This window comes from Rana temporaria, chromosome 3, assembly GCF_905171775.1.
Source record: "Rana temporaria chromosome 3, aRanTem1.1, whole genome shotgun sequence".
NCBI classification, from domain to species: Eukaryota; Metazoa; Chordata; class Amphibia; order Anura; family Ranidae; genus Rana; species Rana temporaria.
In genome coordinates, this window is record NC_053491.1 from 46,979,907 (window position 1) to 47,040,854 (window position 60,948).

At 47.0% G+C, this 60,948-nt stretch overlaps 1 protein-coding gene across 1 annotated transcript; it reads left to right on the forward strand.

Moving 5' to 3' along the window:
* Positions 1-12,169: 12,169 nt before the first annotated feature.
* On the forward strand, positions 12,170-43,208 carry PDIA3 (protein disulfide isomerase family A member 3). Its single transcript, XM_040342506.1, has 13 exons — positions 12,170-12,434; positions 24,026-24,104; positions 27,825-27,942; positions 29,994-30,101; positions 30,187-30,316; positions 30,402-30,521; positions 33,904-34,029; positions 36,324-36,506; positions 39,052-39,160; positions 40,380-40,508; positions 40,625-40,704; positions 42,660-42,717; positions 42,967-43,208. Exons 1-13 carry the CDS (start codon positions 12,286-12,288, stop codon positions 43,075-43,077), a joined length of 1,500 nt encoding a protein of 499 aa, XP_040198440.1. The 5' UTR covers positions 12,170-12,285; the 3' UTR covers positions 43,078-43,208.
* The last annotated feature ends 17,740 nt before the right edge of the window (positions 43,209-60,948 follow it).

Consider the following 60,948-nt stretch of genomic DNA (forward strand, 5'->3'; position numbering starts at 1 on the left):
GGGCGCGACTTACGTATGCTTTCGCTTCTGCGCACAAGCAAGCGGGGACCAGGGGTGCTCTAAAAAAATTGTATTTATTTATTTTTACACTTTCTCTTCATTTTTTTTTTTTTTTTAGCACTTTTATTCCTATTACAAGGAATATAAACATCCCTTGTAATAGGAATGGTGCGTAACAAATTGTCTTTATGGAGAGACCCCACATCTCTCCTCCAGACCGGGATCCAAAAAAAAAAGAAAGATCTTTCTTTCCAGCCGAGTTCTCGGCTTTGCTTACTTCCACCGGCCGGACGTGATATTATAACGTCACACCCGGGCCTCCGAAGATCATAGAGGTGACTGAGGGCCATCTGGTCACCGGAAATCTCTATGATCAACGTCCGGCGGCGGTGGATTCTTTCTCCGGCTCGCTGATTGTACGGGCGAGTTGGGAGAAGCACCGGAGGGTGGTGGGAGGGGGGTCCCCTCTCGTCGGCTGTAAGAACGATCAAGTGGCTGAACCGCCGTCGTCATTATTCTTACGGTGCACAGAATCGCAGTATGCTATGCATACTAGCTCATTATGCCATTGTCTTGCAGGTTGCATGTGCGCGGGAGCCTTTGGTAATGGCACACGGACTGAAGCAATGGCACATAGGCGTCATGCTTCAGTTTGACCCATCGGCACATGCAGGGGACAGGGGATATCTCCTAAACTGTGCAGGTATGCATAGAAATATTACTATACTATGACGTGGATAAATGAGAACTGTAACGGTCACCACCGTTTACGATATTCCATTCCATCACCCCACGACAGGTTATCCGACAATCCAGCCGACAGGACCCATTTCATTCCCCAGTAAGACGAGACACACGCTCTGTTTGGCCTCGTACACACGACCGGATCTGTCCGCTGAAACTGGTCCGCGGACCACTGTCAGCGGACCGATCCGATCGTGTGTACAGGCTAGCAGACAGCTTTCCAGCGGACAAATGTTTCTTAGCATGCTAAGAAACATGTCCGCTGGAAAGCTGTCCGGCGGACATGTCCGCTGGTTAGTACACCTAACCAGCGGACAGATATCTCCTGCATGCGTCGAATGGATTTGACGCATGCGTGGAAGTATTTTACTTCCTGGTTTGGTGACTTAGCGGCGTCAACGTCACCGCCACGTCACCGCGCTGTCTGTCCGCGGGGATTTCGGTTTGATGCTGTGTACAAGTCATCGGACCGAAATCTCCGAGCGGACATGTCCGATGAAAACGGTCCGGCGGACCATTTTCATCGGACTGTCCGCTGGTGTGTACGAGGCCTTTCTGGTTCCAAAATGAATGAATGAATACTTTTAATGGTACCTTAGCTTTCTTATATACAGTTACAAAGCATGATACAGTAGTTACAGGGACAATGAAACACTCCACCCACACATCACACAATGGGGGGGCTAATAAGTCTCCAATACACATCCCACAGACTTTTCGGCACCGGTCTGACATAATTAACATGACCTAATTACTACACCTGAGAAGTCAGACATTATGACTCTCACCTGCTATTCACATCACATATTATCATCAATAGACTTTTCAGACAAAACAGTGTCATTAGCATCACACAATGAAATATCTTAGAAGCAGACTTAATTAGCACAATGGACACAAAATGCAATCAAAGCAAGCTTTTATCATTACAGTCAGGTAGACTTAATTAGCACTTCAACAGGCTATGTGTCCCCACATGAATGAGGCACTATGCTATTGACCTGTTGGAGTCAGAATTAACTACCTGTGATATTTCAAGATCTTGCAATACATGAACTATCATTAATGTCCCATCTCATGTAATCTGAGATATAATTTCTCAGTCATCCTATGCCCCTATCGGACATAGGATGACCCTAGACCCAAGAGTCATTGGTGAAGCTGGCACAGGAGTACCCCACATCCTTCAAAAGTCTCTGGGTGTCACGGGCCATTCCGTTACAAGAACCTTCACAGAGGTTATACAAGGAAGCTTTAACTTTAACTAATAAAGAATACAGAATGTTCTAGGAAACTAAATGGATGAGCAGCAACTTTGCATGACAAAAGATCACACTACTACATGTCAGGAACATGTGCAAAATCGTTCACTTTCCCGGTCACGCAGAGAAATGTGCTGCACCTTTCTGCTCTAAAACATATCCAAAAATATATAATTCTTCATCAATTTAGGCCAATATGTATTCTGCTACATGTTTTTGGTAAAAAAAAAAATCCCAATAAGCGTATATTGATTACAAACTATGGGATATATACTGAAATTTGTATTTATTTATTTTTTTATATTAGTAATCAGCGACTTATAGTTGGGCTGCGATATTGCGGCGGCCAATCTGACACAGACACTAAATGGGAAACAATGACACTAATAAAACAATGACACTGACACTAATACAGTGATCAGTGCTAAAACGTGATGTCATTGTACTAATGGCACTGGCTAGGAAGGGGTTAAACATTCGTGATCAAAGGCTTAAATGTGTGCCTAGCCAATATTTTTGTGTAGTGTGTGAGATGCTTTTACTAAGGCCCCTTTCAGACTGGGGCGGGAGCCGCGGTGGCGGTATAACGCCGCTAAAAATAGCGGCGCTATACTGCCGGGATTGCCGCGGGAATCACCCGCTAGCGGTGCGGTATTAACCCCCGCCAGCGGCCGATAAAGGGTTAATACTATAGAGGCGCATTGCGGGTGGTATTGCCGCGTTTTCCCATTGTTTTCAATGGGAAGGAGCGGTGAAGGAGCGGTATACATGCCGCTCCTCTCACCGCTCCAAAGATGCTGCTGACAGGAGATTTTTTTGTCTCCCGCCAGCGCATCGCCTCAGTGTAAAAGCCCTCGGGCTTTCACATTGAGTCGGCAGTGAAGGAGTTTTTCAGGCGGGATAGCAGCGCTATTTTTAGCGCTGTACCGCCTGAAAAACTCCTCAATGTGAAAGGGGTCTAAGGGAAGTGATGGATTTTAAATCCATCACTTCCCCTGTAAGAACAGAGCTCTGCCTTGTTTGCATAAGCAAAGCTCTGTCCTGTGTGTCGTCCTGATGATCGATCGGCAGGTGTTGGTGGACGTCCATTGGCTGGCACCTGCTGCTGTGACTAATCCCTGCAGAAGTGACACGCACGCCCCCTAGGTGGAAGTGCAGAATCATGTATATATACGAGATTCTGCACAAAAAGGCCGCCCTGTAAGCAGTAAATCTGCTATAGGACTGTTGTTAAGTTGATAGTGTTGCTACAGCAATGCACTGCACAGAATGTATGCATGCATCATCTAAGTGCATTGCAAGGCTCTGCAGTGCATAGGTGTAAGCAACACAATTCCCTCCAATTTTATCTCCCTTGATGTTGTGTTCTGGTTGCGAAAGCACAATAGCTCTGGTGTGAACCAGCCCTTACTATAAAATCTGATATATGCTTGCTTATTTAACCACTTGCTGCCCGCCCACCATCATATGACGGCAGGATGGTGCAGCTCTCGTTCTGGGCGGACGTCATATGACATCTTTACCTTTCCCGAGCCACTAGGGGGCGCGAGTGCGCACCCGCTGCATCACTGTGGACCCGATGCACATGCCCAGTGGCCGCGATGCCCAGTAACTGAGCGGGACAGTGGGTCTGTGTGTCTAAACACACAGATCCACGTCCTGTCAGAGGAGAGGAGACCAATGGTGTGTTCCTTGCACAGAGGAACACCAATCGGTCTCCTCCCTTTTTGCTGCGTTTTTTACCACATTTTTGCCGCGAATTTGTACAGGTCAAAAGGTCACCCATGTAAAAAGCAGAAAAACGCCCAAATCTTAATGCCGCGTACACACGGCCGTTTTTCGGCATGAAAAAAAAAAGAAATTTTTAAAAACGTCATTTAAAATCATCGTGTGTGGGCTTCACAAAGTTTTTCGGCTTCTGAAAAACGGCAAAAAAAAAAAATTCGAACATGCTGCATTTTTTTATGGCGTTTTTTAAAATGTCGTTTTTCAGGATGTAAAAAATGATCGCGTGTGGGCTAAAACAACGTTTTTAACCCGCGCATGCCCAGAAGCGAGTTATGAGACGGGAGCGCTCGTTCAGGTAAAACTACCGTTCATAATGGAGTAAGCACATTCATCACGCTGTAACAGACAAAAAAGCGCAAATCGTCTTTTACTAACAAGGAACCGGCTAAAGCAGCCCAAAGGCGAATAGAACTTCCCCTTTATAGTGCCGTCGTACGTGTTGTACGTCACCGCGCTTTGTTCATCATTTTTCAAAAACGATGGTGTGTGGGCAACATAGTTTTTAATGATGAAGTTGGAAAAACGTCGTTTTTTGGACATGCTGAAAATGTAATTTTTTTTTCATGCCGAAAAACAACCGTGTGTACGCGGCATTAGTCTTACGACGGCACTCTGTTCCATTCAAACTCGCGTCCTAACTTGCTTCTGAGCATGCGCGGGTTTAAAAACGTTGTTTTGCCCACACACGGTCATTTTTTATGACACAAAAAACGACGTTTTGAAAAACGACATAAAAAATTCAAGCATGTTCGAATTTCTTTTTTGTCGTTTTTTTGAAGACATAAAACAACGTTTTGCCCACACACTATCATTTTAAATGACGTTTTTTAAAAAGGCGTTTTTTTTCATCACAAAAAACTACCGTCTGTACGCGGCATTAGTGTGAGCCGACTCTCAAGCCAGAGACCTTGAGGTAGAGGATATTACAAGGGCTGTATAGGCAAAACATTATGGCCCGGATTCACATACATCGGCGCATATTTCTGCCGGCGTAGCACATATGCGCTACGCCGACGTAACACAGAGAGGCAAGCACAGTATTCACAAAGCACTTGCTCCTAACGTTGCGCCGGCGTAACGTAAAATCGTAGGCGTAAGCCGGCCTAATTCAAAGTAGGTGGTAGTGGGCGTGATCCATTTAAATGAAGCGTGACCCTATGCAAATGATGGGCCAAACGAACGGCGCATGCGCCGTCCCGTGGACGTATCCCAGTGCGCATGCTCAGAATCACGTCGGAAATACTCCCTAAGATACGACGTGAACGTAACCTACGCCCAGCCCTATTCACGTACTACTACGGAAACAACGTAAAATACGACGGCTGTTCCCTGGTCCAAACCTTTGCATGAGTTGCGCCTCATAGATGGGGAATAACTATACGCCGGACGTAAGCCTTACGCAAACCGCGTATATTATGAGCCGGGTGCAACTACATTCGTGAATCGCCGTATCTCCCTCATTTGCATACTAGCAATGAGGCGGCCATCGTAAATATGCGCCCAAGATACGCCGGCGTAGGAAAGTTACGTCGTTCAGAAGAAGCCTATTTTCAAGCGTATCTAGTTATATGGGCACGGCGCATAGAAACTACGGCGCACATTGACACTTACGCGGCGTATCTTGAGATACGTTGGCGTAAGTGCTACGTGAATCCGGGCCTATATGTACTTTCCATAGACCTAATCTGAACTCACATATTCTCTAAATATAAGTTGTGTATTTCTCCTTGAATCTTGGTGTGTTTTGCGTATTTCTTCCAGATCTGTGCAGTCATCCAGTGTGAGACTTTCCCTCTGTGCAGGAACTTCCTGTAATAAAGACCAGTCCCTGCTGCTCTCTCTTCTTGTGCAGAGTGACTGGTCTTGTCTCCGCCCCCTCCTGCAGTTTTCTTCAGGCAGCCTGTAGTGGGTGGGGCCTGCTGGCCCCTCCCCCACAGCTCTGCTCTCTGCAGAAGCTGTATACAGCACAGCCATGATCTCACTGCTATTTTTACAAAGCAATAACTGGATTTGTAAAAGCATTTGAATTTATAACGGCTGTAACTTTTGAGGAATATACAGTATTTCAATACCGGAGTTCAGTTATAAATCCTGTTCATTGTTACACACATCAAATACACTCAGATGTCGTCCATGGGGATGTGGGATAAAAGCTGACTTACACTGATTGGCTGGGCCCCGGAGGTACCGTGACATGTTATTATGGCAAATAGAGTTCACAAAGCCCAGCAGATTGCAGGTGACATGTGATATGATGCGCAGCTTAGGTGCAGTGAGAGCGATGTGTGCTTCATAATTATCTAGTATGCAATTATATACATCTCAGTGCTTTCTGTGTGATTTGTAACATACCATTTCTGTCAGATAATATATCCAGAATAATGACAGGAAGAATAATGAAATGGGGAATAGAAAGACCAAAAAAATGGAGCAAAGATAAAAGGGGGGTGGGGAGCCAAACTGGCTGTCTACAGTAAGTGTGGATTTTTTTTTTTATTATTATTTATGAAATGGGCATTTAAATCTTTTCTCATTATTTGTTTTATTTTATCTCACACTAATGCGCTTTTTGATGCATTTTGCAGAAATGCCTGGAATTATTTTAACATGAGTTCCTATGTAACACGTTCACATCAATGCATTTCCGTGCCTCTGTGTTTTTGAAAAGGGTTGTAGAATTTTTTCCCCACAAAATGCAGCGTTTTGCATGGAATAGACTACAATGGATCTGCATCCAAAATGCAAATACCGTGGGCCAGATCCATGTAGCCTGGCGCAATGTTGCGTCCGGCGTAGCGTATCTCTGATACACTACACCGCCGTAACTTACAGCGTATTTTCTTTATCCTGAAAAAATTTGCGCTGTAAGTTACGGCGGCATAGTGTAACTTTGGCGGCGTAAGGGCGCGCAATTCAAATGGATGTGATGGGGGCGTGTTTTATGTAAATACGTCTTGACCCGATGTAAATGACGTTTTTTTTTGAACGGCGCATGCGCCGTCCGTGGGGGTATCCCAGTGCGCATGCTCGAAATGAACCCGCAACAAGCCAATGCTTACGACGTGAACGTCATTCTATGCAAAGCCCTATTTGCAAACGACTTATGCAAACAACGTACAAAATTCAAAATTTAACGCGGGAACGACGGCCATACTTAACATAGGATACGCCTCATATAGAAGGGGTAACTATACGCCGAAAAAAGCCTTACGAAAGCGACGTAAAAAAATTTGCCGGCCGGACGTACGTTCGTGGCTCGCCGTATCTAGCTAATTTGCATACTCCATGCGGAAATCGACGTAAACGCCATCTAGCGGCCAGCGGAAATATGCACCTTAGATCCGAAGGCGTACTAAGACGTACACCAGTCGGATCTAGCACAGCTTCAGGCGTATCTTGTTTTGTGGATACAAAACAAAGATACGCCGGAGCAAACTAGAAGTTACGCGGCGTATCAATAGATACGCCAGCGTAACTTCTTTGTGGATCTGCCCCCGTGTTTTTACTGCGATTTTGCGTTTCTTTTTTTTTTTTTTTTAACTGTACATTCCCTGTATATAACTGGTTACTAAAGAGAAGGTCGGAAATCTGGCCACCGCATCCTTAACAACCGATGAGTCATCAGCTGTCAGCGGGCTTCCCCTCTGAATCTAAGAAAAATGATTGCCGGCAAAAAAATCTTGAAAAAAGATTCCTTCTCCAGGCTTCGCCTTCTCCCGCTTCTTCTTCTTCTTCTTTTTTCTGTCTTCTTTGTCGGGTGTGCTTCTTCCTCTGCCGCCTCTCCGGCTGACGATCCTCCTTCCACTGATCTGTCCGCGCGGATGTCAAGCATTTCTTATATAACGATGGGGCGTGGCCATTGGGTGACATCATCCAGAGGCCCCACCCCTTGTGATGTGACGGGCCCATCATGCCCGGGCGGTGATGTCACAAGAGGCAGGGCCTCTTGATGACGTCATCCAATAGCCAAGCCCCCATCATTATCTAAGAAATGCTTGACATCGGTGTGGACAGATCAGCGGGAGGAGGTTTGTCAGCCAGGGAGGCGGCAGAGGAAGAAGCACACCGGACAAAGAAGACAGGAAAAAGAAGAAGAGCTGGAGAAGAAGCGGGAGAAGGAGAAGCCTGGAGGAGGAAGATATGGGAGAAGATGGAGGAAGACCAGAGGGAAAAGCAGGGAAGAGGAAGATATTTTTAATAAAAGACTTGTCAAAAACTGTCTACTGTATTTTTTCACACTACACTACTTTTTTTGTGGTGAATGGGTAGGGGTACAATGTACCCCATTCTCATTCACATGGGGGGGGGCGAGATCTGGGGGGCCTCCCTTGTTAAAGAGGGCTTCCAGATTCCAATAAGCCCCCTGCCCGCAGAGTCCCTTGCCCCCCCCCCATGTTGAGGGCATGTGGCCTGGTATGGTTCAGGAGGGGGGCGCTCGCTTGTCCTCTCCCTTTCCTGACCTGCCGGGCTGCATGATCAGATAAGGGCGTGGTATGGGGGGACCCCACGCCTTTTTTTTTTTTACATTTTGGCGTGGGGGGTCCCCTCCAAATCCATACTAGACCCAAGAGCACTTCCCATTAATTCACTCACTGTCCTGTGCAGCCAAAGCCGGATTTGCTCTCCCTGCTGCCCCAAGGCCAGGTTCCGCAATGCACCCTCTCCCTGCCAACCGAACCCACCCATCCTTAGTCTGCTTTTCTTCAGCAAACTGTTTGCGGGCTTTCTTGGTCATCATCTTTAGAAGAGGCTTCCTTCTGGGATGACAGCCATGCAGTCTAATTTGATGCAGTGTGTGGCGTATGGTCTGAGCACTGACAGGCTGACCCCTCACCCCTTAAACCTCTGCAGAAATGCTGGCAGCACTCATACGTCTATTTCCCAAAGACAACCTCTGGATATGACGCTGAGCACGGGCTCTCAACTTCTTTGGTCGACCATGGCGAGGCCTGTTTTGAGTGGAACATGTCCTGTTAACCCGCTGTATGGTTTTGGCCACCGTGCTGCAGCTCAGTTTCAGGGTCTTGGCAATCTTCTTATAGCCTAGACCTAGACCATCTTTATGTAGAGCAATAATTCTTTTTTTCAGATCCTCAGAGAGTTCTTTGCCATGATGTGCCGAGATAAACTTCCAGTGACCAGTATGAGAGAGTGAGAGCGATAACACCAAATTTAACACACCTGCTCCCCATTCACACCTGAGACCTTGTAACACTAACAAGTCACACGACACCGGGGAGGGGAAATGGCAAATGTTAGCCCAATTTGGTCATTTTCACTTAGGCCTCGTACACACCACCAGATCAGTTCCAGCGGATAAATCCGGTCGTCTGTACGGCCTAGCGGATATTTATCCGTGGAGATTTCTCGTCCTGATCGATTTCAAGCGGATATAAATTTCTTAGCATGCTAAGAAATTTATCCGCTTGAATGGGGTCCAGCGGATTGATCCGGTGGTCTGTACAGACTCACCGGATCAATCCGTCCGCTCCCCTCCCTCGCATGCGTCGTAATGATTTGACGCATGCGTGGAAATACTTACCTTCCAGCGTCGCGCACATCGCCGCGATGATCATCATCGCGGCGACGGCGCGACACGTCACCGCGGATGAATTCCGCGCGGATTTTGATCCGATGGTGAGTACAAGCCATCGGATCCAAATCCGGAGGAGGAATCTCCGCTGGAAACGGTCCGGCGGACCGTTTACAGCGGAGATCCCCTCGTGTGTACGAGGCCTTAGGGGTGTACTCACTTTTGTTGCCAGTGGTTTAGACATTAATGGCTGTGTGTCGAGGGGACAGCAAATTTATACTATTATAAAAGCTGTACACTCACTACTTTACATTGAAGCAAAGTGTCATTTCTTCAGTGTTGTCACATGAAAAGATAGAATAAAATTGTTACAACAATGTGAGGGGTGTACTTACTTTTGTGAGATACTGTATGTATGAGCATATAGTATATTGGAGTATATAGGACTGTACATAGTATAATGAAGTGGACTGTATTTTTGAGCATATAGGACTGTAAATAGGAGTATATACCATTATATATATGAGCATACATAGGGGTAGATTCACGTAGAATGGCGTATCTTTGTGCGGGCGTAACGTATCCTATTTATGTTACGCCTCCGCAACTTTTACAGGCAAGTGAGCGTAAGCCTGCCTAATTCAAATTGTGAAGAGGTGGGCGTGTGTTATGTAAATTAACCCTGACCCGACGTGATTGACGTTTTTCACAAACGGCGCATGCGCCGTCCGTGGAATTTCTCAGTGTGCATTGCTCCAAAGTACGCCGCAAGGACGTCATTGGTTTCGACGTGAACGTCAATGACGTCCAGCCCCATTCACGGACGAATTACGCAAACGATGTCAAAAATTCTAAATTCGACGCGGGAACGACGGCCATACTTAAAGCGGATGTGCCATGGGGAAAAAATATTAAAAGCCAGCAGCTACAAATACTGCAGCTGCTGACTTTTAATATTAGGACACTTACCTGTCCTGGAGTCCAGCGCTGATCGCAGCAGAGGACGAACGATCGCTCGTCTCTCTGCTGCTCCCCCCGCCATCCACGCTGAGGGAACCAGGAAGTGAAGCGCTGCGGCTTCACTGCCCGGTTCCCTACGGCGCATGCGCGAGTCGCGCTGCGCCCGCCGATTGGCTCACACGCTGTGTGCTGGGAGCCGAGTGTTCCCAGCACACAACGGGCGACAGACGGGAAGTCAGAAAAACCCGTCTTTTGCCCGTAGCGTGTGGCCGGAAGTGGGTGCAAATACCTGTCTTTAGACAGGTATCTGCACCCCCCTCCCCCCTGAAAGGTGTCAAATGTGACACCGGAGGGGGGGCGGGTGCCGATCAGCGGGACTCCACTTTAGGGTGGAGAACCGCTTTAACTAAACTGCACTTACGCCACCATATAGCAGGGGTAACTTTACGCCGGGAAAAGCCTAAAGCGGAGTTCCACCCAAAAATGGAACTTCCGCTTATCCCACTCCTCACCCCCTTACATGCCACATTTGGCATGTAATTTTTTTTGGGGGGGGGGGGTTGGGGGCTTCAGGAGAAGGGGACTTCCTGTCCCACTTCCTCCTTCCGCCGAGGGGCTGCAAAGGCAATTAAGCTTAATCGCCTTTTGGCAGCCCCTCCCTGTAGGCGATCGCCTAGGACACGTGACAGGTCCTAGTCGATCGCCTGTCCAATCAAACAGCGCCGGGCCGCGCGCGCATGCGCAGTTCCGCTCACGCATGCGCAATGGGTGCCCGGCCGTGAAGCCGAAAGCTGTCACGGCCGGGTGCCCACAGTGACAATGAAGACGCCGGCCGGGGAGGGGGGAGAGGAGCGGAGCCCCGGCCGGCGCGTCGCTGGAACGCTGGAGCAGGTAAGTGTATGTTTATTAAAAGCCAGCAGCTACACTTTTTGTAGCTGCTGACTTTTAATAAACATAAATATTGGCTGGAACTCCCCTTAACGTAAACGGCGTATCTGTACTGCGTCGGCCGGGCATACGTTCGTGAATTTGCGTATCTAGCTGATTTATATATTTCTAAGTGTAAATCAGCGTACACGCCCCTAGCGGCCAGCTTAAATATGCAGTTACGATCCGAAGGCGTAAGAGACTTACGCCAGTCGGATCTAAGGGAAATCTATGCGTAACTGATTCTAAGAATCAGGTGCATAGATACGACCGGCCAGACTCAGCGATACGACGGCGTATCTCTTTTGAGAATCTGGCCCATAGTATATAGGAGTATATACTATATATATGAGTATACTCTTATATATCAGTATATAGGAATGTAAATAGAAGTATTTACTATTTTATATATATATATATATATATATATATATATATAGGACTGTATATAGGAGTATATACTATTATAGATATATAGGAATGTATATATTTTTATATAGGAGTATACGCTTATATATCAGTATATAGGATAGTATATAGGACTGTAAATAGGAGTATATACTATTATATATATAGGTATGTACAGTATATAGGAGTATATACTATTATATATATAGGTATGTACAGTATATAGGAGTATATATGATATACAGGAGACCCATCCCCAGCCCTCAGCCCTGTCCCCGCACATGGCACACACAGCGAGTCCTCCTCCTCCAATCAGCGCACACCACAGCATTATCTCCTCCATGCTGTCATCGCCATCCTTTAAACACGTGATCCCCTAGCAGCCGCTCTATTGGCTGGCAACCATCCCCGCCCCCTCCGTATGGCCGCCACTCCCAAGCTGACGGGCCGCTGTCACGCCCAGCTCCGTTTCTAGCGTGGAGTCCCCGCCCGGGCCTCTGACGTCCCCTGACAGCGGCCAATAAGCAGCTGCCACACTCCGGCTCCAGGTCCGGCCGCGGGTACTTCCGGCAGGTTTTTGTGTCCCTCCTCTCCCCGGCTTCCCTCCTAGTCCAGGTCAGGCAGTGCAGCTGAGAGCTCCGGTTCTCCTCTCCGGTACACACAATGACGCGATCCCTCCTCAGCGCCCTCTTCCTGCTGGGTGTAGCCTTCCACGCCGCCTGGGCCTCCGATGTCATAGACCTGACCGACGACGACTTCGAGGCCAGTGTGCGGGAATTCAGCATCATCCTGGTGGAGTTCTACGCTCCTTGGTAAGAGGGGGAGGGGAGGCTGAGCGATTCCTTCTGTAATACTTCCCTGTGCCTAGGCTCACCCCGCATAGCATTGGATGGCTACTGTGCCTAGGCCCTGCATAGTAGAGGGGTATATGCATAGTAATGGGTGACTAGGCTCACCTGCATATAGCATTGGATGGGTAATGTGGCTGGGCTCTGCATAGTATTGGGTGGGTGGCTGGGCTCTGCATAGTAATGGGATGGGTGATAGGGTGCCTAGGCTCACCCTGCATAGTAATGGGATGGGTAATTTTATTGTTATACAGGATTTATGTAGCACCAACAGTTTGCACAGTGCTTTACATCAGGGAAGACAGTACAGTCACAATACAATTCAAAACTGCAGGGATCAGAGGGCCCTGGGTAATGTGCCTAGGCTCACCCTACATAGTAATGGATTTGTAGGGTGACTAGGCTCTGCATAGTATTGGATGGTTGGCTGGGCTCTCCATAGAATTGGGCTGGGTAAGGTGAATGGGCTCTGCATTCTAATGGGTGACTAGACTTACCCTGCATAGCATTAGATGGGTACTGTGGTTGGGCCCTGCATAGTATTGGGTGGGTAATAGTGTGCCTAGGCTCACCCTGCATGGTAATGAATGGGTAGGGTGACTAGGCTCACCTGCATATAGCATTGGATGGGTAATAATGTGCCTGGGTGCTGCATAGTATTGGGTCACTACTCACCCTGTATAGCATTAGATGGGTACTGTGGCTGGGCCCTGCATAGTTTTGGGTGGGTAATAGTGTGCCTAGGCTCACCTGCATATAGCATTGGATGGGTAATAATGTGGCTGGGCTCTGCATAGTAATGGGATAGGTAATAGTGTGCCTAGGCTCACCCTGCATGGTAATGGATGGGTAGGGTGGCTGGGCCCTGCATAGCAATGGGTGGCTAATAGTGTGCCTAGGCTCGCCTGCATATAGCATTGGATCGGTGGCTTGGCCCTGCATAGTATTGGGTGGGTAATAATGTGGCTAGGCTCTGCATAGCATTGGATGGGTGACTAGTCTCTGCATAGTAATTGGTGACTAGACTTGCCCTGCATAGCATTAGATGGGTACTGTGGCTGGGCCCTGCATAGTATTGGGTGGGTAATAGTAATAGCCTAGGCTCACCCTGCATAGGAATGTATGGGAGGGGGTGGCGGGGCTCTGCACAGTATTGGGTGGTAATAGTGTGCCTAGGCTCACCTGCATATAGTATTGGATGGGTAATAATGTGGCTGGGCCCTGCATAGTACTGGGTGGGTAATAGTAATAGCCTAGGCTCACCCTGCATAGGAATGTATGGGAGGGGGGTGGCGGGGCTCTGCACAGTATTGGGTGGTAATAGTGTGCCTAGGCTCACCTGCATATAGTATTGGATGGGTAATAATGTGGCTGGGCCCTGCATAGTACTGGGTGGGTAATAGTAATAGCCTAGGCTCACCCTGCATAGGAATGTATGGGAGGGGGTGGCGGGGCTCTGCACAGTATTGGGTGGTAATAGTGTGCCTAGGCTCACCTGCATATAGTATTGGATGGGTAATAATGTGGTTGGGCCCTGCATAGTACTGGGTGGGTAATAGTAATAGCCTAGGTTCACCCTGCATAGGAATGTATGGGAGGGGGTGGCTGGGCTCTGCATAGTATTGGGTAGGGTGGCTGGGCCCTGCATAGCATTGGGTAGGGTGGCTGGGCCCTGCATAGCATTGGGTAGGGTGGCTGGGCCCTGCATAGCATTGGGTGGCTAATAGTGTGCCTAGGCTCGCCTGCATATAGCATTGGATCGGTGGCTGGGCCCTGCATAGTATTGGGTGGGTAATAATGTGGCTAGGCTCTGCATAGCATTGGGTGGGTGACTAGTCTCTGCATGGTAATGGGTGACTAGACTTGCCCTGTATAGCATTAGATGGGTACTGTGGCTGGGCCCTGCATAGTACTGGGTGGGTAATAGTAATAGCCTAGGTTCACCCTGCATAGGAATGTATGGGAGGGGGTGGCTGGGCTCTGCATAGTATTGGGTGACTAGGCCTCGCCCTGCATAGCAGTGAATGGTCCTTGGCTGGGCTCCCCTGCTTTGCAATGATTGGCCCCCATGTCTGGGTTTCTCTCTGACTGGTTGTAATCTGCTTTTAGAGCTACTGATCCCTGATGGGATCCACTAAACTATCCAATCACACGGGCCCTTCCTCTACATAGTCTGTGCAATCAGATTGCAGTGTGTGTGTGTGATGAGTATTCAGTCCTTTTCCTTGTGGCTGTGATGGCGCGGGTCCTCGGTGTGCGGGGGAGGAGTCCAGACACAAGACCCAGCATGTCTGATAAGTGTGTGTGTGTGTGTGTGTACACACAGCCAAGGCCTCCCTTTGTGTGTGTGTGTGTGTGTGTGTGTGTGTGTGTGTGTGTGTGTGGTGATTGGGGGGGGGGGGGGTTGTTCTGGGCTGCAGGCTGAGCAATGGAGGTCAGGCTGGGCTCCCCTGAGATGTGACATCTAGGGATAGGTAACCCATAGAGAGATAATTGGGAGGGGGGGGGGTTGATGCAGTTATAATGGGGGCCCAACCAGCAACAGCTCTGTACTAGGAGTGGAATAATTGGGGGTTGTACTGGACTAAGGCCGTCTGATTGGAGGAAGATAAAGGTGGAATGGTTATCCTCATCTTTAGTAGGTAAAGGTACTAATACACTAGATCAGGGATATGCCATTAGTGGACCTCCAGCTTTTTCAAAACTACAAGTCCCATCATGCATCTGCCTCCGGGTGTCATGCTTATGGCTGTCAGTCTTGCTATGCCTCATGGGACTTGTAGTTCTGCAACAACTGGAGGTCCACTAATTGCATATCCCTGCGCTAGACAATCTGATTGTACAATCTCCCTAAACGTGACCGTACACTATACATTCTTAGCCCTGGCTCACACTGATGCTACTTTGGAATCGCACTACTTTAGTGTGAAGTAGCAAGGTCGGCGCCATGGCAGGTGCTACTTGATAGACATTTGTGTGGCTTCATCCACAGATGTCTATTGAAGTCGCACCTGAAATCGGCAGAAGTGGTGCACACTGATTGAAACGGTGCCATCGCCTCCAATGGGCTGCGACTTGCCAATACGATTTGAGTTCTCAAATTGCTCCAATGTGAACCTAGGCTTGCTGTTTAAACCCAGATCGGTTGGATTGTATAGTGTATGGCCACTTTTACAATCGGTGTATGTACCAGTGCCCCAAAGCGGAGTTCCACACATTTTAAAAGTCAGCAGCTATACAAAGTGTAGCTGCTGACCTTTTTAATAATTGGGCACTCGCCTGTCCCGCGTTCCAGCCATGCGGGTGTACAAAGTCTTGCTTCTCTCCGTGGCGCTCACATTCTGTGGGTGCCCGGCCGTGACTTCACAGCTGGGCGCACACTGCGCTGTGAATGACTGGGCAGTGTTTTGTGACCTGTGACGTGTCCTAGAAGATTGGAGGGAGGGGGAAGTGATCTTCCTTCCGGTGCCAGGGGAGGAAGTGGGGGCTGGGTGCCTGTAAAGAGGGTACCCCCCCTCCCCAAAAAAATGACACGCCAAATGTGGCATGTCAGGGGTCACCATCACTTAAAGCGGAAGTTCCATTTTTGAGTGGGACTCTGCTTTAAAGTTGACCGCATGATATGCAATTTTAGGGTGACCCATACATTATACATACATTATACAATCTGTTTGTACAGAGAACAATCAATCGATGTGTTGTAGTGTGTGGTTACTTCTAAGATGGTACAATGATTGTATAGTGTATGTGAAATCTCTAAGACCCCTTTCACACTGGGGCGCTTCTCAGGCGTTTTTGCGCCTTTCATGTCTCTCGGGTGTGAGATCCCGAGTGTTATCACATGGGGGCGCTGCGCTTGTGGGATGGGGGGGAAAAACTCCTGCAAGCAGCATCTTTGGGGCGGTGTGGGGGGTCGCTGTACACATCGCTCCTCCCCTGCCCATTGGAATTAATGGGCACCACTTTGAAAGCCACGCTAAGTGGGTGCTTTTCACCTCTTCTGAGGGGTTAAACACCCCGCTAGTGGCATCAAAGTGCAGCTATAAGGGCTAAAACTGGCACCGCTTTACCACCAACGCCCGCACCGCCCCACTGTGAAAGGGGTCCTATGTGATTGTGCACTATAGTCTGATTGTAAAGCATAGTTTTCTTGTACAATCTCGTTTGAGACCACCATGCGTTATACAATCTGATTGGTCAACTTTAAGAAGTTTGGAAAGAGTTTCTACAGAGACTGTTTAATCGGATTGTATAGTGTAGGGTCACCCATAAGATTGTACAATCCGAGAATGTACAAGCTGACCATCTTTAACATGGCCGCACAGTATACCGATTGTCACCATTCAGGAGATTGTATATTGTGTGGTCACCTTTAGGGAGCTTGTATATGCTCTGATCGTACAATCTCTTTATGGGTGACTATACAATCTGATTGGCATATGCAAGTGCCCTAAATGTGTCTATACAATATCTGTACAATCTCTTGAAAGGTCACAATCGGTATACGGCTAAAGATGATTGTACAGATATTGTGTTGCCTTTTAAGGAACTTGTACATATACTGACACTCTGTCCAGTTCTCATCACAGTGACCACACAATCTCTGTACAATCTCCTTACAAAGGTGATCATACTCTATACAATTGGATTGTTCAGTCTCTGTAGAAACTCCTTCCTAAAGTTGACCAATCAGATTGCATCATGTATGCTCAGATATTAAAGGAGATTATACTGATTGTGTAGCATACAGTCACCTTAAAGGAGGTTGTGCAATCAGATTGTATAGTGTGTGGGGTCACCTTGCCCTGGGAGGGTTGATTGTTTATGGGATATAAGGTTGCCCTCTCCTTAGATCTGGATTCTCATGTATATAATCTCGATTTGTTACAATTACTGATATCATCTGAACACAGAATAATGTATTGTACGTCTCTCAGGAAGGAGTTTGGTGGTTCCATCGTTTCTTCTTTTCTCCTAGTCTTATGAAAGAAGGGGGTTTCCTCTGTAGAACTTTCTGTTTTGTATCGGAGTTTGTTTCACTTTCTCCCGAGTGTCTGTCAGATTGGGAGGGGGGGATGGGATTTGTAGTCCCGAGGAGCCCGGCTCTCCCTTCTGTACAATGAGGAATCCCCTGCAGAGGACTTCCCTTCCCAGCATGCTTCACTCTGCTCTGTCTGATCGTTATGGGTGTGGCCTTGCTGTGGTGTCTGCTTTTGGTTGGCTGTCAGGATCTTTGGTGGCCTCTTTCTATTGGCTTGGCGTGTGGCCCAGCTTGTCGGATCTCTCCTCCCCCTCCAGGATACGAGGAGTGATCTGAGCTCTCCTATTGGAATGTGTGGGCACTTCTGTATCCATCTACTTTTTAAATACAATTTATTTCTCTAGAACATTCCGGTAATAAAAATGATCATCCAATCGGATTGATGTGACTCTCTAAGCTTCTCATTGTGGGTCACGTCTTTGTGACTTTATATTGTGTGTCTGGGAGGAAGATCTCTGCATGCAGAACTTCCCTATAATGTCATTGTAGATCATATAGAGATCTATGGGCTCCCCACACACTGCAATCTGATTGTACAATCTCCTTTACATCTTTTAGCAGAACGGCCTCCCTGATTGGCTATAAAATGAATATATACGTTAGGTGGGACCTCGTATTGGTTTTGGTAGATTTGTTTGTACAAAGATTGTATGATCCAATTGTAGCTTGGTGTCACCCCCACACGTTACAATCTGATTGTACAATCTACATTGGACACCAACAACTTTGTATTGCAGGGGCCTGTCTGATTTGGGAATGAATTGGATAGTTTAGATCATGGGTCTTCAAACTACGGCCCTCCAGTTCAGGAACTACAATTCCCATCCTGCCTAGTCATGTCTGTGAATGTCAGTGTGTTACAATGCCTCATGGGATGTGTAGTTCTGCAACAGCTGGAGGGCCGTAGTTTGAGGATCCCTGGTTTAGATGCTGAGTTTTGTTAGATCTAAAGTTGATTGTACAATTGTTTGGTAAGACTGTAACTAGAGGTCCACCGATATGGGTTTTTTCCCTGGCCGATGCCGATATTTAGAAATCTGGGCTGCCGATTTTTGCGGACGATATTTTAGGCCGATTTATTTTTAATTTTTTTTTGGTGGCACTAGATGGCACTGGAAGATGGCACTAGCAGAAGGCACTTATTGGCACTGAAAGATGGTACTAGCAGGTGGCACAGACTGGCAGGTGGCACTAATTGGCACTGGGTGGCAATAGTTAGCACTGGTTGGCATTGGCAGGTGGCACTGGTGGCTTTAGTTGGCAATGGTGGGGGGCACTGGATCGCACTGGCAGGTGGCACTGGATGGAAGGTGGCACTAATTGGCACGGGTGCAAAAAAATTGTCACCCTCTCCCTCCAGTATAGACACCCCCCCCACCTGCTAGACACCAGAGCGGTGTGTGTCCCACGAGCACGGGCCCCCTCCTCCTCTGTGGGCATAAATGGAGAGGAAGGCCGCCGCGCTGGGTGTACCAAGATGGCCGCGGCTCCGGAGCTAGGCCGAAGCCGCGGTCTTTCCTGATGCTGTGACCGCGGCTGCCGCCGCGGTCACAGCATCAGGAAAGGCCTCGGCCTAGCTCCGGATCCGTGGCACCGCTAGCGGCCATGTAAAATATCGGCCTAATTTGGATAAAAATCGGGCGATGCCGATTTCTCAAACGGACAAATATCATCCGATATATCGGTCGACCGCTAATTGTAACGTATATAGTGGCCCCATACACTGTACAATCTCCTTTAGCTCTCCCAACCACTCGGTGGAAATGGGGTTGTCTGGGTTTGTCCTCGTACTGCATAGTTTGGGTGGATGAAAAGGCTGAAGGTTTATTACCTTTCAAGCATTCTGTGTATGAAGCTAAAAATGCCTTCAGTGTGCAGCTCCCCCCCCCCCAATACTTACCTGAGCCTCATCGTGATTCAGCAATGTGCACAAGTGCTTTGGCTCTCCTGGGTATCTCATTCCTCCATTGGTTGAGACGGCAGCCATTGGCTCCAGTTACTGGCCTACAGTGAGCTGTTGAGATGAGTGGGGGCGGAGCCAAGCCAAACTGTGTGTCAATAGACAGAGCAGCGGCTCGGGAGCTAGTCTGTCCAGGTGCCCCATAGGAAGCTGCTTGCATGGGGGTAGGAGGGAGGGGACAGAAGCACTGACTGGGGACCTGAGGAGAGGAGGATCTGGGCTGCTCTGTGCAAAGCAATTACACAGAGCAGGTAAGTATAACGTGTTTAAAGAAAAAAGACCCTTTTTAACCACTTCCATACCAGGCATTGCCACCCTTCCTGTCCAGGCCAATTTTCAGCTTTCAGTACTGTCACATTTTGAATGACAATTGCGTGGTCGTGCGCTGTGGCTCCCAAACAGAATTTACTTTTTTTTTTTCCACAAATGGTTTTCTTTTGGTGGTATTTGATCATCACTTTGGTTTGTTTTTTGTGCTATAAACAGACAATTTTGAAAAAAAGACATTTTTTTTTTTTTGCTATAATAAAAATCGAAAAAATTTACTTTTTTCTTTCCATTTAGGCAGATGTGTATTCTACATATTTTTTGTAAAAAAGAAAAAGTGTATAGTGATTGGTTTGCGCAAGTGTTATAGTGCCTACAAAATATTGGATAGGTTTTGACTTTTTTTATTTATTTTTTTTACTAGTAATGGCAGTTATCTGTGGTGTGTTTTTTTTTTTTTTTTTTTTTTTGTCAGGACTGCGATATTACCGCGGACAGATCGGACACTTTTGACACCATTTTGGGACCATTCACATCTATATAGCATTCAGTGCTATAAATATGCACCGATTACTGTGTAAATGTGACTGGCAGGGAAGGGGTTAACACTGGGGGCGATCAAGGGGTTAAATGTGTGCCCTAGGGAGTGAGTCTAACTGTAGGGGGAGGGGACTGACTGGGGGAGGTGACCGAGCTGTGTCCCTATGTATAAGGGACACGCAATTGGTCTCGGCTCTTTGTGTTTACACACACAGCCATGTCCCTGGCTCTGTAACCGCCGATCATGGCAGCCAGGCACGTGCATCGGCACACCTAGCGGTCGGGAGGCCCGAGGACGTCACCCAGGATGGCAGAGCACCTTGTGGACGTCGTATGTCAATAGGCGGGATGGGAAGTGGTTAAAGGGGTTGTAAAGGTACAATTTTTTTTTTTTTTTTTTTTTCTTAAATAGCTTCCTTTACCTTAGTGCAGTCCTCCTTCACTTACCTCATCCTTCCATTTTGCTTTTAAATGTCCTTATTTCTTCTGAGAAATCCTCACTTCCTGTTCTTCTGTCTGTAACTCCACACAGTAATGCAAGGCTTTCTCCCTGGTGTGGAGTGTCGTGCTCGCCCCCTCCCTTGGACTACAGGAGAGTCAGGACGCTCTCTATGTTGCAGATAGAGAAAGGAGCTGTGTGTTAGTGGGCGTCCTGACTCTCCTGTAGTCCAAGGGAGGGGGCGAGCACAACACTCCACACCAGGGAGAAAGCCTTGCATTACTGTGTGGAGTTACAGACAGAAGAACAGGAAGTGAGGATTTCTCAGAAGAAATAAGGACATTTAAAGGCAAAATGGAAGGATGAGGTAAGTGAAGGAGGACTGCACTAAGGTCAAGGAAGCTATTCAGGGGAAACATTAAATTTTTTTTTTTTCTTTTTACCTTTACAACCCCTTTAAGATGACGGCTCCAATATCTGAATTCAGAAAGCTGTTATATATTAGCCCAGCCTAATCTGAGGTAATTCTCAGGCTGTAATAGGCAGAGAATTCACCTTGGATTGTCTGGACATTGATTGGCTGAAGGCCGCTTCCTGTGGGTTGGGGGTCATTCACACAGCCGTGGTGTGCTCTGGGAGGAAGCCGTACCGATGCACCAATCACGGCATGTAGTTTTACTTTTTTGAACTTTTATTGAAGTGTCGCAATGCCATTACATTCACTTCATGCAGCAGAACTGCGATCTTGTCATTTGCGTCTCAACCCACAGCATCTGGAAAGGCTGCATGCAGTATTGCATCCTTTTCAGTGTTCATCACTGCAATGCAGTGCTGGGAACTGACAATGTAAGAAGCAGGACTGTCCAGCACAGCCCGAGTCATATTGGTGTGGAGGAGCCTTCAGGCCCCCCATTCATATTGATAAGTGGAAGCGCATGTTCTCACTAGCGAATTGAAAGCCGCCACTAACATGCATGTTTTGCTTGGGGCAGTCATTCAAGTTAATGAGCTGCCTTGTGTGCGTTTATCGTGACAAAGAAGCTCAGAGACAAAGTTTTGGCTCTGAGGCAGGTTTTTTATTTTTTTTTTCATGTGGGTTTTGCCACTATTCTCATGCGACAATTGCTGTAAAATCGCACTGCATTTGGCGTGCCATCAGGATGAATCGCAGCCAAATGCGCTTTGTGTTTTGCTGTGATTTGGAGGTGCAGGCAGGTTCTGTTTGCCGTGCCTTCATGACCCAAGTATGGGCCTTAAAGCCGATCTCCACCGGGAAAAAATAAATATTAAAAGCCAGCAGCTACAAATACTGCAGCCGCTGACTTTTAATATTAGGACACTTACCTGTCCTGGAGTCCAGCGCCGTCGTCAGCAGAGGCTGAGCGATTGCTTGTCACTCTGCTGCCCCCCGCCATCCTCGGTGAGGGAATAAGGAAGTGAAACGCTCCGGCTTCACTGCCCGTTTCCCTACGGCGCATGCGTGAGTCGCGCAGCGCCGTCCTCACTGGTCCCTGTTGTGTTCTGGTGGGTGTAAATACCTGTCTTTGAAAGGTATCTGCCCCCCTCCCCCCTGAAAGGTGTCAAATGTGACACCGGAGGGGGGGGGGAGGAATCTGATGAGCGGAAGTTCCACTTTAGGGTGGAGCTCCGCTTTATCCACTTCAATACCGGGCTTTAATACCACCTCCATACCGGGCTATTCTGTCGCTTCTCTCCTACATGTACAAATCATCCTTTTGAATTAGAGTGAAAATTACTCAGAACCCCCCAAACATTGTTTTTTTTTTTAGACACCCTAGGGAATAAAATGGCGATTATAGCATCTTTTTATCTTGTATGGTATTTGCGCAAATTTTCAAACGCTTTTTGTTTTTTGTTTTTTGAAGAAAGTTTTCATGAATTAAAAAAATAACAAAACCGTCAAGTTAGGCCAATTTTTTTTTTGTAAAATATGAAAGATGTTGCGCCGAGTAAATAGATACCAACATGTCACGCTTTAAAATTGCGCACTTGGAATGGCGCTAAACTTCGGTACTTAAATCTCCATAGGACGACGCTTTTATTTTTATTTTTATTTTTTTTAACAGCTTACCAGTTTAGAGTTACAGAGGAGGTCTAGTGCTAGAATTGTTGCTATTCCTTGAATGCATGCAGCGATACCTCGCATATGTGGTTTGAACTGCATTTACATATGTGGCTCGGACTTGCGTGTGCGTTTGCTTCTAAGCGTGAGCTACCGGGGACAGGGGCATTTTTACTTTAATCGTATTTTTACTTTTTTTTTTTTTTATCACTTTTTTTTTTTTTTTTTTTGATCATTTTTATTCCTATTACAAGGAATGTAAACATCCCTTGTAAAAGGAATGGTGTGTGACAGGTCCTCTTTATGGAGAGGCAGGGTCAATAAGACCCCACATCTCTCCTCCAGACTGGAAAGCATGAGATCTGGGGGAAAAAAATTCCCTGATCTCATATTTACTAGCTGCAATTGCGGCTTTGTTTACTTCTGGGAACCCGGGCGTGATGTCATCTCTATGGGCGTCATGTGACAAGACACCGTTGCCGGACGATTCTTTCTCCAGGCCCCGGATGGTGGTGGGAGGGGGGGGGATGTCCCCTCCTGCCGCCTATAAGAACGATCAAGCGGTGAAACTGTCGATATGATCATTCTTATCGTGCGCAGAATTGACGGCAGAAGAGGATATCTAAATAATGCCTCTAGCTGCAGACATCATTAAGATGTCCGTCCCCCCCCCCCCCCCCACAAAGCCCAGGACGTCGTATGACGTCCACCCAGGATGGTAGAGCCCATCTGTGGACATCCTATTACGACGGCTGGGTATTGAAGTGGTTAAAGTGAGCCTGGATTTTTTTTCCAAATTAAGTTTAACCACCTCCACTCAGGAAGTTTTTACCCCCTTCATAACCAGGCCATTTATTTGCTATTTGGCACTGCGCTACTTTAAGTGACACTTGCACAGTCATGCAACACTATCCACATTTTTTTTTTTTCAGTTTTTCTTTTCTTTGATCTCCATCTCTCTCTGCTATAAGAGTATATCATAAATATCAAATTTCAAAAATTGACAAATTTATTCTGCTACATGTCTTTGGGAAAAATATCCCAAGGCATTTTTTATTTTTTGCTTCAATGATAAAAGCTCAGTGGAGTTTCTTAATGGATGCTGCTATACATTGATATGTAAGGAATTGACACTCTTTACAAATGTATTTGTGTTTTCTCACCTGGTAATGGACATTATAGAGCTCTTGTTTAATTTGCATGTCCTTGTTTTCCTGTGTTTCAGGTGTGGTCACTGTAAGAAGCTTGCTCCGGAGTTTGAAGTTGCTGCCACAAAGCTGAAGGGATCGGTTGCACTGGCGAAGGTACGATCATACCGATTTTAGGTTTGGGATGTTGGGGCAGGAGAAGGTAACCTTTGAGAGTTCATTGGGGTGCTTTTTGATGTAGGCTCTATACCATGTGATCAGTTGTGACTGATCAGTGGTAACCAGGAAATGCCGGTGAATGGCTTTCCTCAGTTGATTATCAGCTTGGCCCCCTATCACAGATGCCTTGTTAGTGCCTGCGAAAACAATTTTATAACTAACACATTTTCTCTTATCGTCCATGGACGGACACAGCTCCTTAAATCTTGACAAGTGGGTCATGTTCCCTGTTTACAGGAGAGGACTAGTCCTCTCCTGTGAACAGGGAACATAACCCACTTGTCAAGATTTAAGGAGCTGTGTCCGTCCATGGACGATAAGAGAAAATAATTTTACGGTGAGTACAAAAAATCCTATTTTTCTGTTTTTTTTACTCTGTTTAGCAAAAAATAAAAACCCCAGTGGTGATCTAATACCACCAAAAGAAAGCTCTTTGTGGGAAGAAACTCAAGCCCCATACACACGGTCAGACTTTTTGACAACAAACTTCAAAATGAGCAGATTTTCAAAAAAATCCGACCGTGTGTACGCTCCATCGGACAATTTTTTTCGGTTTTCATCGGGCAAAAGTTCAATCTGCAAATGGGACAAACTTTTCGGCAGCAAAAGTCCTACAGTGCAAAGTCCTATCGTGTGTACAGAAGTCCATCGGACTTTTGTCCGAAGTACAAACACGCATGCTCAGAACAATGTTAAAGGGTCACTAAAGGCAAACTTTTTTTTTTTTTTTTTTTAAATAACAAACATGTTATACTTGCCGCCACTGTGCAGCTCGTTTTGCACAGAGTGGCCCCGATCCACGTCTTCTGGGGTCCCTCGGCGGCTGTCTCTGCTCCTCCTCGCAAAAGCTTTCTACCTTCATGCATGCAAGCTCGCATTGGTGGAAAGCTTTTGCGAGCACGCTCCCGTGATAAAGCGGAGGGCATAGCCGCCGACTGTGTCACTCGGCCCCGGCGTGCCGCGTCATCTGCTGTGATTGACAGCAGCACCAGCCAATGGCTGCGCTGCTATCGATCTGTCCAGCCTAGCCAATCAACAGGCCAGGCTGGGAACGGAGGACTATCACATAGACGTGCGTGGGACTTTCGAGGGGTAAAACGGGGGTTCGGGGGGGGGGGGGTGTGTTACCATTACTGTCGGATGTTTTTTCACCTTAATGCATAGGATGCATTAAGGTGAAAAATCATTTACCTTTACAACCCCTTTAAAATCAACCAACAATAGCAGAAGTTGGCCAAATCGCAAAAAGTAGTACAGGAACTACTTTTTGAAATCGGTGCAGCGCCGCACCGATTAGGACGGTCCCATTGCCGACAATTGCCAGCAAATGCCGCAGATTTGAGATGCGATTAGACATCTCAAATCGCACCAGTGTGAACCAGGCCTTAAAAGCAAAATGGAAGGATGAGGTAAGTGAGAGGACTGCACTCAGGTAAAGGAAGCTTTTTAGGGGAAATTTGTTTTACCTTTTACAACCCCTTTTTAAATATTTCTTTAGATAAACCAAATATAAAGTTCAAGCCTAAAACACTTTTTCTATGCATTAGTCAGGCCCTTGCACTACATCAGGGGTGCCCAGCCTTTTTTGAAGTGCGAGGGCCACTGAAACGACTCGGTAACCAGCCGCATGCCAACATTAGTGGAATTGGCAGATGACAGGTCTGTGTCCATGCTGCGAATGCTGAACACACCGACACAGCCCACACTACTCTATGGGCCCTCCAATTCAATCTGCCCAGACAGAATGGGACGGATCCCCTTCTGTTTTTCTTTTAGCGGATCGGATTGGAGGTAAGTGGGGTAAATGGACATAGAGGTGAATGGAGGGTCTGATCGGGTCCTAAGGCTGCTTTCACACTGATGCACCTGTGACTTTCCTCCAGGTTAGCTGCACTTTGACATAGACTATTATATCTGCATGTGTGGTGCAATTTCTGAAAGCGCACCAAACCCACAGGTAACAGAAGTCTATGGCTCAGTGCAGCTAACATTCAGGTCCACTGCACCTGCGGATTAGTTGGAAAGCAGCCCAGTAACCACTGCCAAACAGATATGCCCATATATACCCTGTCATTTTGGTAATAAACTTGCATTTAATAACAAGCCTCCATTCAGTTTTGCCTGGCTGTTGCTGACCCAGGCAGTGCATTTGGTAATGATTGTGATGGGAGCGGTCGTTATACAGGAAGCATCGGCTTATGCGGCTCTGCAGCTGCTTGCTTTCTCTACCTCCTGCTTCCTTCAAAACACTGATGCTCTGAGATGACGGGTTAGCAACCTGCGATCTGGGCTTGTCAAACCACCATCCTAGAGAAGGAAGTCGCGGGCCACATCGGAAGGCTCCGCAGGCCATATATGGCCCCCGGGCCTCTAGTTGGGCGCCCCTGCACTACATAGTTGATGGTAAATCTAATGGAAATTGAACAAGAAAATTGTATAATGTAGGGCCAGCTTTAGTGATGTTTGTCCTCAGGAGTCAGATTGGCCATCTAATGACAAATTGTAACACACAAGTTGTGTTGGCAGCTGTAACATTGGCCATGTTTAAAGGAACACTAAAGTTAAATTTTTTTTATTTTTTTTTTTGTAAAATAACATGTTGTACTTCCACTGTGCAGCTCGTTTTTGCACAGAGTGGCACCTAACCCTGACTTCTGGGGTCCCTCGGCGGCTGTCTCGGCTCCTCCTCGCAAGAGCTTTCCACCTTCATGCAAGCGAGCTCACATGGTGGAAAGCTTTTGCGGGCGCGCTCCCGTAATACAGCGGCAGGCATAGCCACCGACTGTTTCACTTGGCCCTGGCGCGCGTCATCGAATGTCATTGATAGCAGCATAGGATGCATTAGGCTGTATTCACACTATAGCGTACTGAATCGCTGCGTTTTGTCCCGCGAATTGCGGCGGAAAATAGCGGCGTTTTGTACTGCTGCGATTGTGAATGCAGCCTGTGACCCCCTCTATGGAGATGGTTCACATCTCCTAGCCGAACGCTGAAAGACGCCTGAAAAAAAGGTCCGGGACCTTTTTTCAGGCGTTCGGCGTGGAGATGTGAACCATCTCCATAGAGGGCAATGCTAAAGCATCCCTCTGGCGTGTCGCCAGCGGCGTTCACACTACAGGCGTATATACGCCTAGGTGTGAACGGGGCCTTAAAGTGAAAAAACATTTACCTTTACAACCCCTTTAAAAGTACAGAGAATCATTTCAATTCATTAAAGGACAGGACTTTGGCAAAAGTTGCAAATCCACCTTTAGAAGTAAACCTCCAATTACCAGGGTTAAAACGCTCCATTTGTTTAGGTTTTATGAGTTGACCTTTCTAGCTTTTCTGTTTGAGCATCGGTCATAAATGGCAGCCAATGTCTATCCAGTGTTGACCTGCAATATTTACCCATCACTGAATAAATATCACAATCTTGTTCCTTCATAATTGTTTGCTGGGATGGTAAATTGCATGTTGGTGGAAATTAAAGCTAAGAAAGATTAATGTAGTACAAAATGCAATAACCAAGTTTGTCGGTTGCTATGGGCTACTACGTGTTTATTTTTCTGCCTAGCTGAATGAGCCCAAATCTGTAAATGTCTATTAGTTAATTTAAACTAAGGTGTGTGTGTGTTTTTTTTTTTTTTTTTTTTTAATACGGTATCTTTGTTTTAGGTTGACTGTACAGCAAACTCCAACATTTGCAGCAAATATGGTGTAAGCGGGTACCCCACTCTAAAGATCTTCAGAGATGGAGAGGAGTCTGGTGCTTATGATGGGCCCCGAAGTGCCGGTAAGGAAATCAAAGTGTTGAGGCAGTTTGCTCTTCAGGAGCTTGTAAACCTCTGGTTTTGACTAGAATGACATGCGCGGGGAAAAAGTGCAACTATTAAAAATATTGCATAATGGATCTGATGCGGCAATCGCTAGTTCACACTACAGCGACTTGGGATCTGCGTTGTGTCGCGCGACATGAGAAATTCCATTGAAGTGAATGAGAGCCGTCTTAATGTACACTACTGAAGTCACTCCGACTTCAGAAAATGGTTCCTGTATGCCTTCACGGCAACTTGTACCCATAGATTTTAATGGAAGTTGCCTCCAAAGTCGGATCAGTGTCTTAACTGAAGCAACTTTACAGGAAGAGAAAATGGGTTTCTCAGGAAAACCCCTCCCTCAGCTGATTATTCTGTGATTGGCCACTGGCAAAGTCGCCTATCCTGGAGGCAACTTTAAGTCGCGCTGCCCCTGTCTGAACCGCACTTATTGCAGGTAGTAGCAGCCAAATTTAATTGAAATGGGGAATTGTGTCATCACTAGTATTAAAGTAGAATTGTATACAAAACTTTTGCTAGGATTGAGTAATGGAAGGTTATAACGCCTATATTTTTGGGCAATCTGTGTCCCATTTCAGGGATTTTTCTTCACTTCCTGTCACATAGCAAAAACAGGAAGTGAGAGGAAATCGTGCAAATTAAAGGAATCGCTTGGGGACCGCCAGGTCACCAGAATTTGTGTCCCCATTGGAAGAATTCCCCTCCCAGAAAATTAGGGATTTTTTGGAGACAACCCAAACTGGGATTTTCTTTCACTTTCAATAATGGTAAACTGGATAACTGGAGCGGGGAAATCTCCCAAATGGAACATACGGCAATAAAATCTGACAGGGGTTCCAATCCATCTCCACTCTATCTAAAGCTAAAGTGTTGTCTTTTTATACTTTAGTTTTGTGCAATAATCTCCGGTGGAGCTGTGAAAAGCATCTGATCTAAACAGTTCACTGTGTATATTATGTACAATGGGGAGAGTCCCGCTAGTGAAAGTGAAGAATCTGGAGAGGAAACTGAAAGCCTATCTCTGGGGTGAACAGAAATCGTTTGCAGTGGAGCTGCCTCTGCACTTCAAGGGTCAAATGCTTGTGTTGGGTCTAGGGTTTTAAAAAAGCTGCTTCTTACCTTAGCCTCTTCTCCCCAGCAGCTGCCACTCTCCCCAGTGCAGGGATATGAGCTCTGCATTGAACTTGGTGCCATAAGGTGTTGGCCTACTGGAGCACAGAAGTTGTGGGGACTTACAAATTGGAGGTACCTGTGAAATCCCCCCCCCCCACCACCACCCTAAATGGGCATTTCACTCTTGCAGTGCAGGAGAGTCCACTGCATTTTTCTGGAGTCCAGCTTGGACTGTTGCTACAGACTTTAAAGTGATTTGTAAAGTCTCGTGTGTGTTTAAAAAGTTACTTGCTCTGTTGCAGTAGATTTGCACAGAGCGGCCCCAATCCTCCTCTCCTTGGGTCCCTCTTCGCTGCTCCTGGCCTCTCCTGTCAAGTGCCCCCACAGCCAGCAACTTGCTATGTGGGCACCCGGGTCACAACTCCGTGTCCATTCAGACACGGAGCTACAGCCCCGCCCCCACTCCTGATTGGCTGAAACACACCAGCGGCGCCATTGACTGACTTTGACAGCCTTGGAATACAATCGGCAGAGTCCCAGAGGGCTAAGACACTTGTGGACATTGCTGGAGAGAGATGGGGTTCGGGTAAGTAATTAGGGGGTGCTGGGGAAGCTGCTACACAAGGTTTTATCTTAATGCATTCAAAAAAGCCATAGTGGCAGAAGAGCTTGACATAGGTTGTTGCTGATCATAACTGACCAGGAGCTGGGAATGTACTCCTGAGTATTGGGACAGGGCCCATTTCTGTGCTGCCATCTGTGTGTATGGCTGATGGGAAGGGTCTAAATCCATTTTTCATGCAGATTAGTACAAATTGTGACTTCTACAAAATATTCCAGATATTAGAAGTACTTTGCAGCAGTTTGAAGTAAGTGTTTTGTTTTGTTTCTTTAGATGGAATTGTCAGCACTATGAAGAAGCAATCTGGCCCTGCATCAGTGACTCTGCGCTCTTTGGATGAGTTTGAGAAATTTGTTGCAGATTCTGATGCCTCAGTGATTGGTGAGTGTAAATCTCTCAGCTCTTTATAAAAATGACGACGACAATTGGTCTGAGACCAGTGTACAATGTGTCCCTTCTCTTGTAGGCGTCTTCCGTGATCTGTACAGTGATCCCCATCAGGAGTTCATGAAGGCTGCAAACACTCTGAGAGAGAATTACCGCTTTGCTCACACTGATATCGATGAGCTGGTGAATAAATATGACTCAAATGGAGAGTAAGTGCACCCGACTGACTTGCAGAGCATTTATGGAACAGTAGCTGATTTATATAAATCCATTAACCTTTTATGATTTTCGTAGGGGTGTCGTTCTGTTCCGTCCACCTCGTCTTGCAAACAAGTTTGAAGATAGCACCGTCTCTTTCCCAGCAGACGAGAAAATTACATCACATAAAATTAAGAAGTTCATCCAGGAGAACATGTAAGTCGCTTTGTGCATTGCAGTAACTGATCTGCTGCGCATGCAAATCTTTCTTTCCTTTTACAAATGCCTCTGTTTGGCAGTTTAGGTTGTCGCCATACTTTTGTATCCTGCTTGAGATCAGATCTTGCCCTTAAAGCTGAAGTCCTGTAATTGGAGAAAATTCACCCTTGCAGTTGGGGCACTGCATGAGTGAAATGCTAGTCTAGTGTATTACCTGATTGGCTCCAGTCTAGCAAGTCCCTTGATGTCCTCACATGCAGTACATACCTGTTAACCCTGCATTGTACTCAAGGTGAGCATGCAAACAGGGCCTGAGGTGGCTTGGATGCGGTAGCAGTGAAGCGATCGCACAAATGGAGTGTGCTACTGGAATAAGTTAATACACCTCATCCCTGCGCTCCTAGATTAGACAAGCATTTATAACCCATGTAGTGTGGAGGCAATCTTGTCTAATTCCTGGAGCTTGGTTTTATGCAAACTGGACGTTCTAATAACGGCAGTAGCGTTGGCTTGGAGCATTTTTACAGCTAAAACCCACTAGTTATGGGGGTTTCCAGCCAGAAAACACCCCTGCCAAAAACAGCCGCTGTAAAATGTCCAGTGTGCATCATGAGCTTAGGCCTCATGCACACTGGATGTTTTTTTTTTTTTATTTATTGAAATTCAGACATAGAAAACACATACAGACTTTTTTTTTTTTTTTCCTTTAAAATATGATACAAAATATAGTACGAAACAGATTTCACATATCTTCGGGTGCACATACAAATCGATACAACACGCTTATACTCTTCAGCGCTACGTTTGGTGCATCCATTATGTCCATAAGCATTAAGTATGCTCTTCCTATGTTTTTCTACCCTTCCCTGGTTCCGATCTAAAAAGAGTGAGAAGGGCGAGGTGCCCATCTCCCCTATACATCGGGGAGCGGTCTAAGGTAGCTGTAAACATTTATGGCTCGCCTATTAAATAAAACAAGGAGTGCTATCTCCACAGGAGCCCATCACCATGACATACCTCTCCCAAGAAGCTACTCGAAGGCACAGGTAGCTCCCTCCCTTCTCACCTGCAAATTGAGTCCCTATACAATAGTCTAAACCAGCATAGTAGCCGCTACAGCTCTGTCTCCAAGAATTCTATTTTGCACAAGCCGGAATGGTGCCAAACCCGGGATATCCAGCCAGGGACCCCATATATTCTCAAACTTCCCCGGACTACCCCGATGCTTATACGCAAGTTGTTCCCTAACGAGAGAATAATTTACCGATATAATCCACTCTGTATGTGTGGGGGCCGTTACGGACAACCATTTCCTGGCAATAAGTTTCCTGGCCAAAAACAAGACTCTTAGAATAGCAGTAGAGGTGTGGGACATATACAGTTCATCTAACCACCCCAGCAAACAAAGTTTAGGATCAATAGGTAGTTGAAGATCCCATGTTCTATTGACGGTGGCCACCACCGCAGCCCAATATCGCTGCAGCTTTGGACACCTCCACAGCATATGCACAAGAGTCCCGTTGGCACAGAAGGGATGACCCATTTTGTCCCCGCTGTCTAGTGGACATTTATGCAACTTTTCAGGTGTACGATATGTACGGTGAATAATAAACAGCTGGGTGAGCTGATGATAGCGTTGCCTTAAGAACATTACCCAATATTGCATTCCACTCCTCATCAGAAATATATCCTATGTCGTCCCCCCCCCCCCCCCCCCCAGCCAGCTCTACATCTCAAGGTCATCGCCTTAGAGACGTGACCAAGAAGGGAGGTATACAAGGACGAAATTTGTCCTTTCCTGGAGGGCGCCATAGTTAACTTCGTAAGAATTACTGGTGTGGTGAGCTCCCATGTGGACATTGTAGCCTGCAACAAAATAGCGTGTCGCAATTGTAAGTATTGAAAAAAGACGTATTGGGCAAATCAAATTCCTCACGCAGGGACTGAAAATCCCTGAGTACACCTCCACAATATAGTTGTGAGATATACTTTACTCCCCGTCTCTCCCAATTGGAAAAACCCTGTAATTAAGTTCTGGGTAATTACTATTCTTCCATATACGTGACCAGCTAGTATATCCCATGTATTGCAGATGCTGTTTAGTTTTGTTCCATATCTTATCTATAAGTATAAGTGTGGGGTACTGGTCCATAGCTCCCAATTCCCCTGCCTCTATACATTCCACCAGGTTATCCCCAGTTACCTGGGTACGCACTATATTTCTAGTGGGGTCCAAGGGCTCTGGACATAACCATCCTGCCAGATGTTGTAGCTGTGCCGCGACAAAATAATAAAATGGGTTCATAAAACTGAGGGGGGAGCCTGCATCCTTCTGGCATCAGCCTGCTCCGTGCACTAGGGAGGGGGCCGCGGGCATCGGGCGGGAGAAGAGCAGAGCTGGTGTCCTGGCGTCTGCCCACTCTGTACGCTGAGGAGGTAGGGGCTGCGGGAGGAGGGGGGAGCCAGTGTCCCGCTGGTGTCTGCCCACTCCATGTGCTGAGGGAGGGGCTGCGGGAATCGGGCGAGAGGAGAGGGGGAGCCGCTGCAATCATTCTGCAAAATGGATTTAAAAAAAAATGTTACTTATTTTACTAGGGCGTATTTTCGGGGTAGGGCTTGTATTGCAGCCCTCCCCAAGAATCAGGCTAGGTCTTATTATCGGGGTAGGTCTTATTTTCGGGGAAACGCGGTAGATCGTGGTCACAGCGATTAAGTGATAAACTTGACAATCAAGAAAATATTTTAGTAGTTTTCTTTAGTCCATTTAATCTCCTTTTTTTGATCAAACTAACACAAATGGAGACAGATCATTGAAATAAAGGTACATTTTGTTATGGAGGGGACCTTAATCAAGATTTTCTTTCTACTTTAAGTCCAGCCTGGGCTTGTTGGGTTGGGCTTCTCCTCTGGGTCACGAGTGCAATTCGTTTTGCACTCCTGTGACCTATTTTCAGCAGAGAGCGGTCTGAAGTCCACGCTGACATCACTTAGATCATTCCAGGCACCACGTCATCCCAACTTGGGATCTGCCAAGTGCCTGGACTTATGGCAGTCTCAGCGAGCCACTTTGAGGCTGTGACAGCCGCTTCCCACCCCTCCACAGCTCGGTGCTCCAGTGAGCATGGCGGCAAGCAGCAGTTCTCCGCTCGGAGGTGAGAGAACCGAGCCATGGGTTGTTTTGGTGGCTCAGTTCTCAGTGAGAAGGTGGGGGGTCAGATGCAGCATCAAAAAAACTCTGTATGCCTTGTTTATGGAATGACAGTTTTAAGAGCAAACTCTCCATTCTAGGAACCCTGTGCCATTACATATCTCGCCTGTTGAGGAAATGGTCACGTCACAGTTGTGTAGTCTATAAATGGCGTTATTTTTTTCTTTTTAGATTTGGAATCTGCCCTCACATGAATGAAGACAACAGAGAATCAATCCAAGGAAAAGACCTGCTTGTGGCTTACTATGATGTAGACTATGAGAAGAATCCTAAGGGCTCCAACTATTGGAGGAACAGGTGAGCTGCTCTTTTTATAGTGCAGGATGCAGCTTCATATCTGTTAAGATACCCAGAGGTGTGAGGTGACATTTACTATGGTTGCCTGGATCAGGTGATAACACGTGCATGCTGGTAAGACTATGGCAGGAGCATTTGATGACCAAATGGAGTGGCCATTGCATCTCCTCCCTCTCTGATATGGGTTGTGTGTGTGTGTGTGTGTGTGTGTGTGTGTCTTGGCAAGCCAAGATTGCATGTTGGCAGTATGCTTTTCGCCTGCTTATCTGACTTCTTATTTCCATAGCTGACATTAATGTGTGCTACCTTTTATCAGCTAAGCTTACTGAATAAAGCTACAAGAAGTATTGTAATTTTGATATTTGTCTTGCGATAATAACATACCCTTTAAAGCAGTGGTTCTCAACCTGGGGGTCGGGACCCCCTCTGGGGTCGAATGATTTGCCAGGGGTCACCGGATCATGGGCTGTTCTTGAAGTCCGCACTGCTCGCCCTGGAGCAGGGCTGTTCCTGGAGCCTGCGGCCGCCTACTCATCCTCTTGGCAGTTGCCCATTCAGTTCATGGCATGGGTGGGGGGTAGAGACTAGAGGTCAGCTGACTAAAACGGGAAATAAAGAATGAGAGAGCACAATAAACACCTATAGAGAGGGATAGGGGGGCAAAAACAAGAAATTGGGATAGAGAGAGATGAAAGGGAAAGAGAACGAAGAGAGGTACATCCTAAAACATACAATACAAGGTTTTAATATTGTACGAGTGGAAGGGACTCGGGAAGCGCTAAATGTCCATGGGTTAGAGGCGCAAATTACTTTGGTGCTGACAACTCACGCTACGAAAATAATTTTGCCGTTGGGGGTCCCCACAACATGGGAAATTTTATGAAGGGCCACGGCACTAGAAAGGTTGAGAACCACTGCTTTAAAGTCTGTCAAACCAGGAAGATTCAAACTGAGCACACAATCAGAAAACGGTTTATCCAGGTTTATCTTTTTTTTACTCTGGTTTCCTGCTCTAAAAATGCATTTAATCTGACACTCATTAATAATGTAGCTACATCCCATTTATATGCTGCAGTTCAGTGCTTGTTGAAAATCAGAACATACAGAATTTTCTAGGCAATGTTAAACTTTTTTCATAAGAGAAATGTGAAGTTTACCATAACTAACCTCACAAGGTTCCCTGGTCATAATGTCAATGCATTGGCTTTACTGGAGTTGGTGGAACAACATAAGGCTATTAAAAATGTTCCAGCCTCCTACCTATTCTGCCTAACCTGTATTTGTAATCAGATCTGGTTGTGATCCCACAGTTCTGACTTCCCTATGTTGGGTAGTGGCTGCTGCAGGGAAGAGGGCGCACTGACAACACCTGTGTGGGTTAATGTCATGGCTCCTGGAGCTACATCATGTGACCATGTGCGTCCCCTGAACTTTTTTCAGGGGGGCATAATTTTAAGGTCATCCATGCTCGGTCCCTTTTTGACAATGTCATGAAGGGGAGGGGCTTGGTCATTATTACATAACGCGCAGGCATGCAATTGTTTGAGAAACCTGATGCAACTAGCAATTTTGAATAACAATATCATGAAAAATGGAGCCCCCCCCCCAAGGAAATAACCCCCAGGGGAGCCGCTGGCTGTACTGTAGATCTCCCCTGATCGCCCCCTCTGTCAGCTGGAGCTAGAGAGCGGCTCTAATTGGATTCGCTGTGCTGCCGCCTTGCTTCCTGCCCTCTGTGTATCTCCCCGAGAAACATGGCACTGGTTTCTAGGGGGGTGGGCAAGCGCCCTCCCTTGCCCTATGGAGCGGACGCCCATGCATGTGACCAGACTGGAGCAGATTAAATAGGCGAGTGGGGTGTTTTTTTGTAGGTGGTGAGGGAATGTGTGCTTGGGCCTCAGACGTTCCTAACGTCTGATGTGTAATAGTTTCTAGTTGATGCTAGCAATGATCCCAGTGCGGTCTGTATAAACTATTTCAGGAGTTCAGCAATGGCAGAGTAGGCAGGTATATTTGGCCAGAATTGTTTGAAACACAATTGGGTTTTTTTGGGTGGGGGTTTCTTCCCCACCCTGACATTGGTCTTATGTTGCATAATTCCTGAATCGAAACTTGTTTAAAACGCTTGTAAACACAATTCTTGTGACTGCTCAGCTGTTAAAGATCTTTCATGTAAGATGCTGGTCAGATTTGATTCAACAAGTATCTGTTTTGAGTGGATTGTCTAATTTATTGTGCATCAAAGACTGGAAAATTTCTGCTTATTTGCCAAACTAACTAGTCTTTCTTTCCAGGGTGATGATGGTTGCAAAGAAGTTTCTCGATGCCGGACACAAGATCAACTTTGCCATTGCCAACCGCAAATCCTTTGCACACGATGTGTCTGAGTTTGGTTTGGATGCCACTACTGGTGACCTTCCTGTTGTTGGAATCAAAACCGCTAAGGGAGAGAAATATGCCATGCAGGAGGAATTTTCGTAAGTGTCAAATTTTAATGGCCCAAAGATTTCAAAGTGCTATAGTTGATAATGGCAAAACCTTTTTTAGTTTTAGATAGTAAGGGGCATTGGAACACCTGTCGGATTTTATTTCTGTCTGTGCTTCTGATGGGGAGATTCACACTTTGTTTACCATTATTAAAAGTAATGGAGGGTAAACCTTCCAATGGGGACACTAGTTCTGGTGACCCCCCGAAGGAATTCCTTTTAATCTGCAGAGATTTCCTCACTTCTTGTTTGGCTATGGGACAGGAAGTGAGGGAAAAATCTTGACAGGGAAAAAAAAATCTGGGTTAAGACCCTCCCTTGCGCTATGCAAAATGGGAAATGTTTTGCTTATAGCTCTACTTTAAAAATGTTGTCTTACCCCACATCAGGCATTTGTTTGGAAATAGAATTGGGTCTGAGCCAGGCACATGCACACAGTACAGCATAGAGATGTTGATCTCTGCTTCACGCACAGAGTGTAGGCTCAGGGCTGTGGAAATTGGTCGTTCTTGTATGTTGTGTGTTGGAGTGGGGGGGGGGGGGGGGTATAATCTACACTACAAGGCTGAGGCTGAATGTAGTGGATTATTGGACAGGAAGTTTGCTATAAAGTGCCAAAAATGTATACATAAAGCTTATTGCTGGTATGTCGTAGGCAGTGTTGCCAACCGTCCGTATTTTTGCGGACAGTTCGTAAAAACGGGCACTTTTCCCCCCGTTCGTAAATGTCCGTGGTTGCGGGAATGTGCCCGTAAAAAGCCGAGATCAGTTCGGCTTGGAACTGCGCATGGAGAATGGAGGTGTTGGTGGCAGGGGGTGATTGGAGGCACCGCAGAGGGTGGGGGATGGAGACAGGGGTTGTTGGTGGCACCGCAGAGGGGGGTGGAGGCAGGGGGTGATTGGGGTACCGCAGATGGGTTTTGGTGGCAGAGGGTGATGTGACTAAATTTGCCCTTATATCGAAAATAACAAAAATGTTTTACCTTAATATCTACCTTAAATCACATTGCTATTTGCCCAGCGTACTTGTTTGTAGCCTAAATACTGAAATTTGCACCTAAAAATGTAATTTAGTAACTTTTGTGAAATGCCAGTAAAAACGTGGCTGCGCCAGTAAATTTCGGGTGTCGTGCCAGTAAATTTCAATCTGGTAGGTTGGCAACACTGGTCGTAGGTTCCTTCACTCTTAAGATGAAGGGGTGTGGCTTTTTTATATACCCAACCAATTTGGTAATGTACATCTCATTACCTGCAGCTGCTTCTTCCTCTGTTGCCTCCTTCATAGTCCCAAATACTGCCCTGAGTGGTTGTGTTCTGGTGCTGTAAAGGTAAAAAAATTCCCTAAATAGCTTCCTTTACCTTAGTGCAGTCCTCCACTTACCTAGGAAGTGAGACACCCACTAACACACACAGCTCCTTTCTCAATCTGCAAAATAGTGTCCTGACACTCCTGCTCGCCCCCTTCCCCCCCTCCAGAGGCTTTCTCCACACCAGGGAGAGCCTCACATTACTGTGTGGAGTTACAGACAGAATATTTCTCAGAAAAAAGGACATTTAAAAGCAAAATGGAAATTTGAGGTAAAGGAAGCTATTTAGGGAAAATTTACCTTTACAACCCCTTAACAGCAGTTGCTACCACAAGTTGTGCAACCTGCCTGTGTTGTAAATGGAGACTATAATTTAAATTTCTCCACTCACTGAAAACGCATTGGTGAAAGTAGCACTACAAGCAGTATAACTAACTGAGGGCAGGAGGACAGGAGCAAGTGGTGCAACTTCTCAGTAGCAGCTGTTATCATTCAGTCTAGTCAAATGTCTCCCGACCCAGAGTCTACTTGTGCACACATGTGCCAAAGGGCGTTTGGCTCCTACCATAGCCCTGTGGCACATCTCTGCATGCACCGGGCACATGCACTAAGACTGAGCGGTTCTCGAAATCCCAACGCTCACCATGTTTGTGCATGCTCAGAAATGACTGCCCTTGCACAGATGTGCCGCAGATCTCTGCTAGGACCCAACGACCAGGCAGAGCCCTTTGTCACATCTCCGCATGTACATCAGCTGGGGAGCAAAACTAAAAAAACTTTAATTCCCTTTCAGGAGACTTTTGCTCACCTAAATATAAAATTGTGCAAAAATTTGCCATCAACATACATTTAGTTTAGGGTGTACATACACCATTGTTTCCCTTTTCTGATCTTCTGCACCCAGGTCTTTAATGGTTGCCAGACCTCAACTTGATGCTCACTGTCTTTCCTGTTTAAGGGTGTTGGTAGCCAGGCACAAGTATCTGAACTTGACTGGTTAGTGTTCAGTGGACTAATCAAAACGGTGAAGCCATGGGATTAGCATGATGGCCAAGAAACTCAAATTTCTACAAGATGGGGGGGGCTTTTTAATAGGACAGGTTATCGCAAGTAGACTCTGACATGCTGATCATACCTTTTTTTGTTTTCATGCATTGAACCTAACCAGTGTGTAAAAATAACAATGCAGATCAAAACATTTTATAATTTTTTTTTTTTTCCCTCCATAGTCGCGATGGGAAAGCATTGGAGCGCTTCCTTCAGGATTACTTTGATGGCAAGCTGAAGAGATACATGAAATCTGAGCCACTTCCTGAAAACAATGATGGCCCAGTCAAGGTGAGGGCAACTGTTTACATTATTGCCTTTTAGGTCATGGCACTCTTAAAGCGGGGGTTCATCCTAAAAAATCCTTTAGTTTCGTTTTAGACTCCCGCGGGGAGTAGGCGTTCCTATGAAGAGGGGAACATGATTGATGGCCGGCTATGGCGCGTCACGCTTTCCGAAAATGGCCGAGATAAGACTCGGATCTGTACGGCGCCTGTGCAGTCAGCTCCTAGTCTGTACGTAGGCGCCGTGAAGAGCCAAGTCCTACTCCGGCTATTTTCGGAACGCGTTAAGCGCCATAGCCGGCCGTCAATCATGTTCTCCTCTTCATAGGAACGCCTTTCCCTGCGGGAGTCTGAAACTAAAGGATTAAACTGTAAGTACAGCGCCAAAAAAATTAAAATGCATACTGTAGCTGACCCTAGTATGCTGGATGGCATGGTACAAAGTTGTTTGTTTAGGGCGAACTCCCGCTTTAATGTCACAATTTTTTTTTTTTTGTCATATAGCAGTTTGGTTTTGCAACCCTTTCTCTTGTGATGGAGGATACATTTCTTCTGCTTTCCTGTCTTGTACAGGGTCTATACCATTTACTGCTCCTGATATTCACATAAGGGTTGTTTGGAGTAAAAGGAGCGGAAGAGGTGTCAGGCTGATGCATGTTAGAAATTGCTTGCCTCACACATTCAGTCTGCTATTGCAGTATGGAACATGCTCTGTGTTGTATCAAGAAAATACTAGACCACCCCATGTCTGATCTTCAGGAGCCCATTTTATGTAGTAACCCTTTTACTGCAGCTGCTGAATCACATGAAGCACATCCAGTCTTTACTACTTGGTTCAATGTTTTGTCCACAATGTAATCAAAGTTTAGCGAATGTAAAAAAAAAAAAAAAAAATTGTTACACCCGACCATTTTAAAGTGTTTTATACCCCCCCAAACAAAAAATGAGCAGTAATCTCCCTATAGGATGTCTTCTCTTGGACCGTGGTCACCAGAACATTTATCCCCCCTATTGGATTTTCCCTCATCTAGTGGCAACGCTAAAACTTGGTCTTTTCAGTGATCACCGGACTGGTAGATGGGTATATATTCCCAGTGACGACAGATGGCAACAATCTTTAGAGGGCCTAACCCTTTCCTTCTGCTCTCCTAGAATTAAAGGAATTAAATACCCTTGCATACTTTTTTTCTGTTGAGATTCTTACTTTAGTTTTCTGTTTTTTTAAGGTGGTTGTGGCTGAAAACTTTGACGAGCTTGTAAACGATGACAGCAAAGATGTTCTCATTGAATTCTATGCTCCTTGGTGTGGACACTGCAAGAACCTGGAACCCAAATACAAGGAACTCGGAGAGAAGGTATGAACACTTAACACTGTACAGTTGCTAGTATGTCAGTGGGTGGGGTGGCTGTCATGTGTGTCTTCCATGTGGCTGTAGATCATTTTAATAAAATGTTGACATATTTTTAACAGCTGGCTGGAGATCCAAACATTGTTATTGCAAAGATGGACGCCACAGCCAATGATGTGCCTCCTCACTTTGAAGTCAGAGGGTAAGTACACTAGTGTTTTACTGAGGGAAAGGTAAACTGTATGAAAAGAACCTGTATCCACTGTCATTGTATAGCAGATTAAGGGCTCATTCATGCTAGGAAAACGTTGCAGTTGAGCAGTGCTTTTACTGCTCCAGCTGTTGCCCCCCCCACAGCTAATGAAGGCAGCAGCCTGTCTTTTTGGTAGGCGTACTCCCTGAAAGAGACCCACTCAAGTGAATAGGCCACGCTGCAAGCTCGCAGCAATCAAGGTGTTAACGCAGGCGGTGAAGAGGCGATGCAATGATTCCTCACAGCCTGTCAAATGCTTGCTGAAGAGCTCATCAGAAACCAAAGATCATGTGAATGAGCACAAAGTCCTTCTGGTTTAGAAATAAAGCAAAAGGTTTCTTTGGCTTTCTTAAGCTGGCCATAGACTGTTCTAATCTCAGCCAGTTCATCCGGGACTGGCTGAGATGTAAGAAGGATGTGATCCATGTATGGGCAGGCTGGTTGTACCCAAGTTGATAGATCAATCAACTTGGGTACAACCAGCCTGACTGATTTTAAAATGCAATTGTTGCGTGTGGCTATTGCCACTAGCGGTGATCTCCCACTAGGCATGGCTTCTCCTATCCTCCCACCTCCCCAAAATCTCAAGAACTACACTTGAAATTGCACTGAGAGTGCACTTGGAAGTGTAGTCGCTGTAAATCGGAGTAGATCTGAAATGAGGGGAAGCTCTGATTTTTATCATCCAATCATGTACAAGCTAAAATGCTGTTTTTGATTTCTCTTGCATGTCCCCCTTCGGATCTACAGCGACTGCACTTTCAAGTGCCTATTCAGTGCACTTTGCACTTGTAGTGCAAAGTGGATTTGCCTTTCGTAAATAACTCCCAATGTCTCTACGGGAAGTATTGGTGGGGAACTTGAGCGTCACTACAAGGGTTAATATGCCTGTTGCATTACTTTACCCCCTGCTCTGTGTAGCCCCAGTGTAGTCGTTCTCCCTTGGGTGCTGTGGGCAATCCTTCATCACATACAATGTAAGGCTATTGTATGTGAAGTAGGCAGGGTGTGACTGCCCAGGAGCACTTTAGAGGAAACTGAGATGGGGTGCACCACTGGAGGTCATTCTGGAGTAAGAAAAGGGGTATTGCACCCTCTACCCCTATGGGGGAAAGACATTTAAACTGTACATTGTGAGGTGACCCTACTCCAAGTTTCCTACTGTAGTTCCTGTTTTGTTTCTGAAGTTGTGTTTTAAAATGATGTCTTATTGTGAAAAGACCAGCTTGCAACATGCATTAAAGACTGGCTTGCTCGGTGGCTAGTTTGAAGTCCTGATTCAGTTTAGAGCTTAGAATCCTTTTACATCAGGTCATATTGTTGGACTTAAAGGGTTTGTAAAGGTAAATTTTTTTTTTTTTTTTTTTTTTTTTTTTCCTTCATGCATAGGATGCATGAAGGTAAAAAAACATCTGACAGCACCGCCCCCCCCACGAGCCCCCGTTTTACCTCACCGTTCGAAAGTCCCGGGCGCGTGCTTGTCGTCCTGCTTGTTGTCCTGTTTGGTGCCTGGCCGTTGATTGGCTAGGCTGGGCCGATTGATAGCAGCGCAGCCATTGGCTTAGCGCTGCTGTCAATCACAGCGGGGGGCGAGGCCGAGTGATACAGTCGGCGGCTATGGCCACCGCTGTATAACGGGAGCGCACTCGCAAAAGCTTTCCACCATGCGAGGGAGCTCGCATGAACGTGGAAAGCTTTTGCGAGGAGCCGAGACAGCCGCCGAGGGACCCCAGAAGACAGGATTCGGGGCCACTCTGTGCAAAATGAGCTGCACGGTGGAGGCAAGTAGAACATATTTGTTATTTAGAAAAAAAAAAAGTCTGCCTTTAGTGTCCCTTTAAGGCATTAAGTCCGTTTGCTTTGGCTTGCATTTCACCAGTTTAATTTGTTTTTTCTTTATTTAGGTTCCCAACCATCTACTTTGCACCAGCTGGAAGCAAGCAGAGTCCGAAGAGATATGAGGTAAGTGTGTTTCCCCTGTGCCTCCAGGTCATGGAAATTTTAGGCCTCAAAGTAGAAGGTAGTGATATTCCAGTGACTCCAATCCCTTGTAGACCTCTCTGAGACCAGCTGCTTTTGTGGCTATAAGGTTGTTTTTAACCCATTAAGACTAACATTGACCTGGAGAAGAGTTGCCCCATATCTTGTAGGTTTAGTGGTGCTGCAAAACTCATTAATTTCCAGACATTAAACTGCTTTGTATGTTTTCAGGGTGGCAGAGAGGTCAGCGACTTCCTTGCCTATCTGAAGAAGGAAGCAACCAATCCTCCAATTGTGACAGAAGATGAAAAACCCAAAAAGAAGAAGAAAGAAGAGTTGTAAATGAGATTATGTCCTCAAATTGGTGTTTTTTTTCCAGGGTGGGGTTGTCATCCTGACATTACTGGGTTCTACTGGGAAAACAATGTGGACACTGAAGCGACACTTACCTTCCTGAAGGGAACATGGCAGTTGATTAGAGATTTCTTAGATGCACTGTTGGAAACATCCAAGGACCTTACAATTATTTGTGGCTTGAGGGGGGGCACCACTTTTCCATCTAGGTTGGGAGGGATAGGGTTGGGGGGAGGGGGTTCTACAATTTGATGGTATTGGTTTTCGTTAATTTTTTATTTTTTTTGTACATTCGAAACAAATTTGAAAATAAATGCCCCCTTACCCTTTATGTGTTTTGCTTGTTTTTTTGTTTACTATTGTGGTATTGCTGTGTATATACTGACAAAACCAGAGTCTGTTGGATGTGGAGTTATGGAGTACTTTTTAAAGCCTAAATTCTGTAAGATTTTTAAATCGTGGTTATCGGATACTCCTTTGCATCAAATTGGATGACTGCAATTGGGGGATGCTGGCAAACTCATTGCTGGTGCTGCAGTTTTACAGAATGATTCTGCTCTGGCCTTGGGAGCCCATAGAGCACAAGCGGATGGCAATCTGCATGGAGCATTAATATACTTTTTTTGGTGCTGAAAATGCCCCACTCGGTTTATACTCGAGTCACCTATTTGCGCCTAATCTCCCAGAATTTGGGGACCCGGTACCGGCTGGCTGTAGGTCCCCTGGACCCCAAACGCATATAGCCCAACTCTTCCTCTACAAGTGTGCAAAGTTTGTTGTCCGCGGGACCTTCGGCCGGGGAGCACTTTATTTTTTTTCTTTCAAAACTGGGCACGGGTGAGGCATGGACAACCACTTCACTACTGAGCATTTTCACCCCCTTTCCTACCCAGATAGGTTTTCAGTGCTGTCATGCTGACAGGGAATTTCACTGGCATAAGCAACCATTTTTAACGAAAAACTGATTCATTCAGTGTGGTTGTGAGCTGTGATTGACCACAGCTAATCACATGGTACAAATGAGTTGTGATCGGTGTTAAAATTGGCAGCAAATTTCGATTTAGTCTTAGGACCAAAATGGCATTTTAGTTTTATAGCTAGATTCAGGTACAATTCCGCATCTTTGCGGTAGCGTATCGTATTTACACTACGCCGCAAGTTAGGCAAGTACTGTATTCACAAAGTACTTGCCTGCTAAGTTACGGCGGCGTAGCGTAAATGTGGCCGGCGTAAGCGTGCCTAATTCAAATTAGGCTGAGGGGGCGTGTTTTATGTTAATGGGAGGGGTGACCTGACGTAATTGTCATTTTTTTACGAACGGCGCATGTGCCGTCCGTGTAGATAGCCCAGTGTGCATTGCGGCAAAGTACGCCGCAAGGACGTCTTGGTTTCGAAGTGGACGTAAATTACGTCCAGCCCTATTCACGGACGACTTGCGCAAACGACGTAAAATTTTCAAATTTCGACGTGGAAACGACGGCCATACTTAACATTGGCTACGCCACCTAAGGGGCATGTTTATCTTTAGGCGGCCTATCTCTTACGGAAACGGTGTATCTTTACTGAGACGGGTGCACGTACGGTCGTGAATAGGCGTATCTAGTGATTTACATATTCTACGCCGAACTCAATGGAAGCGCCACCTAGCGGCCAGCCTAAATATTGCACCCTAAGATACGACGGCGCAAGCCGTCGTATCTTAGATAGGTTTAAGTGTATCTCTGTTTGAGAATACACTTAAACTTAGGACGGCGCAGATTCCGAGTTGGGTCGGCGTATCTACTGATACGCCGGCCTAACTCTTTGAATCTAGCTATTAGTCTTCTGCAATTGTTTTAGTCGACTAAAACTAATTTTAGAAATTTAAATCTAATAGGTTATTACAATTGAATTGCACCTTTCTCCACGATTTCCAAACTTTTTTTTATAAAGCTGGAGTGAAGAATTAAATGTTGGTTATGGTATTTGGGTATGAACATGCACTACAGACCAGTGTTAATGTTGAAGTCAAACTTTAGTTTTAGTCTCTTTGACTAAAATTCTTTTTTTAGATCGTCTCAATTGTTTTAGTCGACTAAAATGGTATTCCTTTAGTCGACAAAATTAACACTGGTTGTGATTGGCCCTGTCTGTACTATGTGATCACTGACTAATAATAGCTAGCAACACAATGACATGAAAGGAAGAATCCATTGTTTACAATTGCCATGTGATCTGCTGTGATTGGTCACATGGTACTGGCAGCGGGTAAAGACACTGATCAGTCATTGGCTGTATCTGGTGGACACGGCAAGTGACAGATCATGCCACAGTGCCTGTAGTGGGTTCCCAGGGTACATCTTATGATGCACACCCTGCTGCCCGGCAATAGACTGGGTGGGATGTGGTTAAAAAGCTAATTGGTGACTCTTGAATTCATATGTAACGTGTTTGTCACGTGAACACTCTGGCCAAGGAGACACTGCAGTAGCTGCAGCAAACGTATGGTGAGATGGAAGAAAGATCGCTCACTAGCTGACCATAAAGTTTGCAGGGCCACCATGGAGTGTTGCATTGAAAGTGATGTCATACTGGGGAACAGCCTGTAACTATGGTAATGTGTTTTAAAGCTCATTGGATGTGAGCTGGTACAGTTGTATGTAGGCGTGACAGTGGAACTATTGGCCTAAGCAAGCTGCTATGTAAGCAGGGATGTGAAAGGCCACTGCTCATTTACAGCGGAAATTTTTGTAGATTTCTTTAGGAAGAACAATTATCTCCCAGATTTGGATATAGTTTATAATTGCCATATACTTATATCCTGTGCCATATTCAGCAAAGGGAATATAGGACCAGGTCTCTGTAATAGGCGCAGATGGAATGTTCAGCAATTTGAAAACGTGGCCATTCTCTATGCAATAAATGATGGGGGATGACTGACCTAATCAAAATGTGTGCAGTGTATAGTAAATTTCCCTAAAGAAGGGGTCCTGCAAGGCTCTCAAATGTTACACTTTTGTGATCTTTTATTTTTTTGGGGAAAAACTAACTTTATTGAAAAGTATATGCATGGTACGTAAATCGATACAAACCATTGTGACCAAAAAAGTAATACAAACACATTGAAACATCTGAGTGACATAAAATTAAATACCCAACGGAAGTGGAGCAGCACACAGAAAAAGAGAAACGGTGGGGGAGGAGTGAGGGATAAACATATCAAGTACATGTTTCACCATCCCCCCCCCCCCACTATCTGGTCCAGACCTTCTCATACTTAAAGCGGAGGTTCACCCATAGCTTACACATTTTCCCCTTAGATTCCTGCTCGTTTTGTCTAGGGGAATCGGCTATTTGTTTTAAAATATGATCCGTACTTACCCGTTTACGAGATGCATCTTCTCCGCCGCTTCCGGGTATGGGCTGCGGCACTGGGCGTTCCTTCTTGATTGACAGCCTTCCGACGGTCGCATCCACCACGTCACAATTTTCCGAAAGAAGCCGAACATCGGTGCGCAGGCGCAGTATAGAGCCGCACCGACGTTCGGCTTCTTTCGGCTACGAGTGACGCGATGGATGCGACTGTCGGAAGCCTCTCGGAAGACTGTCAATCAAGAAGGAACGCCCAGTCCCGAAGACCCATACCCGGAAGCGACGGAGAAGATGCATCTCAAACGGGTAAGTACGGATCATGTTTTAAAACAAATAGCCGATTCCCCTAGACAAAACGAGCAGGAATCTAAGGGGAAAATAGAAAAAAAAAAAAAGCAATTGGGTGAACTCCCGCTTTAAGCGGACACCCTCTATGTATATAAATCAGTTTCTTATATAGAGTGTTGTTAACCCCCCCCCCCCCTCTTTCCTCCAGCACTGAATTGTGGGGGGCAGGGCCTGCATCCAAGTACAGGCTATGGCCTTTCTCGCCAAGAAGAGCTTCTCATGTAAAAAGGTATGCAGGGGTTTGTCTGCGTCTAATTTCAGCAGCAGACCGAACAGGCACGTCTTTGGATCGAGAGTAGCAGGAAACGCATCACCTCCATCCAGTATGCTTGGATAGTTGGACAGGACCATATAAGATGGTAGGAGGCTGGGGTGTGGTGTCTTGTCACAGAATGCTCCGGAAGTGACGTTCCTTCACCACCATCTTGTACACCCCACACTCCTGCACAGTAATGATAGCGTGTGAAGGGGCAAGCGGACATCTTGTTACACCCACCGGCGTTTTAGATTTCACAGTTATTTTCAACACAAAATTGAGCTTATATGCTTAAATACAGTGATAGGCAATGCGACTGACTGTATACATGTTAAATGTGAAAAGCAAAGGTCTTCTGTCACATTACCAACCATGTAAGGTCGGCAGGTTTGCTGCTGCTTTTAAAATTTAACATGTAAACAGTCCGTTGGATTTCCAAATACTGTATTTAACCACTTCCATACCAGGCACTTACGCACCTTCCCGCCCAAGCCAATTTTAAGCTTTCAGCACTGTCGCACTTTGAATGGCAATTGCGCGGTCGTGCTACACTGTACCCAAACAAAATTGGCGTCCTTTTTTTTCCCCCACAAATGGAGCTTTCTTTTGGTGGTATTTGCTCACCTCTGCGATTTTTTTTTTTTTTTTTTTTTTTTTTTTTTTTTTTCGCACCAACTAAAAAAGGGCTGAAAATTTTGAAAAAAAAATACGTTTTTATTTTTTTCGGTAATTTTTTTTTTGTAAATAAGTAAGTTTTCTCTTTCAATTATGGGCACTGATGGACATCGATGAGGTAGTACTGACAGGCACAGATGAGGTGGCACTGTTTGGCGGCGCTGCTATGCGGCACTGATGGGCACTCATGGGCGGCACTGATGGGCACTCATGGGCGGCACTGATGTATACTGATAGGTGGGCACTGGGCATGGATGGGCACTGATAGGTGGACACTGGGCATGGATGGGCACTGATGGACACTGTAGGGTGGCACTGATTTACCCATGTTGCCAGTCAGTGTCCATTTGTGGGCACTGATTGGCATCTGTTTTTCCAGACTTCTTTTTTTTGTTTGCCCTTCCCTGGTGGTCTTCCCTGGTGGTCCAGTGTGGCGATCCGAGGGGGGGCTGCGCTGATAAACAATCAGAGTGAACTCCCCCCCTGTCAGGAGAGCCGCCGATCGGCTCTCCTCTACTCGCGCCATCAACGGCTCTTCCTGTTTACATCGTGATCAGCCGTGGTTGGACACGGCTGATCACGTGGTAAAGAGTCTCCGTGAGAGACTCTTTACAGAGATCGGTGTTGCGGACTGACACCCTGCAACAACGATCGCCGCGATGCGCGCCACCGGGGGTGCGCAGCGGCTCAGAATCCTGAGGGCGTCATATGACGTCCAGTCAGGATTCTACAACCACTTTGCCAACGTCAATATGTCATTGGCGGGCGGCAAGTGGTTAAGCATATAAGCTCCATTTTGTGTTGAAAATAACTGTGAAATCATCAATCTCCGGTGGGTATAACAAAATGTCTGCTTGCCCCCTTCACACGCTATCATTACTGTGCAGGATTGTGGGGTGTAGCAAGATGGCGACGACAGAACGTCACTTCCGGAGAAATCTGTGATGGGGAGCCGAATGTGAAAAGACAGGGGCACCCTAGATTGTACATAGGTTTGAAACTTGCTATCCTCTAAAGGAATCAGGTACGTCTTATGTATAGCATACAGCTGTGTGAGGCGGTCTGACAGTTTAGGGGAGGCTTTTTTTATTTTCATGTTCTCCAAAATTGCATCACAATCCTCATCCTCAATTAGTCCCATGTCCACCTCCCATCTAGTCTTGGCAGCATAGGCCAAAGCTGCCGGTGATCTGCCGAGCTGGTTCCGGCTATCGTGAAAGTTCCTGCGCAGGCGCAATCTTATCTGCCGAGATGGTTCCGGCTAACGGGAAAGTTCCTTCAAGGACTGCGCAGGCGCAATCTTGGTGACGGAAGTCTCCAAACCTCGGCCGGCATCCAGGGCGACGTGGATTTCGAGGAAAGTGGCCAGTCGGCCTCACGTCCTCGCTGCGCTCGGACAGCTCGCTCCGGTCGCTCGGCCTCTTGGCTCTTTTTTTTTTTTTTTTAAATCCTCCAATCCACGGGGATGTTAAAGAATGAGCCAGGATTCTGGGCGAGGTTCGGAGATTTCCGTTGGCAAGTTTGCGCCTGCGCAGTCCTTGAAGGAACTTCCCCGTTAGGGGAACATTAAGGACAAGTCACCGGTACAGAGGGATACTGTGTCATAAAGGCAAGGCCCTCCTTAGTTACAGCTGAGTTGTACGGGGGACATAGCAAGGTAGAATCAGGATAGGGGATCCATTAACAGTGGTGTGTACAAACACATATCTGCCCTGCTGGTCTGTCTGGAGCAACACTAGGTCAAACGGAATGCTTTTAGCAACCCAAGACGAGGTGGCTCGGGGCTGCTTTTTGGAAATACAACTGCACAGAGGAGGCAAGTATAACATGTTTGTTACCTTTTTATTTCTTTTTTTAACCACTAGCCGACCGCGCACCGCCGTTCTACATCGGCAGGTCGGCTCGGCTGGGCGAGAGCACGTAATATAACGTCCTCTCTCTCAGCCGCCACTAGGGGCGTGCGCGCGCGCGCGCCCCCGACTCCCGTGCGTGTGCCCGGCGGGCGCGATCGCCGCCGGGCACATGCGATCGCTCGGTACAGAGCAGGGAACGGGAGCTGTGTGTGTAAACACACAGCTCTCGGTCCTGTCAGCGGGGGAAACGCTGATCTTCTGTTCATACAATGTATGAACAGAGGATCAGTGTTTCCCCTAGTGAGGCCACCCCCCCCCCCACAGTAAGAACACACCCAGGCATACTTAACCCCTTCCCCGCCCCCTAGTGTTAACCCCTTCACTGCCAGTGGCATTTTTATAGTAATCCAATGCATTTTTATAGCACTGATAGCTATAAAAATGCCAATGGTCCCAAAAATGTGTCAAAAGTGTCCGAAGTGTCCGCCATAATGTCGCAATACCGAAAAAAATCGCTGATCGCCGCCATTACTAGTAAAAAAAATATATTAATAAAAATGACATAAAAATACCCCCTATTTTGTAAACGCTATAACTTTTGCGCAAACCAATCAATAAACGCTTATTGCGATTTTTTTTTACGAAAAATATGTAGAAGAATACGTATCGGCCTAAACTGAGGAAAAAAAATGTTTTTTTACATATTTTTGGGGGATATTTATTACAGCAAAAAGTAAAAAATATTCATTTTTTTCAAAATTGTCGCTCTATTTTTGTTTATAGCGCAAAAAATAAAAAACGCAGAGGTGATAAAATACCACCAAAAGAAAGCTCTATTTGTGGGAAAAAAGGACGCCAATTTTGTTTGGGAGCCACGTCGCACGACCGCGCAATTGTCTGTTAAAGCGACGCAGTCCCGAATCGCAAAAAGTGCTCTGGTCTTTGGGCAGCAATATGGTCCGGGGGGTAAGTGGTTAAAAACCGATTTTACAATTGCTTTAATAAACAGACTATAGCAGGAGACCAACGGTAACTGGTGGCTTGCTGATTATATTAACATCTGCTACGAGTCTCACAGTCTGATGAAGTAGAATACATTTATCTTCATAGATTTCTTAACCACTTAAGTCCCGGACCATTCTGCAGGTTAAGGACCTTGCCCCTTTTTGCGATTCGGCACTGTGTCGCTTTAACTGACAATTGCGTGGTCGTGCGACGTGGCTCCCAAACTAAATTGGCGTCCTTGTTTTTTCCCCACAAATAGAGCTTTCTTTTGGTGGTATTTGATCACCTCTGTTTTTTTATTTTTTGCGCTATAAACAAAAATAGAGCGACAATTTTGAAGAAAATTCTATATTTTTTACTTTTTGCTATAATAAATATCCCCAAAAAAAGATAAAAAAATTTTTTTTCCTCAGTTAAGGCCGATACGTATTTTTCTCCCTATTTTTGGTAAAAAAATTGCAATAGGCATTTATTGATTGGTTTGCGCAAAATGTATAGCGTTTACAAAATAGGGCATAGTGTTTTGGCATTTTTATTAATCCATTTTATTTTTTATTTTTTTCTTTACTACTAATGGTGGCGATCAGCGAGTTAATTTTGTAACTGCGACATTATGGTGGACACATCGGACAATTTTGGGACCATTGTCATTTTCACAGCGAAAAGTGCTATAAAAATGCGCTGATTACTGTGAAAATGACAATTGCAGTTTAGGAGTTAACCACTAGGGGGTGCTGAAGGGGTTAAGTGTGACCTCATATGTGTTTCTAACTGTAGGGGGGTGGGGCTGGATGTGTGACGTCAGTGATCGTCTTTCCCTATATCAGGGAACAGACGATCACTGACATTGCCACTGTGAAGAACAGGAAGGTGTGTTTACACACACCTCTCCCTGTTCTTCAGCACCGGTGACCGATCACGGGACACCAGAGGCGATCTGGTACGCGGGTCCCGTGGTCACGGAGCTTCGGACCGGGTCGCGAGCTTGCGACCCCACGGCTGGGCCTTAAAGAGGACGTACAGGCAGGGCCGGATTTCCCACAAAGCCGCCCCCGCACTAACATAGCCCCCCCGCAGGCGGTGGCACTTTGCTACTTAGGCAGTGTAATGTACTATTTTTCACCACCCGCCGGAGATAATGTCTCTGCCGGCAGCCATTTTCCAGAAGACCGCAGACTAGTTATAAACGAGAAGGGAGCCTGCCGAGTGGTTACAATAGAAATGGAGCTGCGGCACCACCCACCCCCCCACCCCTGGTCTGTCTGTCTGTCATCTGTGATCTGTTGTGGAAAGGGGTGGCGGGTGGGCGGTGCCGCCGCTCAATTTCTATTGTAGCCACTCGGCAGGTTTATAACTCGTCTGTGGTCTTCTGGAAAATGGTTGCCTCTAATTTGTTCCCCCTCAGCCTTCAGTAATGGCCGCAGAGACACTGCTGCTGCCTGCTGGGATATAGAAGGGCTCTAATGGGGGGGGGACACCTGAGATGTAAGGAAGCACTCCGCTGGCTGGGACAGTGACACCTGAGATGTAAGGAAGCACTCCGCTGGGGACAGTGATACCTGAAATGTAAGGAAGCACTCCGCTGGGGACAGTGACACCTGAGATGTAAGGAGGCACTTCGCTGGGGACAGTGACACCTGAGATGTAAGGAGGCACTTCGCTGGGGACAGTGACACCGAGATGTAAGGAGGCACTTCGCTGGGGACAGTGACACCTGAGATGTAAGGAAGCACTCCGCTGGCTGGGACAGTGACACCTGAGATGTAAGGAAGCACTCCGCTGGGGACAGTGACACCTGAGATGTAAGGAAGCACTCCGCTGGGGACAGTGACACCTGAGATGTAAGGAGCACTCCGCTGGGGACAGTGACACCTGAGATGTAAGGAAGCACTCCGCTGGCTGGGGACAGTGACACCTGAGATGTAAGGAGCACTCCGCTGGGGACAGTGACACCTGAGATGTAAGGAAGCACTACGCTGGGGACAGTGACACCTGAGATGTAAGGAAGCACTCCGCTGGCTGGGGACAGTGACACCTGAGATGTAAGGAAGCACTCCGCTGGCTGGGGACAGTGACACCTGAGATGTAAGGAAGCACTCCGCTGGGGACAGTGACACCTGAGATGTAAGGAAGAACTCTGCTGGGGACAGTGACACCTGAGATGTAAGGAGCACTCTGCTGGCTGGGGACAGTGACACCTGAGATGTAAGGAGCACTCTGCTGGCTGGGGACAGTGACACCTGAGATGTAAGGAGCACTCTGCTGGGGACAGTGACACCTGAGATGTAAGGAGCACTCCGCTGGGGACAGTGACACCTGAGATGTAAGGAAGCACTCCGCTGGCTGGAGACAGTGACACCTGAGGCCACGTACACATGGTCGGTCCAAACCGATGAGAATGGACCAAAGTTTGGTTTCATCGGTCCAACTGTCCGTGTGTATGCCCCATCGGTCTTTTGTCGAGAACTTGCTTTAAAATCAGACCGATGGGGGGCGTGGCCAAGACCGGCATGTGAGAAGACGTGTGTCTCACAGCTCCTCCGCAGTACCTGCTAACGATCCTCTCCCAGCAGCGATCCGACGGCTCTGAACGGCTGTTCAGCTGGCTACTCACCCGGTCAACCTCCCGGTCCATCCGCTGGCTCACTGCACCCGCGGAATGGCTAAAAAACAGGATGATTGGCCGCCACTCGAGATCCAAGATGGTGCCGCCGCGGCCCAGGCCCTCCACACACCACGAGGCGCAGACAAACCCAGGGGGGAGCCCAGCAAAAAAGCTGCAAAGACTCAGAGTAAGGAGTACCCTAGGGACATGACCTTCTTCACGCAGAAGCTTGGGGGGCCCCAGGAGCAAGGTACAGGGGGGAAGCTGAGCGGTCCCCGGACTTAGGGCAGGCCTTGCAGGGACAGGCAGATGGCGGGGCCTGGAGATGTGTGGAGCGTGCTGACGGTGCTGAACAGCCCCCCTCCATACATACAGATCCGGATACTGAGGCTGGGGAAACAGATCAACCGACACTGGCTGAAATATTAAGAGCGGTCCATGTGTGTACTGCATCAGTGAACACATTGAAAGAACAGTTTGGGGGCCTTAGGGAGGAGGTATCCCTGCTGCGGCAAGACATGCAGAAGATAAGGGAGCGCACGACGGCTGTGGAGAGCAGGGTGAGTGAGGTGGAAGACAGACTGCCCCCAGTTGCCCGGGAGGCCCATGCAGCCATTCAGCTGGCCAGGGACACTAACAACAGGGCTGATGACATTGAAAATCGTTTACGCCGCAATAACGTGCGCATAGTGGGGTTGCCGGAGAAAACGGAGGGCCGGGACCCCACCACCTTTATTGAAAGCTGGCTAGTGGAGATATTTGGGAAGGAGGCCTTCTCCCCATTTTTTACGGTGGAACGAGCGCACCACACACCAGGCCGCCCGCCGCAGCCTGGGGCCCCCCCTAGGCCTATCCTGGCCAAACTGCTGCATTATAGAGACAGGGAAGCGGTGCTGAGGCATGCCAGAGAGAAAGCTAATGTGCAGGTTAACGGGGTCCGAGTGTCCTTCTACCCGGACTTTTCTGCTGAGGTGCAGCGCCGCAGGGCCAAATTCTCGAATGTGAAGAGGCGTCTTCGCGCACTACAACTACCGTATGCTATGTTGTACCCTGCTAAGCTGAGAGTCACTGCCAACCGCCAGGCCCAATTTTTCGAATCGGCTCAAGATGCTGCATTATGGCTTGACCGGAATGAACAGGCCCTACGTCACCGCGAGAGAGAGGAAGAGGGAGACTGACATTACAGAAGCTGAAACAGGTCACTATGCTTGCTCGTTACTTTTTGAGGTACTGTCTACACGTTCTATAAGCGGAGGGATGGAGTTCCATCCCCTCTTTCCCCTTCCCCTGTTGGAAATAGCTGGCCTGCTGTCAACATTTATTGCTGCCTGCACAAAAAGGCTCTTATCCTGTTTCTATCTGATTACGTTTTTGCCATGTTCTGCTGGGAGATCTTTGAGCCACCTTGTAACGCTGCAAGGAAAATGCGATCGTTCCACAATACACGTGGAGCAAAAGTGCCTTATAAGGGTTCGCTCCCTGTTGGAGCTGAGGGGTCAGCTCTGTTGGCGACCTGGACCTATAACTCCTTTTTTTTTGTTGTTAGTTTTGTCGCAATACAGTTCTGTTCTCGGATTCTAGGCCATGGATACGGGACCGGTCAGTTGACGGCCCAGGTTTTTCGGTTTTTGCACCTTTACCGCCTACATCGAGAACTCTTTTTGCTTACCATTGCACCGTGGCATAGTGACTGTCCTTTCCTTGCCACTCCTGGGCCTACAGATGCCAGCCTGGGATTGATGGTTTTCTTTGTAATTTTATTACCCTTTCATTTATACATGCTTTCTCCTAATGGCTGAGTTACCAGTAGTATCGTGGAACGTGAGGGGCCTAGGCTCCCCACTGAAACGTATGATGGTATCCACCTGTCTGAAAAAATATCATCCTATGATTTTATGTATGCAGGAAACGCACTTGACTATTGAAACGCAATGCTGTCTGAAATATGCTTGGGTGGGTAAGGCCTACCATTCTACTCACACCTCGTATTCCCGGGGTGTGAGTGTAATGATTCATGCGGCCATTGATTTTCAGGAACTGGATGTGTGTATTGATGCAGAGGGAAGGTTTATTTTTTTGCACTGTCGGGTGGGAAGGCTGACCTGCATAGTGGCATGTGTTTATATACCCCCGCCGTTCACTGTGGCGGTGCTCCGGTCACTGCTGGCCTATTTGGAGGGCAGGCCGGACCTTCCGCTGCTGATAGTGGGGGACTTTAATTGCTGGCTGAATCCCTCGGTGGACAGGCACCCTATTTCTGGGGCCTCGTCCACTCCGAGGGATTCCCCATTGCTGAGATTGCTCACCGAGGTAGGTTGGATAGATGTATGGAGGTCAAGGAACCCATTGGACAGGCAGTTCTCATGCTTTTCCAAGACTCATGGGACGCTGTCTAGGATAGACCTGGTAGTGTGTAACCCTGCTATGCTCCCGTCCATCTCGGAAGTGACTTACAAGCCACGTAGTGTCTCGGATCACTCACATTTGGTGACAAAATTGATTATCTCTCCACCCTCTACACTCCCGAGAGCCCCGTGGAAATTTAACGCCTTTTGGCTAGAATTATTCCTGTCGCATGAGGCGGCGGAACGGAGCATGTGGGAATTTTTGGATAGGGAGAGTTTTGCTGAATCCCCGTCCGAGCAATGGGATGCCTTTAAAGCTTATGTGAGGGGGTTGCTTATAAGTGAAATTACCAGGGTGAAGAAGGCGTCTTCAGGGCTCCAAGAGGACCTTGAAAAACAGGTAACGGCCCTGGAGGAGACTTTCGTGCAAACCCCTACGGAGGCTGCTAGAGAGGTATGGCAGTCAGCTCAATCAGCTTATGATTGGCAGAAAATAAACTATTCTTCTCTAGGTTGGCGTACTTTGAGGAGGGTGAAAGTACAGGACGTATGCTAGCAAGAATAGCCAACTCCCAGCGGAGGTCCCCCAGCATAGGAGCTATTAAAAACAAAGAGGGCAAAATAGTGAACTCCCCGGACCTAGTATTGGCGGAACTGGCCGGGTTCTACGAGAACCTGTACCTTCCGACGGAACTATCTACCAGAGCAGAACTCTTGACTTACTTAGAGGGCATTGACTTCCCCGGGTTGAGTAGTGAGCAGAGAAGGGCCTTGGACGCCCCCTTTACTTTGGAGGAGCTGCAGACAGCCCTGGCTGAGTTCCCTAACTGTAAGGCACCGGGGGCAGATGGATTGCCCATTGAAATATACAAGCGCTACACGGGTATTCTCTTACCGAAACTTTTAGCGGTGTTTAATGCAGCCAGGGAAAGACAGACTTTACCTGATTCTATGACTACGGCTAACATTGTCTTGATACTAAAGCCTGGCAAGGACCCGTTGGATCCGGGCTCCTACAGACCGATATCGCTACTCCAGAGTGACATTAAGCTGTTGGCCAAAATGTTAGCGATCAGCCTGAATGGGGTCATTACTAGTCTGGTGCATTCGGACCAGGCTGGCTTCATGCCTAACAAGTCGACGGCCGTCAACTTGCGCAGGCTGTACTTGAATATGCAATCCCCGGCAGATAATGTGGGAGGGAGGGCCCTGCTCTCACTGGACGCTATGAAGGCCTTCGATAGCGTTGAGTGGGAGTATCTATGGGAGGTGCTTGGGAGGTTTGGGTTTGGGGAATCCTTCATTTCCTGGGTCCGCTTATTGTACTTCAACCCGAGGGCAGCTATCCGGTCATCGGGGGCAGTATCCCACACTTTTTCTTTGGGGAGAGGCACGCGGCAGGGGTGTCCACTGTCACCTCTGCTGTTTGCCTTGGCGATAGAACCACTTGCTATTAAAATTAGAGCCAGTCAGGAGGTAGTGGGGTTCAGATAAGGGGACAGGCAGGAAAAAATAATGCTGTATGCGGACGACACCATGATTTTGCTGGGAGACGTAGAGGGCTCACTGACGGAGGCTATGACTGTGATAAAGGAATTTGGTAGATTCTCAGGGCTGCAGATCAATTGGACCAAGTCCTCGCTGATGCTCATCGACGAGGGGGGCCCCCCCCCGTCCTCATCCACGGTGCCCATGACTGCCTCATTCAGATATCTGGGTATCCAGGTGACGCCCAAGATATGTGAGTATGGACGACTGAATGTGTCCCCGCTGTTGCAAAAATTTCGTGACCGTATTAAAACGTGGAATTCTCTAGGCCTGTCGGTAGCCGACAGGGTAAATTTGATCAAAATGATCCTTATGCCCCAACTGCTCTATGTCCTTCACAATACCCCCACAGTAGTGACTTTGAAGGTATTCCGGATTGTTAATGCACTGTTCCGCTCACTTATCTGGAAAAACCGTACCCCCAGGATTAAGCTGGAACATCTCCAGTGCCCGAAGGATGAGGGAGGGCTTGCCCTTCCTAATCCCTGGTTATACTATATAGCCGCTCAGCTGCAGCAGCTGGTGGGCGAGGTTCGCACTGGGGAGAGGAGGGAGGGGGAGGGAGGAGGTTCCTCTGAGATGGTGATGCTCCATACAGTTGGGAGGGAGTCGGTAGCACCTGCCCTGGAAGCGCTGGCCTTTGGAAAGCCAAACAAACAATACCCTACCTACAACCTTATGCAAAAAGTGTGGAACAAAGCTAGGTATTTGCAGGGAGTAACAGGGTTCACGGAATATAGCCCCATCTGGTCGAATGAATCATACCCTGAGTTAGCAAAGCTACAGCATGGGGCACTTTGGAAAAGATATGGGATAACCCATCTGGGGCAGATATTTCGGAACGGGAACCTACTCTCATTTGAGACTCTGAGGGAGCTTTTTCAACTACCACTGTCGATGCAGTTCTATTACATGCAACTTAGACATGCAGTGCAGGCCCAGGGCGACGCTACGGAGTGGCTTCCCTCCCCTACCCCTTTGTTCAATCTGATTGCAGGGGCGACCTCTACCAAGGGGTTTATATCGCAATGCTATAACATGCTGTTACACAGTTTCATGACCAAACACCCGTTGAGAGTGAGAGCCAAGTGGGAGGGGGACCTGGGCCCGATGGATGGTGAACAGTGGGATGAGGCTCTACAGGCGGTACCAATCTGCTCCCTGAATGTATCCCATAAGGTATCGCAACTATACCTACTACTGAGAGTGTACTACACCCCCCACAGATTGTTTACTATGGGGTTACGACCCACCTCGCTGTGCACCAGGTGTAAGAGAGACCATGGTGACTTGATTCACCTATTGTGGAGATGCCCGAAGCTTCACCCGTATTGGGTGGGTGTAGTGGACACCATTAACAGGGTGTTCCAGATAACGCTGCCTATCGACCCAAAACACTGCTTGCTACTTATACTGGATGAACTGGAGTGGGAGGAGAGCACCAAAGTGGCGGTCATTAGGTCCCTGTTTCTGGCCCGCAAACTTATAATGGCTCACTGGATAGCGGAGGAGCCCCCCAGCATGAGGGAATGGATCAATCTAATGGGGGAAATGCTGCGCAAAGAGAAAGAGATATACCAACATAGAGGTTGCTCCCAGAAGTTCGAGAAGCTATGGGGCAGGTGGCTAGATGTACTGGGCTTGGCACCGGTGGACCTGGTCACAGGTAGGCTACTCGGTTTGAGCACTCCAACTTGATTTCTATACTGTCAATGTGATCGGGATAAGGGACGGGAGAAGCATGTATGGGGGGGGAGGCAGGGACTGGATGGAAGTGGATTTTGTCATATCGGTGGATGATGTACGGCTAAGGTTTACCAAAGCTGAAATGTGTAATGGATTGCTGTTTAATGATCTATGATTGGAAGTATTCTCGATGTATGTAAATTTCTTTTAGTGCTTCAATAAACCTTTATTTTGGATCAAAAAAAAAATCGGACCTATGGACGCCTTCCCATCGGTCAAAACCGATGGTTAGTAAGCTAAAGCATCGGTTCAAAACCCGCGCATGCTCAGAATCAAGTCGACGCATGCTTGGAAGCATTGAACTTCGTTTTTTTCAGCACGTCGTGTGTTTTACGTCACTGCGTTCTGACCCGATCGGTTTTTGGAACGATGGTGTGTACGCACATCAGACCATCAGGCCACATCAGCGGTGAACCGATGAAAACGGTCCGTCGGACCATTCTCATCGGATGGATTGACCGTGTGTACGCGGCCTGAGATGTAAGGAGCACTCCGCTGGCTGGGGACAGTGACATCAGGGCTCCCACTCATTCTGCATTATGGTGAGTTTAACTATTTAATTTTATATTACATTGTAATAATAGATGAGTCTGTGATGGGGGATCTTTTATGGGGGGCTTTGTGATGGATGACCTTATATGGGGGCTTTTTGATGGGGGGAATCTGTGATGGGGGATCGGCAGCTGTCTCAGCTCCTTCTCGCAAGAATTAACCCCCTTCATGCGAGCTCTCTCGCATATGGGTTAGTTCTTGCAGGCGCGCTCCTGTGATACAGTCGGCAGCTATAGCCGCCGACTGTATCACTTGGCCCCTGTGTGTGTGTGTGTGTGGGGGGGTGGGGCGGCGGCATTGAAAGACCTGGCCTTGGGGCGGCACAGGGAGTAAATCCGGGCCTGGAGCCGATAAGAGTTCGGTTCCTTTTTGGGAACAATTCCTAGAGGGGAAATCCTAAAACCTGAAAAGGGGGCTCTCTAAATGGGCCAGCTACTCTACCTAAAAAAATTTAATTAGCTACTTTTTCTAAAACTATGGTTTCTAAACCGATTATTGATTTTAAATTGTGACGTTACTTGCACCCTGACCCGTTAAAACTTGGTAAATTAAAATCAAAGAAAAACCCTCTAAATAGGAGATGTGCTGTCTGTGTGTCTGGGAATTCCTTGAGCCAAGGGGCCATTACGTGTAGTTTCACTGGTGACTCCGCTTTTAGAAAAGGATTCCTTACCTGCTGACTGGTTTGAAGATGATAGTTTCCTGAAACACTTGGAGATGGGGTGAGTACCTGCACTGAATGCGCACTCGTGCCTGTACTTACATGAGTTAGACCAGGGGTGTCCAAACTTTTTATAAAGAGATCCAGATTTGATGAAGTGAACGTGCGTGAGGGCCGACCATTTTGCCTGATATTCTTTGAACCATTAAAATTTGGTGTGTGTTCGTCCGAGCACTAATACATTGCCCAAAAAGAATTCTCCTACCTTTGTGTCTGTGTGTGGTGAATATATATATCTCCTCTTTGGCCCCCAACAAATCCCAGAGCTCCACTCAGGGTAAGGGTCCTTTCACACGGAGCGGACCGTTTCTGTGTCCGCTCCGTGTGTCCGCGGGGATCCTCCGTCATCCCCGCTGAGCTGTCGGCGGATAGGGCGGTCCCCGCACACAGTGCAGAGACCGCCCTGTCTCTGCTCCGCTCTCCCCTATGGGGGATTGGATGCAGACGGACCGTCTGTCCGTCTGCATCCAAACCGTTCCACCGAACGGAAGAAAAATAGGGTTTCTTCCGTTCGCAAAAGCAGATCCCGACGGACGCGGACGCTAGCGGATGCTCCATTCGCTAACGGACGCGATCCCATAGGGATTCATTACAAGTCCGTTAACGGACTTGTAATGAACGGACGAACGGTCCGCTCGTGTGAAAGGACCCTAAGGATGAGCTCAGGTTGTAAAAAATATATATATTCACTTCTTTATCCCCTGAGAAAGAAATCAGTCCTTTATCTCTTCTGTAGCCCCCAAACTCTACTAAGGGCAAGGATGAGCTATTTTTTTTTTTTTTATATATTTTATATTCTCTCTGGCTCCCACTTATAATTTGCCCTTATCTCTTCTGTGGTGCCCAAGCTACGA

Coding starts and splice junctions, on each gene's coding strand:
- PDIA3 (XM_040342506.1), top strand. CDS start 12,286: ATGACGCGATCCCTCCTCAGCGCCCTCTTCCTGCTGGGTGTAGCCTTC. Junction 30,102..30,186: donor TTCTGATGCCTCAGTGATTG/GTGAGTGTAAAT, acceptor CTTCTCTTGTAG/GCGTCTTCCGTGATCTGTAC. Junction 40,509..40,624: donor ACAAGGAACTCGGAGAGAAG/GTATGAACACTT, acceptor TATTTTTAACAG/CTGGCTGGAGATCCAAACAT.